The 72,089-nt window shown below is 38.5% G+C and overlaps 1 protein-coding gene and 1 long non-coding RNA gene across 5 annotated transcripts; one reads left to right on the top strand and one right to left on the bottom strand.

The window, feature by feature from the left end:
* Nucleotides 1-34,028: 34,028 nt before the first annotated feature.
* Nucleotides 34,029-38,764, top strand: LOC309715741. 3 transcript variants are annotated; one of them, XR_014279278.1, is made up of 4 exons: nucleotides 34,029-34,345; nucleotides 35,776-36,372; nucleotides 36,484-36,785; nucleotides 37,462-38,764. It is a non-coding gene; the product is annotated as an uncharacterized lncRNA (long non-coding RNA). The 3 variants fall into 3 exon arrangements; XR_014279279.1 differs by having other exon boundaries at nucleotides 35,776-36,597; nucleotides 36,714-36,785; XR_014279280.1 differs by having other exon boundaries at nucleotides 34,030-34,345; nucleotides 35,776-36,785.
* Nucleotides 38,765-38,860: 96 nt separating this feature from the next.
* LOC309715740 (uncharacterized protein) lies at nucleotides 38,861-43,494 on the bottom strand. 2 transcript variants are annotated; one of them, XM_082549090.1, is made up of 2 exons: nucleotides 43,326-43,494; nucleotides 38,861-41,895 (listed from the first exon to the last, which is right to left on the bottom strand). In XM_082549090.1, the coding sequence occupies exons 1-2, from the start codon at nucleotides 43,398-43,400 to the stop codon at nucleotides 40,120-40,122; spliced, it is 1,851 nt and encodes a 616-aa protein (XP_082405216.1). In that variant the 5' UTR covers nucleotides 43,401-43,494; the 3' UTR covers nucleotides 38,861-40,119. The 2 variants fall into 2 exon arrangements, with proteins under 2 accessions (XP_082405216.1, XP_082405217.1); XM_082549091.1 differs by lacking the exon at nucleotides 43,326-43,494 and adding an exon at nucleotides 43,013-43,319.
* Nucleotides 43,495-72,089: the final 28,595 nt, after the last annotated feature.

Genomic DNA, 72,089 nt, shown 5'->3' with positions numbered 1-72,089 from the left:
GCTGAGGAGAGTCCCAGATGAGGGCTCACTCAGCAGCCGCGGAGCAGAAGCCAGGGGGAGTTGCAGTGACGCGCCCGTGAGCTCCGCCGGCAGCCAGCTGCGCCTGAGTGACCGAGCCCCAGGCCGAGAGGCCGGGGGCACCCCACCTCCGAAGTGGCCCGAGCGAGCCCCAGGCTCCAGGCCCCGATAAGCGGCCGCCAAGGAGTGAGCCGGTGTGTACCTGGACGCCCATCCCCGGACACAAAGAACCACCAACGCACCGATGTCTGAGGGGGTCCGCCACTGGCAGGGGAAGTGGTGGTAGGGGGAGATAGGCCTCCAAACCTTGGAGGGCCTGAGATGTCCCCAGAGAGGTGGCGCCTGACACCCAACCTGACATATAGACACAGACATACAGGCACACACAGATACAAACATCCATTCCCACCCTCATGCTCTCATATGCACTTACTCCACACTCAACCAACGTGGAGACAGACATAAAGAGACGCTGTACACACGATCACACTCCCCAAGCGTACTCTACAAACCGGGTCTAGGTGCCCCCGCCCCTGGAGGGGGGAACTGCACCCAGACCCAGGTGGTGTTTCCCTTTTCCCTGCGGTGGGGGGAGGCAGACCGCCCCGACTCCGCAGCAGCAGGAAGGCTCCACACTCCAGACCGCAGTCGGACGGCCAACTCCTCCTCCTAGTCCTAGCCCCCCTGCTCCAGCAGGTCGCAGAGAACGGGGGTGAGAGAAGACTCCGAACCTCCCTCCACCCGCTCATTGTAATGTTGATGCATGTGTGTTCTAAGGTGCATTTAAAACCCAGGAGGGCTTGGAGCTACCTGCCAGAGAGCAGCAGGTAAGCGCATGGTCCCTCCTGCTAGCCCTCAATGTCTACGTGTATTTAAAATTGAGAGGTGGGCAACGATGCCAGGGGTGGGGTGTACACCCTGATGGTACTTTGGACTCCGTGTACCGTGCCCACCCCCAAGATCCTATATGTATGTGTAATGAGAGTGTGAGTAATGTGAATGTCTAAGTTGTGGGATAAAATTGAGGCAGAGGCAGCCAGAAGGGGACAGAGGGGGGGGGGGGGTAGCCTCCTCTGCACCCTGGTGACATACCCCTACTCCAAGGCCCTGCATGTGTGGGTGGTTGTGGTGGAGCGGGAAGAGGGAGGCAGCTGGAGATGGGGAGGGAAGGAAGGGAGGGGCAAGTGACCCCTCCCTGGGGCCAGCTCCCCCGCTGACCCCAGTAGGCACCCCCATACTCCGCGACTCACCAGGGAAAGGGGGCCCAGGCCCATCCAGACCGGGCCCAGTGCAGCAGCGCTGCCCGGCCCCACAGAGCCCGGGACAGTCCACCCAACCCCACCACAGCGAAAACTGCACCCACCCCACCATCCACTCTTCTTCCAGACTACATAAGACAATAAACACCCAGGCTGTATCTCCTGTATCTCCCCCTCCTGCAGAGGCAGCTCCTGAGGAGAGGAAAGCTCCTGCAAGATGTGACAATCTCCCCCACCAGTTGAAGAGCCCCCCAGGTGGCTCGACGCACCGGCGGCACCCTGCTCCAGGGCTGGGCCCCCATGCACCCACCCGCCCACAACCCCGGCAACACACCAACCAGGACCCAAGCCCCCGAGGCCCGGTCCGGGTCCCAGCCCAGAGACGGAGCGCCCCCAGAACCTCACGCCCATCCCGGACCCACCCAGGGGCAGCCAGGCTACCAGGTCAGTAACCCACGTCCGTCAGCACAGACCCTCCCCTAGCCCCGCTGCACGCAGCCGCGAGGAAACAGTCACCGGAGAGCCAACAGAGCCCCTAACCGGACATGACCGCTACCCCGGGTTGAGCCCCCCAAGGAAGATGCCTCCGGGGAACCCCCCGACGCCCTAAGCCTGTCCCTACCCCCACACCAATCACAACAGTGAAGGCGGGACCAAACTATGACCCCCCACCCGCACTAGGTGATGGAGCTGATCAAAGGAGCCCAGAGCAATTGATCTGATGTAGTGGCAGAGGCTGTATCAAGACTAATGTAATCTAATAGATAATTTCTATATTGGTTAGAATTAAGATTATTTTTATTTTTCCAGTTCATGAGGACTGTTTTCTTGGCTATGCATAGGGCAGTGAAAACCATATGGGCGATATTCTTTTCTGAAGTGACATTATCTAAGCTGCCCAACAAACACACTAAGGGGGAAGTTGGAATGTTACATTTCAGACACTTCGATAAGTCTTCACATATCTCGCGCCAAAACTTCTGAACTGGTGGACAGAACCAAAGAGCGTGGATATAATTGTCCGGTGAATTGGTTTGGCAGTGTGAGCAGTTGTTGGTAGACGTAAAGCCCATCTTGAACATCCGATGACCTGTATAGTGCACTCTATGTAATATTTTGTATTGAATTAATTGAAGACTGGGATTTCTAATTAGATGAAAGGTTTTTAAGCAAATCTGAGACCAGAAGTTTAGGTCTAAGTTAACTGATAAATCCACTTCCCATTTTGCAATAGGAAGTGATATTGATTCATCTGTTTTAGAAAGCATTCTGTATATTTTGGATAGTGAACCAGGATTTTCTGCCATTATCATTACTTTTTAAAGTTGCTTTCACAAAGACATGAGCAGGAATCATAACTCATGATGTTTAATGATGATTCATTTTTGTGATACTGCTAATTTTTGTACAGAACCTATTATTGATGCATTGATTCACATATGATTGATATTAACAGACAGACTACCATTTTCTTAAAATGTAGAATTTACCTGTCTTTTTGCCATTTAACCCTTTGTCAATCTCGTAACTTGCAACTCTGCACCTTTTTTAATTTTTTTTTTATTTTTTTTATCTTGGGATCAGAAAGAAGAAACAATACTATTAAAGATAGAGATACATTCAAATTTTAAGGCATGTTGTACAGTCAAGATTTCAGAATGTTTTTATTGATGTTAGTGAACCTGTGTACCTCCTCCTACATCAGCTTTGTTGACAAGGAGAGATCACTATCACTGCACTGTATTTGAACAAATCATCAACGAATGATATAATGTTTGTGATTTAGGTAACCTTAAATCACACAATAATTAATAAATGTTAAAGGTTATATTATAGATACAGTGTGTAAAGGATCACTTTAAAGATTAAAGTAAGTTGCAGATTGCATTGAAATTCTGTTTTGATATCCCTCCCAATTAAGCCTCACAATCCTAGCTACAGTGGCCACTGTAGGACAAACAACCCTGCTGGTGCATTTTGGCTTCTGTTAGCCGGTGTTAGTGAAACTGTCTTTGAAGTGGATTTTTCGTATGATGGTAAATTAATCAAATTATTTAGCAGAGAGAAAGTGTGATCGTTAGGACACTTGAGACTAACATTAGCTGCCATATTCTTAACTTATAGTTACAACAACTGTTGTTATTGTTTAGCTTGTTGTCAGCTGTCCGGAGATGGGAATGTTGCAGGTCTGATCTGGTGACAATAAGCAACTGATACAATATTGGGAATAAATATGTATGTTAACGCGCGTTTTTGTGTCTTAGAGCCCTGACTTCAATTCAAGAGGTGAGGCTTGAGGTGAGGAAGAAGAGGATGAGATGGAAATGAGGGAAAAGAGAGAGCATTGTTAGAGGAGGACAAAGATGAATGATATGATGACGAATATATACAAGTACGAATGTTAAATATCCATATATAGTTTGCGAGCGTTATTTGTGATCTTTAAATTTAAAGTTCAAAAGCTACTACTGATTACATAGTACTGTTAGCCAAATTTTCATTCATTTTTTTTTATTCCTAAGTGAGGATTCATCCGTTATAACAAATCAAGTCTGTTAAAATTTGAAATTGTTGAATGGCAAATATAATTTTCATTAATCAAAATACTAATTTAAACTCAATAAACTTATTAAACTGTGTTTAATGTCTGGAAAACATGGATTTGTTAAGATATAATTTGAAAATTATATTACTGAGCTAGAAAATGAACATTAGCAAAGCTAATATGACTGCTTGTAACTAGAATGGCACTTTTAGCTTCCTTATTTCCCAAGGGGTTGCCACAGCAGATGTATCGACATGTTTGACTTGGCAAAGATTTCACACCTTTCTTTCCTTATGCAGCTCTACTATTTACCTGGGGTTGGGACTGGGACTAGGAATACATAATCTTTTGAGGCTGAGTTTGCGTCCCCTCCCAGAATCCAACAGGGTATCTTCCACATGTCAAGTTTTTTTCTGGTGACCTCTGGTTTCTGACCTCCCAAGTCCTTTGATTTCTCGACTGCTTCTTCAGGCTCCTAGACGCTTTTTTGATCTGACCAACACCTAAAACTTGGGTATGCTTTCCTCATTATTGCCGAGTCACTCACTTGCTTGGCTTAAGAGGGTTAGGATCATAGTTACTTGAGTCAGTAAAAGAAAGGTGGAGTTGAAAGTTTTAAAAGTGTTTTGAAGATTTCAAAACACTTTTATTAATAGTACTGGACTTTCATTATGCACGAACAATCGGAAGAAAGTAAGCCTTTCAACATTATTCACTCATGTACTGAAGACAGTAGGTCTTTAATGAGTTATCCATACTGAATGGATCTGATATTGACTCATGAATGAGAAACTAATTTGAGGCTCTCATCAGGGGTTCTCTTTACAGGCTTTTGGTGTTTGCTGTAATAGTAATATGGTAAGATAAGGGTGAAACCATGAATTGATGACACTTGAATGAAGCCCGACATATCAGCAGCACAGCATTTTTGCTATAAGAGATCATGTGTGAAATGCTTTGAGACTGGTAGACTTGATATGTGGGACAGAGAGCTGAGCAGGGAGAGAATATCACTAAGATTACCTTTGCAACTGGGTCAGAGGAAGGAAAAAAAAAAGTACTGAAAAAATAAAACTGAAATAAATTTGGGTGGGGTATGAGGCTTCTTTGGAAAGAGTCTGCATGTGTGGATAAGAGGTGCGAAGGAAACGCTGCTGCGTCTCACTACATTTGACACATCTCCCAGCCTCTGGCATCAGATAAGTCAGCCTGCTGCAAAGAAGTATTTTAAAATCTTTGGGCTTATGATAACTTGTGTTGAATCTGCTTAGGTAGACTTGAAAGATTAATACGAACCTTTAAAAAGTGATGATAGAAGTGGTGGAAGTTCACTAAGCCTATTCTGACAGTAGAGCTCATTCAAAAGAGTCCATCTTTTTGAACAGGTTTTGTCATGCAATTTTTTCCTGTTTAGTAAATATCAAAATGTATTCTTTGTAATAGATGTAATTCTTTTTCATCTCTCTAATCATCAACATGAACCATGTTATATTTTATCTTTTATATTAAGTATTAAGTATGCATTTATTTACAGAACACTGATATTTTCCCAGCTGCTCCTTGTTCCAGCCACTTTCTGTTTCTGTTAGGTACACTTCTTAGAATTAAAATCCTTTAAAACCGCATGTCCTTTTTGATACTTAAAACAACTTGTCCTCAAAGATTAATCACCTTTGTGGCTTACAATTGATTAACTTTCGTAATGGAAGACGACAAGTTTAAATGAAAGCTTTTTATCGCTTCCCCATGTAAATGATGAAAATGCTGGAGACGCATTAAACTGAAGTATGAGAGTGATCTCATTTATGAAGTATTGATATGAAATATGACACAATACGCCTGCTGTTTATCTCACAGTAACCATGTTCTTTCTCCTCCTTTCCACTTGGCTGCAATTAATTGGTAGCCTTTAAATCAACAAATGCAACGTTTGTTTGTGGTGAGATGGCAGAGCTGCAGTTTCTCAGTTGTATCCCAGGTTCAGTTTCTTTTGGAAAAGTCAAAGTTTGAAGCTAAATAACTGAAACGTCAGTTGTTTGTACAGCTCATATTGTTGTGCATGCTTTTGAAGAGTGTGTGTTGGTAATTTGTCATCTAATCAATTTTGGATAGAGATGAATGTTTCAGATTAGTGGTACTAACACTTTAACCACAATAAGATATCTGCCTCTATTGCTGACAATCACATACCATAAGTTCCTTTGCTTGAGGGCAGTGAACAGTACGGGTAATCTGACAGCTATAAGCACAGCAAGCTGTGATGCACTCTGTGTTCTGGCACCTTTCTGTCATGGGCCCTCTTCTCTCCAAATGCACATTGGTGATCCATGGGAGCCCATGACCCTGTGATATGTGTATTAGTTGTCCTTTGGATCACTTTTGGTAGATTGCACAGGGAAATGCCCACAACACCTGCCATTCTGGTGACTGTGACAGTGACCATCTCAATGGTTCAGTGCATCATGGCAACTCCCCAGCAGCCTAGAGCTATTGCAACATAACTAATGCAGGGGTCAGGGTCACTTGATCCAGCCCTAACTATAAGCTTTATTTAAAATAAATAAATAAATAAATAAATAAATAAATAAATAAATAAATAAATAAGACTTTATGTCCAATCTTGTAAGTAGAGAGGGTCTCTATCTTCTAAATCCAAACTGAGAGCTGCTTCCACAGAAAAGGGGCCTGAAAATTCAACACGCTGCCTCCATCTACTTTGAGATTGAACCACAGGAAAGCGTGAAGTCCGAGAGCAATGATCTTTAATCACTCCAAGTAACAGTCAACCACTGCAGGTGTACCCTACCACTATCTGTCAGTATTTATTCTTTCTGTTAAACTTGCTCACAGATGTTTGTTGCCTCACTCTCATATCTGAGGATACACCCACATGAATGCACACAGGCTCACAGTTTTTGGGAGGGAGTTTGCTGTGTCTCAAAATAATACATAATAAAAAATAAAAGTTTACCAACCTTAATGATGTGAAATAATGGCAAATTTCTGCATAGCACTATAAGAAACACCGGAGAATAGTTGTGAGGAAGCCTTGTTCTGTGTATGTGTGCTCCTCTCTGACTCTCTGGTCTGTTTTTTGTAGGCTTAAGAAAAGGAGTGTGTGTGTGTGTGTGTTTGTGAATATGTGTATATCACCCGTGGTATTAGAAGGCAACCTGCAGTGTTTCTGTCTGGCTAATAAAATAACTGGTGGATGCTTCCGAGCCACCCACAGCGAGACACCACCTCATTCCTTAATCTGTGCCCCCTCCTCCGGTTCACCATGACCCGATTCTCCATCAAAAAGGCACTGACCCATGAGGTGGACATTCGCATGCAGAGTTCAGCTTTTGAGAGAGAAATACCCGTGCTGTATCCATGTACATCATCTTCTTTAATAAAACAAAGATCAGTTTTTGTGAACATGTAAATTCCTTCCTGTCTGCTTACTGGATTACAAGGTTATAAAGGTTTTTGAAGACATATGACTAATGATCACAACATCATTACTTTGTTTGCTGTTGGAGATGTGTGACAAACAGTGTGACATGTAGGATCAAGTGAATCTGACCACAGTTGCAATGCAAAGGCATAGATACTGGTCTACTGACCATCTGTCAACCACCAGTCATGAGGGAAAAATGCGTATTCCCCAACCTCTTGCTAGTCATTCCTGGAGGTTGACTGGAGCTGCAAGGAAAATGACTTTCAAAGTCCTAGTCACAATGGTCTACACACTGGTCAGTAACCTCCTAGAAAACACCTTTTCTGAAAAAACATGTATTCCCAAATGGTTGGCAAAAAAACTTTGTGTGTGGATATTGCTGAGGTCGTAGTTTGAATGGCGGTCATAGACAAACACTGTCGAGCTAGTCTCCAAGCTGTAAATGAACTGTGAAAAGTTTTTTAATGCAAAGTGGAAATGGAGAAGTTTTACCCTTAAAGTAAAAGTTGTATCTCAGTGCTAAAAGCTTGCGCTTTTATTTTGAAGGTGAGCCTTCTGTTTCTAGTTTACACTTTTTCAAGTTTTACTACCACTGGGGAGGTATTTGCAGACACTTGGACGAAACTACAGGCAGCCATAACATTTAAAGCAATAACTAGGTGTATTTTGGTGGAGCACCTTCTTTACACCCAATTTTATCCATCAAAAGCAAGAAACCTCCAGGTACAACTCCCAAGAAAACAGGGAATCCACATTTTTCCTAACATATTCAATATTGCGGCAAGCTCTTGACTCTTTGATGTCACAATGTAATATGAGAAACTTCAACAACTTCCCAAATATGCATTAAATATCATTTTGAATAAAACATTTCTATTCCACAAAAGTTAAATGTGTAGCAACACCTCAATTCGCTGTCAAAATAAAAGACCAGTTAAGAAGTTGCAAAGCGCGTTCTCGTACACATAAAAGGCACTGTTTTTGTCCGCTAGAGTGCGATTTTCACTGCATATTCTGCACCACATCTCTGTGCTTTCATCATTTGTTTGAAGCCAGCTCACCTCCTGCGCTTCTTTTGCGGTTCGGACTCTTTCTGACATTTCTTTGGTGGAGGAACACCAAAGTAATTTCTTAAAGGAGCTTCTTTGACATCTTTAAGAGTTCCAAACAAATGTCTGTCCTCCTCCAGAAAATCTTATGTACACAAACGCTCGTTGCAACTTCTTATCTGGTGCGCGTCTTTTATTTTGACAGTGAATGCGCACCTGCGGACCACTTATGTGCACCGCTGTCAATAAAGGCCTTTGCAGTCATATGTTTGAAATCTGTATAACCACTGTTAACATTTAAAGCTCTACCTCCATATTCTAGATGGATACATTGTTATGATGGATTAGAGGACTGTAAGATTGCAAACTTTAGCATGCAATGTAGATAAAATCTAGAATTTAGATTCAAATTAAAATGTATTTTGTTGTAAGTACAATGGTGACATATCATTTTATGTTTATATGTCAAAGTTGTTTGAGGGCAGCTCCCTGCCCAAACTGAAAATGATGCTATAGAAGCAGTGAGACTGAATTACAACAGTAAGGGTGGGCCTGGACAGCTAAACAATGGAATGACACTCACTATAAGCCTGGGAAGCTGCCACCTTTGCATAATAATTCTCCATAGGTTTGTCATTATAAACAACACCTTTCACAAAGACACATCATTATATGACACATTGTTGTTATAGAAATATTAGTGCCTTCTTTAAGCTTCCAGTTCTGCTAGATTTAGATTAGAATGGTAGTAGGATGTTGGTTTTATTAATACAGTGCAGGTGTCAGAGTAACACCAGAAGAACAGCTCGTGCATCTGCTTACTGTGCAGCCAAGGAAAGTATTAATCATATCACTCCCCGTCATACCTTGTGAGACCTCACTCTGATATTGTGCTGCAAAGTCTTCCGTGCATTTATGAGTATCTAAGTAGGAGTGAGAAAATGTGAGACTGGGTTACTGGTTACCATTCTGTTTGAACATGAATGATGCTTAATTAAAAAGCAACCCTGAAAATGCGGAACATATTGTCCCATGACTTCTTGCTATAGTTCACCAATGAATCATTTTTAAAGATAGAATTTGCTGGAGTTGAAAATATAGCACATGGAAACAAAACCAGTAGATATATGGGGACGGCAAGAGAGGAGGAGATTATATCGGTGTTCCCTGTCTCTCCACATCAGAGAACAGCTTGTTCCACACCTCTGTTATCTCTCACAATCCTTCATATTAACGTTGGTCATCCTTTAGCTTCTCTTTCATCTTACATGCTAGGCAAAGCTGGAAAGACAAAGATATTGTTGTACAAAGTTTGGGAGAAAAGTGTACAATCTAACAATTTTCACAATTACATAACACTAAAGTCCTTACAGCAAGATTTTTCAGCTTGAAACAGTTTTCTCACTGAGTGCCTGCAAAAATCTACAATAAATATTTCATACTATAAGAAGATATTGCTATTCTGTGCTTTAAAAAATGTAAGCTTTACAACATAATACTGTACACTGTGTTGCTGCCATAATACCTTTTTTAATAGCTAGAAAAAACACACTTTCTAATGATAAATGTCTGCATGTGCTCTAAGTTTAATTTGCACGTCTTTGTGAAAGTTATTAGTTAGTTAAAGCATTTTTTTGTCAATATTTACTTTCACCTTAAATGCAAATTTAAGGTATTGATGCTGCATTCATCATTTCCTCAAAGAGCCTGAAGAAGGGGTACTCTTGGTCATGGCATCTAAGTGCTAGCACGACCTTAATGTTTTAAACATCACAAACCCAAAACAGTCAGTGTTAACAAAAGTGGAATTACAATCACAAAACCTTTAAATTATTGATTTGAGTTTAAACATTTACATTCCCTCGAGTCTTTGCATTCAGCAGCTTAGAGCTGTCCACGATCAGAGTGTATGCCTCCCTGTGTTCTTACATTACACCTACTTATTAATTACATTACACTGACTGAGTGCCTAATGAGGTTGTTGGCCTTGATGTAACATGATTTTGCACAGATGAACTGTGTGTGGATTCAAGCACCAGAGCAAGACTTAGTCAATAATAATAAATAAATAAAAATATTGTACTTTTAGTTTGCACAATAGCATACTGTCACTATTTCTTTCCTCAAAGACATTGGCATGTCAAGTATCCAGACATATTCACAAAGAGGGGTACACATCTGTACATATTTCTACAGCAAACAAAACAAACAAAAACACTTTGGCCTTATTCAGTTATTCCCTAAGTGTCTGGACAATCACAGATTTATTTTTATAATATAATTTTGCCTCTACATACTTGATTTCACATCAAAAATGTGATTATTTTTAGCTTTACTTCAAGGCGTTTATCAGAAGTGCTGCAGTAACTGTTGAGGAATTACTGCTGTTTTTGTACATAATCCCCAATTTTGTAAGGCTCAAAAGTAATTTGACAAACTAATGTAATTTTAAACCCAAGGATTGGTTTTAATACTTGGATGAAAGTCCTTTGCAGTCAGTTACTTGAGAACTCAGCAAATACCAGGCTTCCTTTATTGATGCTACAGCCACCTGCTGCTTGTTTGTGGGTTTCTCTGCCTTCAGTTTTGTCTTAACCAACTGACAAAAAATGCTCTGTTGGGCTGACATCAGGTAACTGACTTGACAGCTGAAGAACTGAGAAAACTTTGGGTTACTTTTGCAGCGTACACATCATCAATTTTCTATCATCAGCCACTTCATCAATAAACACTAGTGGTCCGGTTCCTCTGGCAGCCATACATAATATTATATAGCCGTAACACTGCCTCCACTATGTGCGACAGATCATGTGGTATGCTTCAGATCACAAGCTGTTTCTTTCCTTTTCCGTGTTTTTCTCTTCCCATCATTCTGGTACAAGTTTGACTTGGTTTCATCTGTCCAAAGAATAGTGATTTTCACCTTGTTTCAATTGCACTGTTTGACTGTACACTCTGACAAGGAAGCAACTACTGGTGGCTTGTGGATGTTCTTGACTAGATGCTATGAAGCTGTTTTTCTTAACAAATGAAATTGACCTTGTTTACTTGTCTTCTTTTGGTGTATCTAAGCTGACCAGTGAAGACCTTTTTGGCCTCTTCTATAGTTTTTTCCCTATCTTTCTGTAGGTTTAGTTTGGTTTTCAGCCTAATCATGCTGTGCTTGTAATCAAAAATGGCTGTAGTTACAAAACAGTTTAAACAATGCTTTTGTAAATCTCTTTGATTTAAAGCTGAAAGTCTGCACTTCAATCATATCTTGATTATTGGATTTAAAATCCACTGTGGTGGTGTGAAGTATTACGGACCCGACTTCATAATACGGAAAACAGCCAGGATTACTTTGAAGACCTGTTTAGTGACAGTTGTGTAAGACCTGCGTGTGCAAATGTAGCAGTTCTCACAGCAAGACTTTTTGATATGAATCTTTCTCAAGTGGAAAATCTACTTGTTTTCCAGCAGTGTTATATTAGCTTTTTATGAGGTAATATAGCGGAAAATGCTTTAGTTGGGGAAAGCCTAGGGCTGCCTGTCTGTCTGACAGAGGCTAGTAACTGTCAAGTTAAATTAATATCATAACGGAAACTTTTGCATGACAAGCCTATCTTATCACACAGTAAGGACAGACATGCACCAGTTTCAAAATGCAGTGATTATGGGTACTTCAAGTTGTTCTGCACATTATATTTACAGCGGTAACATCACATTTCTGATACATTCTGTTTAGCATAATCTTTTTAAAAAAGCATAATTGCAATAGTGTTGATGTCTCTTTTAGAATGAGCTCAAACTACAAGGGAAAAGCTGTATGTGACAGAATTTCATTTTTTCCCAATATGTAGGAAAACATAACTTTGAGAGAATTTTCACTGCTGTGACTTTACAGTAAAGTCAACATTATTTTTTTCTAAAGAAAGGTAAACTTTAAGAATAGACAAAAGCAAATAAAAGATGCACTTCATTGCATAACTACAGGTGCAGCGCATATTGTATCCTTTAGCAGAGGAGACAATATCAAATCCTCTAAGATTTTCTGTGTTTAGTGAAGTGTTTCAACACAGAATACCCAAATGTATCAGTCTCATACGTATTTTATGCTGTGGGCAAACCAAGCTTTGTGAATATTTCAGTGTCCTGTTACGCTTCAGTGTTGTATTTCTCAGGTTCTCAGACAGACAGTTTGAAACTTTCAGAGTCATGGTGCAGTCCTCAAGGTCCCTGGAGCTCTCAATTCCCCGTTTTCCTCCTGATTTGCACCACCTTATTATATACGGGTCTTGAAGGCAACAGGGAACAAAGTTTGACAGGGGAAAGAAATGACTGGCAGCTATGTTCTTCTTACCTCCCCCAGCTCTCCTACTTTTTTCTACATCTTATAGTTGCTCCTTCTCCAAGCTCTTCTCTCTCGTTCTTCTCTCCTCTTTATTCCTCACCTCTCGTCAGTAGCCTCTTTAGTGCTTACACCCACCTTACTCCCACTTCTCGTATTCTCTCTCTTGGTCCATACTGTCCTTCATGGGCAATTTACCAAGAGTGACATTCATTCACCTTTCAGCCCTTGAACGTTCAACACCATTTTTAACACAGAAACCTCAAAGGTGGAAAACCCAGAGAAGGAAAGAATGAAAGAGAACTAGAAAGCAAGAATGAAAGAGTTTGACCTCAAAAGCATTAAATTTGGTTTTGCAGGGTGGACTGGAGAGATGGAGGTGTATGGTACCATGGAAGGTTATTTGTGTGATCCTGTGACATGGCTAGAATTGTAAAAAGTCTCTTGTGCCACATTCTGAGACTCAAGCACAGACCCTTGGTCTTAACAACCCTGTCATTCAAAATTTGGTCTATTAGACAGACTGGACTGAAAGTTCAAGTACACTTGCAGCCATTTCAATAACAGTCAACATGTGCCACATGTGAAAAATATTCACTTTCGTGAGTCGCCCCTATTGGTTTCAGCTTCAGTCTACGCAGCCCTGTAAAAATCAGCCGCCTCTGCCATTGCTTACGAGGCTTAAGTAGATCCCGTTCATAGCTTAAAGTTGCAAAACTACATGTCAGATTCAATTATTTGTAAATCAGTATGCAAATGTTTCCCGATCTACTTAATGCATCAGCATGTTTAGTTTGACAAATGCTTGGCAGAATAAGTGATCGCAGCTTTTGCCAAGCTAAGGCATAAATATTTATGAAAATACCTGTAGCCAAGGAGAATGTTATACAGACCTAGTCAACTTTGCCTTTATTCACACTTCAACTCCTTTAGCCTGCAGACTTATGACAAAACTTCCTTGTTATTTTGTCAGCCCAAAATTTCCTACATGGAACAATAAAAGGGTCGTCTTTAACTTGCTTGTCAAGAAATCAAACTTTCCTCTCAGACTATGTTAATCAGTTGCTTTTAGTTGTGCTATTTTTCAGATGCAGTTAAATTTAAACTGATGTTTGGATGCTGCAGGGAAAGAGCTGTACAATCAAATAAAACCAAAGGAAGGAAAAGATGTAACTAGGTGAGACAAGATAGCTCGAGACAAGACAGGGTGATGCAAAAACAGAGGATGGGAAAGGACAGAACATGTGAGACGTGATGAAACTAGATGTACATTAGGACGGTACCCCGGAAGGTAATGCTGAGGTAACATAAAAGTAATTTTAGTATTAATGTTATCTGTCAAATACCAGCCAGGTTACATGGCTTAAAACAATCAATACAAAGATTACCATATAAACGAACAGATTACCTGCATCTGGCTTGAAGGATATGTGTAGAGCATTGTTTTTGTTGCAAAAATGTGTTTTCAATCTTTGCTGTCTTGGTAATTACACTTATCTACTATCACCTGTTTTTGGCTAATCATGGTTATATTGTCTTCAGGACGTATTAGTTTGAATGTGTAAAATATGCCTCTGCACATGGTCTAGTAAACAAGTGAGAGTTCTGTAATCAAACTGTATTATTGCAGCACTCTAGAGTTATTAGGTCATTACCTAATACTTTCCCCCATCTAATAGCTTTTCTCTTATCTTTTCTCCCTTTGCTTGTGTATTCTGTTTCGTGTGACAAAAGCCTCGCTGTCTCCGTTTTCTTGCTCACATCTGCCTTCCAGCTACACATTAACACGTATCCCAGGGCAACATGTTGAGGCAGACATTTGATGCCGATAACACAGGCACTGATGCTTTCTGTGTCAAAAATTAACATCCTTTTTTTTAATGTGTTTGACGTATTCCATTTCGATCTCTCGCAAACTCCAGATGGAAAGGTATAGAGGGAATGACAACAATGCTATTATTTGCTAAATGCCAATTTTCTTATAAAATCAAGTCTTGTGGTAGAAGTTTGGAATTTTGGTTGTAATCCAAGTAGGAAATACAGAATTTTACAAGGTTGGTTCTGGATTACAAAAACTGCAGACTCACTCAACCGAACCTAACCGTAACCACCAATCACAGCAGAATGTCCCTCCAGCTGCAGGTACTTTAATGTAATGTGCTCCTAGGAATGCTCATACACTCCAGAGGCCTGTACATTTCTCAGGAATAAAGACTAAATGAATTTGGATTACATGCTATTCGGTGCATTGAGTTACTTATCAAAGAAAGACTGTATCACTAAGGAACATATTCTAGCAATGCTCCATAATTGTTAAACATGATCATTCAAAATGGCTTTCAGATTTTTCTTCTTCTTTTTTCTTTTTTTCTCGTATATTGCATACATTTGAGAGAATTTATTTGAATAATGGCCAGTCGACCACTTCAAATTGTACCAAACTGAAGAAAACTGATCCTGTTGTGTAATACTGCAGCAGAAATTTGAAAGGTTTTAATGCTTAGGACTGAGGACTTTGAAGCTTTTGAGTGCTGAGACATTACAGCAAAACTATTAATCCCCAACAGTTAGCTGATCAGAGTCAAATGGACTAGTTGGTCCATATTTAAAATAAAGGAGAGAGAGACAGAGATAGCATTGTTTGATGAATTGTGACCCCTTTTAAGTGAACAATGTACATCATTAAAACTCCTTTCAAATGTGGCTTCAAAGGGTTACAGGATTTTTACCCAATCTATACTGACCAAACTAATGTAGCTGTGCATTAGCTCCTTTATTTAGCCATTTCTCCATACAATTAAATGCTACACTCCACAGTTTAAGTTTGTGTGTTTGTCAAAACACACCGTCCTTTCCTTTCGACTCATGCCTGAGTCATTTTATCACCTTGTGATGGACTTAGTAGGGAACCAACAAGTCAGCAGGAGACACCATATTGCAATATCTTTTAGCTAAAAATGTGAAACATGGCATGATTTGATATAACTGTCCTTGTATATCGTGGGTTTGAGGTTATAGCATGTGGATCACTTCCTTGTCCAGCTGAGCTGATGTACACTGACTGACACATTGTCCTCCACACTCTTCCATCTCGCTCTTTTTGTCTCTGCCTAATGAAGTGTGAGCACTAATGACGTTACCTAATACCCCAGACTTAGTGTCACTCCTCACTGCTCCTCTCTGAGAGGTTACTCCAGGTTTCGCAAGTGCTGTAAATTTACTTAAGCAGTGCATTAGTGTGTGTGCGTGTGAGCATGCAGAAGCAAGCCCGTATGACTGCGGTGCTTCTTTTTTGTCAAACAAGCACAAAAGTTTTGAAGTATTTGCTTGTCCGATGGCCCATGCATCAGAGTTGTCCTGCCCTGGTAAGTATTCCCTGTGGATGGAGGTTTATTTAAAAATATAGGTGGATCAAAATCTGAATTTCAGCACAGGATAAGACAGTGTTATAATTCATTGCTAGGTTTCAAAATGTTATGTCTTTGTGTATGATAATTAAGTCTTATTAGAGCAACTTCTACAACGTTACATCTTCAGGTCAATTTCTGTACAACAATTACATTTCTGTGGAGCTTTTTCCTCAGAGCAATGCAAGAGCCACACAAAAGTCATCTTCTTTGTAGCTTTTCTAGTTTTATTTCTGGTTTTCATCACTTATTTCTGTTTCATTACCACTTTGGCAAGTATTTTGTGAAAGCTTTGTAGATAAGTAGGCAGATTATTGGTGACCAAGGCAACCTGATAGTGAAAAAGGCAAGGAAGTTTTTGGTGCAGCTCAATATATCTCTTTGCAACCAATTCCTTGCTAATGACGAACAAAAAAACCTCTTACCAACTGATCACAAAATATTTTGTAGTTGCCAGATGGTTGTAGACATGCCTACACACCTATTTGAATGAGGACTAACTTAGGTGTTTTAGATTGGCTTTTTATGTGCAGGTACATTTAGCTTACTCCATTTTCTGCAAGCTACGAAACATTTGCTTAGTTTGCAAAATGCTGCATGGTAATCGTCTTCTATTGTTCAGAAACCAATCAGAAAGGTGCAAATGTAAAACAAACATCCAAAAGGCCATTAAGAATGCAAATCTTGTAAGAAGTGGTTATCTTATTTCAAAACATCATACAATTCATTTATACATCTCTGAAAATAAATGTTTACCAGAACCAATCTCTGTAGTTTATGATGCCAGTTAGGATGATTTTAGTTTACCTGAAAAATCTACTTAGCTTTTACTGATATAAAGTTATAAAAGGAAATCTTTGTATATTTTCCTCATATCCTTTGGTTCAATCAGACCCTTTTAGTTTGTGCACAATCCCATAGTGGTATGATGTTGTACAGCTACAATGAGGGTCTAAGTGAACTACCTCAGGCTTGGTAATATCCACGCAGTGTAATGCCAACAATAACCTTGTACAAAGTTTAAAGAAATCAATTTAAGCATTATAATTCTATGTGATTTTTTTAACTTCTGCTGCTGTTTTTTTTTTTAGCCCTGCTCTAATAAAGGTGCTAATAATCTAAATACCACAAATATCTGTCTGCATGTGATCTTAGCGATTATTGACAAAAATGCAGGAGTCTTCAGGATGTAAGGAAAATGTAACTGAATATGAAACAGTCTGCAAAGAGACTGAGAGTGCTTCAGTTCTCAAACAGACATCAAAGCGCAAGTTTGCATGCACTCCCACATGACCACACACACACACACACACACACACACACACACTCACTCACTCACTCACTCACTCACTCACTCACTCACACTCTCTCTCTCTCTCTCTCTCTCTCTCTCTCTCTCTCTCTCTCTCTGTGGTAATGCAGACAATGTATTTCTAATGGTACCATCCAGGCTGAGTAGGTAATTGTGATGAATTAGCATGCCGTGGCTGAAATTAGATTACAGACGACAGAGTTTTGCAGTGTCTGAGTGTCTGTGTGTGTCACTTTCTGCCTCCTGCACTTCTGATTAGCCCCCAGTGAAAGAAAAGGTATTGACTCCTTTTTCTTTTATTCTAAATCAAGATTAATCTCGCAATCTCATGCTGAATCACACTTCTGTTAGGGAGCCCCCAAGGGTCTCAGGGTCTCGCGTATATTTGACCGTACTGTGAGAATATTGGTTTGCAGGTAAGGGAAGGAGGGAAGGAGGGAAGGGTACACATAGTGCAGAGAAGGTTTTTGCAGTTTCGTGCCTTTGTGGTTTTTGCACAAAATACTAGACCAAAGTAAGGTCATTCCTTTCTTATACATTTTTTATTAAGACACAAATACATAGAATGCATGAAAAGCTTCATACTGGACATCACTTAACCCTTTAAAACCGGTCGGAGCGGGCACGCTCTGTTTTGCGTAACAATTTTTAAATTGCGGCAGCACTGCAACCACATAAGCTAGCGCAATAATTTTTTTTTGTATATGAAACCGGAGGAGTTGTACTTACATCTAATGCCATCTGCTTGTCCCGGTTTCCTTCCACATATAGCTTTGCAAAAACTGCATAAAAAGCGCTTGCAGCAACAAAGACATAATAATCCAGAAACAGGCTTTGCCGATCCGATCAGCTGTTCATAACACTTCCTACGTTGGAATAGACGTCAGAGCAAACTTTCGCATGTCGGCCATTACCTGCCCTAAACCGGAAGTGACGTCATTTTTGCGGAAATGTAGTTTTTTACCATCAGGGCCTCATGAGCCTATACTGGTGTTTTTAAAAGTTATCTTTGATTTTATGACTTTATGTGTCGTTTCTGGGATGCTTAGGACTCATATTCCACTGCTGGAAATAGTTTATTTTGATGCATATGCTGCTTTTTTGCAAATTTGCACTATAATATTTATTTTCGTTTTTCCTGCAGTATATAAAAATTGGTGTATTTCAAAAATATAACTATGAAGACACTCAAAATAAATTTCCTGTGGTGGAAAACTATTTTGTGCAACTTTTTTGTATTTACACTTTTGAGAGATAAGCCTCTTAAATTTCTCTAACTAGAAATATATATGTAAAAAAAAACAAAAACGATTTTCTATTTTTTTGTAGTTTATTGCACTTTTTTGCAATTTATGTAATTTCTATGCACTTAATGCATACATATTATAAAAATCTGGGCTATAATGGTTGTATTGATGTATAGCAACTTGAAATGCTCCCAAAAATGGCTCCACAGCATGTAAAAATATAATATAAGCTCTGGCGGACTTGGTTCTATGGTAGGTCTTAAAGGGTTAATATCAAAAACAGGACTGTTTATATTTTGTGCAGTCAGTTGTTGAATTGAAAAACTGAATCTGTTTGTTTTTCAATTAAAAGAAACCAGAAGGAAATAAAACAGTTGATTTTTGCATTTTTATCCACGATGTTCTGCTTTCATGAATAGAAAAATTAAATATTTTAGTCAAAACCTCTATAAATAAATGAATAAGATACATTATACCATATGCACAATATGCACTTGAGGATCATCTTTAAGCAGTCTCTGCAGTGTCCTGAACACCAAATATTTGCAAACTTTAGAAATTAATCAGTGTGAGGCCAATAAGTGAGTGTGAATATTAACTGTAAGAACAGGACGTTTTCACAGCGATGAATCCAAACCATCCAAACCATCCATTTGCTTCTGCTCTCCCTGAATGAATCCAAACCATAAAGAAATATATTAATGACTCATCTTGTGTTGTGGCCGAGCTCTTCTCAGAAATCTTTCTTGGCCGAAGGTGTCTTTGCTCTGCAACATGAACTTTTAGAACAGTATTACTCTCATCCTCGATCTTCCTTGTGGTATTGTGTTTAGAGCCGAACCATAGCGCCGTAGCTAGCATGTCATTAAATGTCAGCTTGCCCAACTTCATTAACCCCCATTCATTAACATCGATGATCTTTAGTTTTACATCTCTATTTATTAGGGGTGCAACGATACACAAAATTCACGGTTCGGTTCGATACTTTGGTGTCACGGTTCGATATTTTTTCGATACAAAAAATGTTCATGCCTTTTTAATTTGTCATTTATTAAAATTATAAATATATATTTTAACTCAAAAGTACAGTTTTTAAATTTAACCCTAACCCTTGTGCGTGTTTTTTATTTTGAGAGCGAATGCGCACCTGCGGACCACTTATGTGCAGCCCTGGTTATTTAGCTCGTCATATTGCAGCCACAGAAATTCTTTTGTCCATGAAACCATAAAGCTGCACTTTCTTTTTGCCTTATAGTCTCATTTGTCATAACTTCTCCGTTTTGTGGTAAGCTTTTCTTTGGCTGTCACTTCTTCACCCTGACCTGTCTTATTTGGCTCAGCAGAACTAAAATATATATCTGTCTGTGAAGGTTCTCAGTCATCCAGGTCATCGTAGTCAAATATATATCCTGCTGCTTTTACACACGCACTCACATAAGCTCAGCGATTCTCTGCGCGATCAACCTCTCACATGTTTAAGCTTGCTGCGGGAGATTTCACTTGTCATGTTTGCATAGTAAGCTAACGATTAATAAGACGATGTCAGAGGAATTGGTGCACAAATTATCATCACTCACAGATCAGTGCTGTCGCTCTCTATACACAGTTCGTGCGATTGCAAAGTGAAAGCAAAAAAACAAGCGCAAATTCAAACGCGATTTCAATATGTCACATATTGACAGTGGCTCACCGATGCCAATGACATAATTACCCAGCTACATTTCCGAAAGAATGCAAAAGCATTGACATATATTTTTCCTTCCTACAAAAGCCCGACGAGCAGGGCAGAGATAGATTTTGGTACCCCGACTGAAAAAATCGCTAGCCCTGGGACGTCGGGCTAGCGATATTGCGAGCCCTGTATCTGATTGAGGAATCACTCATCTTTGGAAAAGAGAGTTTATTACAGAGAAATGTCTCTTTCCAAAATAAAAGCTATACTATCCGCTTCTTCTGGGCTATATTCTCAGCAGCATATTAAACAGCTGTCTAAATGACTCGGCTAAAGTTAGTAGCATGCTTGCTTGTTTTTTTTCTGCTTCCACTTGTCTTTGCACTAGGATGATGTCGGCGTAAATGTGCAGTCATATTCGTTGTGTTCCCACTAGTGCTTTCAGGTTAATCTCGTTGAAATGACCTTAACGCCACAACACGGCAAATCTCCGTTAACGAGCTACCGCCGATCGCCCCGTGCATGGGGCTAGACGGCCAACACGTTAATGAGCTAACTGCGCTAACACACTAGCTCCCACCCATGTAATTGAGCATTGCATGGCACATCCAACATACTGTTTTACTTTAGTCCATGACTCGCTTACCTTCAGGGTCATACGTCACATGAAAACCAAAATAATTCCAAACGCCAGATCTGAATGAGGGTGGGGGAGGTCCATGTTGTAAGGAGAGCTTAACTTCTGTCTCGCTAGCTTGCCCTGCGCTCTTCCTTCCAATGATGCTGTCTGTGTTGAGCGCTCAGTGAATCTGCGTTCGACTACTCCGCCTAGGCTGCACTGTCGACCCTAGGCGGAGCAGTCGAATGCAGATTCACTGAGCGCTCAACACAGACAGCATCGTCAGAAGGAAAGTTGATAAAATAAATTACAAATTTTGTATTGTTCGATACATATGTGTACCGAACCGAAAGCACTGTATCGAACGGTTCAATATCGATACGAATATCGTTGCACCCCTACTATTTATGTCTAAAATTATAGCCATGTTGTGTGTTTTATGTTTTTTTTTTTAGAAATACATCAAGATCATGATATTTAGATGGAAATTAGCCAGCTAACTTCCTGCTAAATTCCAACTTTGCTAAACTTTGTAAATCCTCTATTTTATGGATGCTAGGGAAATTTCATGTTAACACAAGCCACACCTCTCATATTATTGGAGTTTAATGAATTTGGACATTTTTAACTCTCAGTTTGTTTGAATTTGGCAGACAAATCACTAAGAAATAATGAGTTATGTTCACCAAGAAATGTAAGTTATTTCTGACTGTTCTGTGGACAGGGTAAACATCTCAGCTAGTTTCTCTCACTAATTTTTTTAATTTATTTTTTTAAAGCAAGATATTCACACTTCACACTTAGTCTTCTTAAAAGCCTGAAAATGTTTGGAGCAGTGCCACAGCAATCTGCCATGTATCATAGACTCAAACCACCTTCATTTGAGGACTGTTGCTAATTTTGTTTAATGCTGGGTAGAATTTATACAGAATTACATGCTAACTAAAGTTTGAAAAAGTAACACTAACTTAAAAAAGTCTTAACATGGAAAACTGTTATAGCTGTAATTGTAACAATACATTAGAAACTCAATAAATAAGCAACAGAAACATATTTTATGTATTCTATACTATCTTAGTTTCATGCAGTGCACATTTGCAGGCCTAGTATTTTGCCTTAGGTCATCAATGAGAGATGGACAAGAACTTGACATTGGATTCTGAAAATAATTGCATCTCTGATCTTGGAGGTGAAAGCATTTTTCAATGTTATCTACTATATGTTAGTGGAATGGCATACAGTAGACAGGAAATGTGATCTTCTGCTCCTGTTTCTCATCCTTACCTTTTTTCTTTGCTCTTTTTAATCTCCTGGGCTCAGTGAGGAGTAGTCTCTGTTATTGGGCATCCATCTACCCTTAATAATTGTGTGGCTATTACAGCTGAGGGAACAGCTTGCTAAAATTGGTTACGATGGAATAAACAAATTTTGTTTAGTCACATGAAGGAAAGGCAAAAAAAGCAAATTAGAATTTACATATACATGCTCAGATGTTTTCCATACAGTTTAAAGTAGCACATATATAACATATATAATGCATAATACAGTTTAGTGAGAATATAACATATTTTATAATTGCACATTTTGTGTGATTTTTGTTTGCTCAACACGTTATGCGGTTTTACAGGTAAAACACAGTCCATGTACTAATTCAATGTCAGTTATAGATTTGTTTTCTCACATTGGCTTTATTACTATTTATAGTTTCTGTATTGTGTAACAGAAAACTAGAATACGTGTCGTGTAACACGCAGAGATATGCACATAATTCACTAACAGGGTACTAAATTATCCAGGAGTGTAGTGAAAAATGCCAGAACAGCATTCTTGCTTATTCCCAAAGGAGGGAACAGCTTTTTCTTTTTAAACAGATAAGTCTTGTGTGTTTGTATGCTGGTCCACTGGCTACTATTCATCATCGAACCACATAGCTAGCACTGACTGAATGGTAACGCAGTCCTGCCTGGCCAGTCTACTATACTTACAGCTTTGTTGCTGCAGGAGAAACATCTGGGTAAAGCCTTTCATGTAAGGAAATAGCCCTTTTTCACAGGTTACATACTGACATGTCTTAATAGGTGAAACAAATTTGGTGTTCTAGTATATCTGACCAGTGTCAAATAGTATGCAGTAGTTAACATTGTCATAGCAGTTAATCCAAACCACAAAACAACATATTTATTGCTAATATGTGTTGTGGATGGGCTCATCTCAGGCATCATTTTGGCTGAAGTTTGGTCCATTTTGGTGTCTTCTTCTGTATGAGGGTGTTTATCCCTGCTCCTCAATACAACTTTTACTGAGAACAGTCTAACACTAACAACAGTTCGCTGGTAACCTGGGAAGCTACAAAGGTACCGACTACGCTTATTTAGGATGCAACAGCGCTAAACGTTCCCAGGCGTCCCTAATAGTTGTTGGGACTTCTTGATAACGCAATTGTGGCAGTAGTTTTCAAAACTCCTAAAAAATGTTTTTTATGCGTTGCTATTCACACTTTCTATCCTGGATCAACAGTTTTTTTTTCTTATTTTCCCTGTCTTACATCAACTGGACAAAACAAGCAATTTGAAGATGTTGCCCTGGGCTTGAAAATGCCATCTGGGAGAACTATGGCGGACATTATTCATTCTTTTGTCATGTTTTGTAGGCCAAATAACTCATTACTCATGGTAAGAAATGATTATTTATGGTCTTACAGTAGTGCACACCTGCTCAAGGGCGAAGACATAAGTCAGAATTTCTGTATAAAATATTAATTATTTTCTGGAGTTTTTAATATTTACTAGCATCATGTATTTATTTCAGAACAAGGCCGGTTATTTACAAGATTTTTGTGAATTTATCTCACCCTTATTTTGTATTTTGTATTTTGGTCTTATGAGATCATAGGTCTTTGGTGAATATTATCAATGCATGCCAAGCAATTAGAAATATGAAAAAAAAGCAGTTTCTTTAATATAGTGTTACCTTAATCTGGTCAATGGGATATCCGAACTTCATAGAAAATATCTGTTAACTTGACTGAAGCATAAAATCCATATTTCAAGCTGTCAGTCAGTTCAAAGATTCTTGCAAAAACTTGCATATCTCTACTATGTATTTTTGCTCAGTGTTATTCTAACTTTGTCTGTGCACTTTTTAATTTGGTTCAGTCTATTCAATATAAAAATAATCAGTCAGGGATAATGTGCTGCATTCTGACGTTAAGCATTGCCAGACTCTGGTAATTCATTCTGCCATAAGGAGGCGCCCAGCAGGGCTCACTCAGCTTGATGGCTCCCTCCTTCTTTTCCTGCCCATCTGTTTTCACGGATAAATCCTCCCCTGCCAGGTTCAGTCACCATGAGGAATTCATAAAGACCTGACCCACACATATGGCCACTTTATTCGATGGCTATCATAGCTGAACTGAACATAAATAAGTTGTGAATCTTTGCACACTTCTTCATGCTGAGATGATCAGGTGTAAGGTGATGGCTGTGCTTGCTTTTGGGCGGGCATAAGCTCTGAGTTGTAGAAAGATTTACCGTTACACCATCTCCTTGTTTCTTTGCCTCAAATGCAGTGCCATTTATTCAACATCAGGTTCAGATCTCTTTGTCAATTGTCAGGTCAAACATATATTTGCTAACGTGACCATGAAGGGCAGCACGGTGGTGCAGTGGTTAGCACTGTTGCCTCACAGCGAGAACTTCCTGAGTTCAATATCACCAGCAGGCCAGGGACTTTCAGTTTGCATGTTCCTCCTGTGTTTGCGGGGGTTCTCTCAGGGTACTCTGGCTTCCTTCCATAGTCCAAAGACATGCAGTTAGTAGGGTTAGGTCAACTGGAAATTCTAAATAGCCTACAGGTGTGAATATGAGTATGAATGGTTGTCTCTCTCTCTCTCTGTGTGTTAGCTCTGCAACAGACTGGTGACCTGTCCAGTGTGTACCCTGCCTCTCGCCCTAAGACAGTTGGGATAGACTCTAGCCCAACCGCGACCCTGAATTGGATGAGTGGACTGTGATGCTATAGTATTTGTCCTAGTAGAATGGACAAATGGAAGAATGCCCATTTCACTCTGCCATGAGGGTGAATTAGCAGGTTGCTGTCAATCAGAATTTTGTAGTCCACAACATCAAATGCTTCTTTTAACTATAGCAGTGCACCGGCAGAACATTTACCACTGTCTTATCTAATGAGGACAAAAACAATAGTTATAATTTTTATAGTGTGTAAGTGTGAACATAAAGACGACAGGAAATAGGAAAGCCAGCCCAAACAGGCAAACAAGCAAACTGAGTTCTTTTGATGAGTAGAAATAGTAGCGATTGAAATTGTAGTGATACAAGAATGACTGCGTGTATCACTGTAACTGTTACCTGCTGAAGATCAGGCTCAGGCTTCTTGGCTGGGGTTAGCATAAACTCAGCTTGCACAGCACTCTTCTCTACTTGATTTGTGTTAGCATGCTGTCTTTGTAGATGCATGCAAAGAGTTGATGCTGTGCAATCAACAGGCATTTCTGGCTTGGTTGCAATTAGCACTGTACCTTAGAATAATTGTCCTTTAGTGCAACAAGAATCAAAAGTATTGTCCATGTCTCTACTGCTCAAAGTGATGTCTGGGGGGTGGGGGGCACATTTTGATGTTTTGTTTCTGCACACCCATTCTGCACATAACTCAAAAACTTTTGCATCATTGCAACTGTATTTGTTAGTCTAGAAGCTACTCGTTTTACGAAGTTGTCTCTATATGCTTCTAAAGAGTGGATTTGTGGTCTGGAAAAGAAAAGCTAAGAGGTAATTATTGAAAATGCAGGTAATCGTTTGACATTCAGTATGTTAGAGGTCTTTAAAAACCCAGGCACGGCTGGATTAAGCATGCTTTTTTGTCTCTTTATGCTAAATGATTTGAAACCAAATGGACTAAAAGGGGTTGTAAGCTTGTCTATCAGTCACCTTTAGATATTCCAGCAGCAATTTCTGAGGTTGAATTTGGAAGGATATTTGGTTGCTTGTGTGCAACCTAACTAGAAGAACAAGTTATAAAGAGGCTCATCTTTCTTGCATTGCATTGAAGCCATAACCGCTCTTCAAGCAAGGACTCCTGTTTTGCACTTTTGCATGTTTGTATTTGGGTTTGGTAGTGGTTTTTGGTGGTGTTTTAAGCCAGTTTCTTTGAAAACAGACACGCAGCATAATTAGATTCATCCCTTGTGTTTTTTGGCTTCAGAATCTTTGAACTTCTCCCTTTTAAGATATCATTAAAGACGTGGGAATATAAACTTTCAAGGATTCCCTGAAGTACTCCCATGGTCTGGGTGCACTAATGATATTCTTAAGTGAGTAAAGTTCAGTTAATTGTGCTTATGTTGATGCTTTTTACCTTACTTGGCGCTCTTGGGCTTTTCCATCCATCAGACCGTGCCTGCCCCTGAAGACCAGGTAGTTAGACATTATTTTGGATGTGAATACTTCCTATCACACTAAGAATGCTGCCACAGCATGAAAGGAGTGAGAATTGACCTTGTGGATGTCACATCAGCTCAATCACACTGTCTTAGCCCAGTTCCCCAGCTTCCTCCTGTAGCCTGACAGGAAACAGGAATGTAGGCTCACTCCCCCACCCCTACTGAAAATCCAAAGACTTGTGTCAGTTGCTTTTTCTGTCATTGCTTCCAAAAAGTCTGTGTGTGCATGCATTTCAGTGTAGGAGATTTGTGATGTCATTAAGAGAACTATGTCTTAGACTTGGATGTCATCCTGTACTTGTGGCTGTTTTCCTTCCTACCATGGCTCCTCATTTGTTTTTCACTGCCGTACAATTTATCAAGTGAACTGAACTTGTGATTTGGATGTGCAGAGCAGAGGGTGGTAGATTGTGATTGATTGATCTGTCCTTAATATGACAGCCATTATGTTTAGTCTGACAGCTCAGTATTAAAAGGTTACAAAGGATGTAGCAGCTACTGAAGCAGTAGGGTTCTGCTACTTATATATTTTCTTCTGTTCTATAAGATTAATTTAGTAAAAATTCATATAAATATTAATTATAGGCATTTTGGTTGCAGCAGTAAGGTACAGTGAACATCAGACTACTCACAGTAGCGAGCCAGCAAGTAGGCGCTGAGTGTTTGCAGACAGGTTATGGTGTCTTGTCGTCAATAGCTATACTTCTTTGTGGCCAGTTTTCCCTTGTGACTACCAAAATTTTTTTCCAGCAACCTGTGCTTACCAGGGGGTCACTGATTAGTCTCTAGACCAGCAAACACTTGCCAACCAGTCATGGAAAACATATTTTTCCCTAGCAAATGGTGGTTGTGCAGTCTCTACGCTTGTGTGACTGAGGTCTTAGTCGCTGTACTCAAAATGTAAATTACATTCATTTAAATTAATTTAAATGTTCTCCAAAGTTTTGACCTTTTAAAAATACTTGCCATTAAGGGCTTGATTACATGCAGAACTAAAAATGTAATCTACATGATACAGTGAGAAAAATATCCCGCCGTCTGAAAGATCGAATTAATGAACATAGAAGTTCGATCAAGAGAAATGATCTAACCAGTCCCGTTGCAAGACATTTGAATGATAAACACCATAATTCACCTTTATTCTTTCTAGGCATTAATGTCCTTAAACTCTCCCAAAGAGGTGGTAATATTAATTTTATGCAGAAAAATAGAGAAGCATTCTGGATATCCCGTTTTAAGAGTTTACATCCTAGAGGTATGAATGACAATTTTTCTGTCAGTGAGTTTTTGTGAACTGTACCTTTTATGATTTTATTATTTTTAGCCAGTTATTTTGCCTTGTCTCTTATTTTCACATGGGTAATATTTATTTATTTATTTTATCAGCAAAAAAGAGAAGCATTCTAGACAACTCTTATAAGTCTGCATCCTAGAGGCATAAATGACCTTTTCACAAATGTGATTCCGTGTGCGGTGTCTTGTTTTCCAATCTGTTGTACTGACTTCTTTTTTTAAATTCTTTTTTAATTCTCTTGTAATCAGTTTACTATTTTTTTGTATAATTTTAACATTCTTTCTTTTTGTGTATTTCTCATATGTATTATGTTAAGAGATAGGTGGGGAATATTCCCCCCCCCCGCCGTTTTTATCGTTAATGGTCTAGTCCAGTATTCACTTGGGCTGTGACTTAACCAATTACCCTATCAACCAATACCATCCTGTTATACGTCAGGTGGTTTACTTATTAAGGTGTGATTGGTTCATTAAAATTTTTTTCCCCTTTTTTCTGTGTTCTGTCCTTTATTTAAACACAAATTGGTTTATATGTTACTATGACCCTGATGAAGGCCACAAGCTGAAATGCATTGCTCAGTTAATAAAGTTGTTTGTCTTTACCTTTAGTGATGCTGAGTTCCTGCATTGTTAGTAGGTTTTTAATATCAATAGTGTTTTGCACTGGTCCAGACTGTTAGCAAATCTGGACTTATAACACGCCTACACCTTTATAACACTCTGTCTTACCCCTTCATGAACCGAAGGTTCACACAAGGGGTGGACCCAAACACCGACACCAAAACTCATAGTGTAACTATTTACAAGAGTCTTTATTAAGCAGCAGGAAACATTAGGGAATGTGATTCTGGTTAGATATGGCAATGGGGAAGCGGCGACTGGAGCAGGAAAGGGTGGCCCTCGGAAACTGGATCGCGAAACAGGAGGTCATGGCGAGGGATGGAGGAACGAGAGGAATTCTGCTACGGACGGAGAAGGCGTTATTGTTTGAGTTAGAAGCAGGTAACTGAGAAGAATTCGCTGATGAGTTTGTTTTCCTTACTTGCAGGTCTGTGCTTTGAAAGCGCTGAGGAAGTCCGTGAGAGTTTCCAGGTTATACCGCTGGGAGACTTGTGTTCTGCTTGTCAATAGCTCAGTAGGTAGAGTGGTGGCCCTATGATCGGAAGGTCGGGGGTTCGATTCCCCTGAACAGCTACCCTGAGGTACCCCTGAACAAGGTACTGTACCTACACACTGCTCCCCGGGCGCCCAATGGCTGCCCACTGCTTCTCTGAGTGAATGGGTTAAATGCAGAGAGGGATTTCCCCACGGTGATCAATAAAGTACACTTTCTTTCTTCTTTCAGACACATTTCATTGCAATGTTGACCCTGTGCTAACTTGCATACAGTAAATAAAGCTGAAACTGATTGCTTGCAGATGGATCCCAGGTAAGGTGCTGGAAGCCCCACCCCTAAGGAATGGACAGAGGACCAACTGCCACAGGTGGAAAAAGCCCCCGACATTCCCACGGACCATGACATTCTTAGTGTGAAGGTAAAATTTTACATGGCTTCAATAAATACAAGGTGTATCAAAAATAATTTTTTTCAGCTTTTAAATGATTGAAAGATGCACTGTTAAAATGCTGGGATTCATGAATTTCATGTTGCTGGTAGGTAGCATAACAACGGCAGTGGCTGTAGTGACTCCAGACGTGCTTGTAAAAGTATGGGACAGGTTTGGACATATGCTGTGTGTCCAGAGGGGGACACATTGAGGACTTGTTTAAATTCAGCCATGTATTTGATAATTTAACGCAAGCTTCTATGTCCATTACTTATAGCTATACCAAAGATAGCCTGAAATGAAATTATGATTCCTTTTGATGAACCCCGTATTCAAGAGGTATTTTCTAACAAAGTAAGCTGATTCTGAGGGGGTCGGATGGGAACTTTTTTTTCCAGTTTTGAATAATGTCATATGGAAGGGCTTAATTGTCAGTGGAGTTTCTGAAGATAGGCACTAGTTTGCTCTGTGATTGATTTGTGCTTTAGTATATTGGTCTACATTTTGCGATTCGGATACAGCCTTGGGATGCTGCCATTTTGGCAATGCTCCACGAATGATTGATTAATCTACGTTTGAGCCTTGTGTTCCAGCTGTCATGGTGGTTAATGTGTTTTGGTTATCATACCTACAGTGAGTCAGTGAATTTAATATTGATGAGGCTGTCCCTAAAATTGAGACTGGGAAAGAAAGATTGGAAACTCAACATACAGTACGGTGTAGTGAATCAATGTGGGGGGAAAAAAAGGAACAGCATGATAAAAATTCAAGGAGGCACTGCCTCGCATTTATCAAGCATGCCAACTTAAAAGCAAAAAACAAAACAAAACATGATATTGCAGTTGCTTAGATCTTTATTCAACACACTGAATAATATTGCTGGAGGAGTGAATCATTTACATTATTGTGCATGTGTGCAGTTTCTCCTGCTTCGAGGCAGATGCAGCACCAGCTGTTTGGAGGACCTCTGAAGTCTTTAGATGAAATTGAAAATATTGGATAGAAGACGAGAGTTTTGACAGAACAGGTGGTGGAAAGAAAGCCAGTTGACTCCGGGGTGAGATAAAGATGCAAAGACAGGAGACGTACTCATTTTTGTAGAAGCACAGAAATGTTCCATATCTACGAAAAGATGTAAAACAATTTGTTGCAAGCCATCTGCAAATATTCATCTACGATCTATAAAAACAAGTCAAGAGTATGTTTTAGTGTACCTGTTGCTGTAGCTTTAACTGCTGCATTAAAATGAAGAAAATATGGATGATGGATACAAGATACCTCTTTGTTCTTCCTTGTTACTTTTTAAATATACAAACCTTTAAATTACTTGTTTGGTTTTAATTCTCAAATCCTTTCACTTCTGTCACTGAGTCTGTTTTAATGAAGCCTAGAACGAGAAGCATTGTAAGCATTTTTCAAAAGCAGACTTGAAGTGTTTCATCTCCTCTCAGAGAGCACTCAGCTATATGTTTTCCACAAGGTTAACTGGTGAATTCACACAGACAAACTGAGAATGAAGATTTCTGGACATAGTGAATCATACTGTGAATCTGCTGTGACACAAAACCTAAAATTAAAAGACACCATTATCATTTGTTACAAGGGACATTACATATCCCTGAATATTGGTTCTTTATCCAGCTAAAAGCTATGAAATTCCTTGAAGGGTCAAAGAAATACAGCATTTATTTTAAATTAATTATCTGTTAGTGCTCACTTGCACTGCAAATAAAATGTATTTCTCCACTGGCTCAGTTGTTCTCATTTGGCTATAAAACTATCCACTGGTCCAAATAAAAGACACATCTGTCCAAAGAGAATCGTTTTAACACTGTCATTAAGTCCTACAGTTCTTTAGCCTCTCTAAATGGGTGCTAGCTGGCTGCTTCTGGCTGGAACTGGCAAGGGACTCATCCCAATTATTTCTCGGGACTGAAATAATTGGGATGCCATTAAACTGCCCTCAACAGTTGCTGTTAATAAAGCTCTGTTCAACAAAATACCCCAAAGACATTGTCTATTGGATAATTTATACCTCTGCTCTCACATAAACAAGATACCTTTAAATAAGTAATGGGCCGCTAATTAGCTCCAGAACGTCACTCTTTTCAGCAAGGACGGTTGGTTTGAGGCTGATGATACACAATAGGGTAGAATAGAGAAGAAATGCACGAGCCAGAATCTGACAGGCAGAGGAGTGATTGCAGTGGATGAGTAGATATTATGTCATGTATTTGATTCATCAGCGGGCTTAAAGGTTTTAACTTTATTATTTAACAGTTATTAGATTCAGTAAAAATGATTTGCTGTAAGGTGAGTTTCAAAAAGGTATTCAACTCTGAATATCTTAAGTTTAGGATTTGGGAAAAGATAAATTTAATATATCCATGTAAATCGCTTGGGCAACTGACATAGAATGTACTTACATAACCCGAATAAGAGAATATCAGCAGATGACATAATGCTGTGCACCAGGCTTTAATTATAATCAGAATGTATGTAAACTAACATCTGGACTTCTTAAAGAAATAATTTACATTAGTGATGAACCTCGTTATTAACATTGTTTGAGGGTTTTTTTTTATTATTTGATCATTGTTTTTTGGGGGTTTTTTGCTTTGTGGGTTTTTTCTTTTTTTTTTTAGACCTCTGCTTAAATATGGAAAAACAACAAATTGAGCTTTACCTAGGTCTCCCCCCTCATGATCACACACCTGAGGCCCTTTACACACCTGGTCGGAGTTGAGCTGGGCTGCTTAAGGCAGAAGCGTTCCTACTGTTGATGCCAGATCATTGCATCACACTATATAGTAAAGTCTGGCTTGTTGTGTCAACTGTATTGATAAGAATACTCTTTTGACTTACCTGGATATTCTGTGCTCGGATACCAAACGCTGGTGGATAAACTGTGCCAGAGACAACAGTAGCTAATATTGGAGAATTAGAGGAGGAAGGAAAGAGGTCAAGTGAAATCGTGCATGGACTGAAGGATTTGATAGAGCTATGCAGCAAGAGGACGATCACCAGCCTGTTCTGTTTGCACACAGCTTGATGTTCTGGCAAGGGACACTGTGTTTTCATCCTTCAGCTTCAATTTAACATCCTGAACTTTACTATTGTGTCTCACACTTGTGTCCAGGTTAACACTTGAGCATGATGCAAATGCAAAACACCAGAAGTGGTAAAAATATTCCTGTGTTTTCTTCATGTGAAAGATAAAACAACAGCCAATCCATGATTTTGACATGACACTGGGACATGCCCACCTGGAGGGCTGCTTATTTAAACCGAGGGAATAATTTACCTGACAGTGGGGAAAAAACAATTGGTCAATTTTAAATGGTAAATGGCCTGTATTTGTATAGCGCTTTACTTAGTCCCTATGGACCCCAAAGCGCTTTACACTATATTCAGTCATCCACCCATTCACACACTGGTGATGGCAAGCTACATTGTAGCCACAGCCACCCTGGGGCGCACTGACAGAGGCGAGGCTGCCGGACACTGGCGCCACCGGGCCTTCTGACCACTACCAGTAGGCAACGGGTGAAGTGTCTAGCCCAAGGACACAAAGGCCGAGACTGTCGGAGCCGGGGCTCGAACCGGCAACCTTCCGATTACAAGACTCTTGAGCTACGGGCTACGGTCGCCCTAATTTTAGTGTTACGGGATGACATTAATGTGACAAATTAATACTAACAGCACTTTTTTTTTTTTTTTTTTTTTTTTTTTAGACCTGCACTGTAAATGTCCAAATCAACAAAATGTAAGACTCACGTCTGGTAGTTAAACAATTTCTTGTTCTTCACCTCCTGCATGGTGCCATTATTCACAAATGCAGATCAAAATTGCATGATGTCCATTCTTTTGAAAGCATTTATCCTGGCAGCAGTGTAAGAAACAGCTGAAGACATTTTTATTTAGAAAAGCATTTGATTAATTTCTTCTTATGCTGTTTTTTATAGTTTTATTGTTTTACATTGTTTTATTTACTGTTATATTGTTTTTATATTCCCATTTTCTGTGTTGTAAAGCACTTTGTGATTTTTTTCTGTGAAAAGCACTATATAAATAAATTTTACTTACTTACTTACTTACTTAAGATGAGGAACCATCAACAAGGTGCTCATAGATGTCACCAAACTGATGCTACAGGAGAGATGTTGCCACTTTCAGGGATTTAAATAAAGCTACCAGGGCAGAATATAGATCACAAGTCCCCCCAAATCATAGCTTCTCCTCATATCTTTTTTTTTTCTTCCATGGACAATTGATTCAAATATTCTCGGCTCAAGACAGGTGGAAAAGAGAACACCTTTTGTCCTGCAGTACTACTGACTGTCCACTGTTGGCTGTTATGATAAAGTAATGTTTTGCCTGCCAGGGTAGTGAGTCAGTCACGTTACTGAAAACTATAAATTGCCTACGCACGTTTTTTAAGTAAAAAAGGGGTAAAATTCTTCTGGGATGAACAGTAGATTTACTGTTTCGTATAATCTGCCATTTAATTTTTATGTGTAACAAAATGTCTGCACACTTTTCATAACCCCAAGTAACATGATTAAATTAGTTTAATATTTCATTTATAAAGCCAAATTTTTCATGATGAAAAGTAACCCTTTGTCTCCTACGGAAGAGGATTAGGGCCACTGGAAAAAAAAAAAAAGAATTCTGACTTTAATCTCAGAATTCTGACTTTATTCTCAGAATTCTGACTTTTTTCTCAGAATTCTGAGATTAAAGTCAGAATTCTGACTTTTTTCTCAGAATTCTGACTTTAATCTCAGAATTCTGAGAATAAAGTCAGAATTCTGACTTTTTTCTCAGAATTCTGACTTTATTCTCAGAATTCTGACTTTTTTCTCAGAATTCTGACTTTAATCTCAGAATTCTGACTTTTTTCTCAGAATTCTGACTTTTTTCTCAGACTTCTGACTTTATTCTCAGAATTCTGAGATTAAAGTCAGAATTCTGACTTTAATCTCAGAATTTTGAGGTGGGCACCTGCAGGCTTCCAGCTTCGGTGACAGCGATGTGTCCAGTTTGGCAGGTGGAGAACTAATTCACTAAATATGGTGGATATAAGTGACTTTTTGCGTGGCCGAGGGGTCCCCGAAGATGCTATTTTATTAATGGAAGAGCAGAAGGTGAGTAACAAAAAAGAGAAATAGTTTGGTGTCTCCTATTTTTACAGGAAAACAGTTACGGTACAGTTACGGTTAGCTGTTAGCATGCTTGTTAGCTTATAATGTTATATAGGAATGAACGTGTTTCACGATGTTACAGTATACTAGGTGAATTGACGTTTTAACTGTTGTTGATCGCAGGATCATCCCAGATGGGTTCGTTGCATTTTATTTTATTGTTCTACTATTTCAGAGTTTTTCAAGGCAGTTAAGCGGAGCTGTGTTACAGATGCTAGCCGCCTGCCAATATCACTGATATATTTGATGTGTACAAGTAAGTTACACTTAGTACAGCGGAGGAGAGAAGCTGTAATGAATGTTTATGCGGATATTTCACTCAGAAAAATGGGTGGCGTTCATACACAGCCACCGACACAGCCCCGGTTGTTGTTCTGACGGTGGCCGACTGACGATCCCCTCACAACATGTTAGCTAACACAAACTAATGTAGTGCATGTAACTGTGTATACGTTAGTGGTACAGTGTCGGAAGAAATGAGCAAACTGTTTATAATGTCAGAATGACATCATCTTTCTCCTATATATAAAAGTGCTGGCTGAGGAGCGCTGCCGGGTTGAACTTTGACCTCGGAGTGACGTGACGTTTGTTCGCACAACCAATAGAAGTGCAGAAAGTCGCAAATCAGGCATATTGTTCGCATAAACACAAAAATAAATAACGAAATAATCCCGATATTGTGCCAAAGACTGATTTACAATGTTACTTTGTGTTCTATGTGTAATACCTTTGCTTAAATGACTAAATGGACTGTGTATTTATGACTCTGCGTTATAGTCTTACATACATAAGTAACATTCATATGTACAGATAAAAATGTACAGAGCTATGTACACAAGCGTGTACACAAAAGTCTACTGCTGATCGAGCTGCTCAGTGGTCGTACAGTCTCATGCAGAGAGCGTGGAGGTGTTGTCCATGGTGGATGTTAGCTTAGACAACATCCTCTCCTCCCCAGTCTGCTCAGTGGACTTTAGCAGACCGCTAAAGCTGGCCCTCCCGACCAGTTTGTTAAGTTTCCCCCTGTCCCTCTCTGCCATTCCACCACTCCAGCAGACCACAACATAAAAGACAGCAGACGCCACCACAGTGTCGTAGAACATCCTTAGAAGACGTACTACCTACATCATAACCAATCAAGTCCCACTTTTTTTTAAATACAGAAGAGGATTTATTATTTACTGAAAGGCTATGCCTTAGTTTGCTTCTTTCATTATTGTGTTTCGCCCTGCATAAAATAGATAGCTTTTCTGATAACTACAGTCAATACTCTCCTACTGGCATTAACCAGGCCTAAGAGGCTTAACTGTAATATTGCTTTGCAGCGTAAATGTTGCAGAAAATGACTGTCTTTTCTTTCTTCCTGTGTGCAGATTGACTGTGACGTCATAGCGCTGATGGATGACGCAACTTTGGCAAACTACATTCCCTCGTACGGAGACCGAATTGCCGTCTTCAATTTCTGCAAAAGCAAGCAACCACTGTCAAAAAGAAAACTAGGACTTCTGCAAAAAGTTCACCTCTCAAAGTGAGAGAAACAGTGGCTGACATGTCAGATTTGGATGACTTAATAAGACTGTATTTCAGACTTTCTTTCAGTAACAAAGAAATACTTTCAATTTTAGCACATAGTCATCAGACAATTATAAGTGTTCGAACTCTAAAGAGAATTTGTAAAAGACTTGGGCTTTTTAGAAGGAAGAATCAATCAAACTTGGAGGAAGTGCTAGCCTTTGTCCAACAAGAGATCATGACAAATGGACAGATGCAAGGTTATCGTTGGCTACATCTACGTGCAATTCAACATGGATTTGTGGTGTCACAAGATACTGTAAGATGCATAATCAAATTGCTTGACCCTCAAGGTGTGGAACTGAGACGAGCTCGACGGTTGAGAAGACGACAGTACAGCTGCAGAGGGCCAAATGCTCTCTGGCACATGGATGGCTATGACAAGTTGAAACCATATGGTATTGCTATCAGTGGCTGCATAGATGGTTTTAGCCGCTATGTTTTATGGATGGAGGCTTATACTACAAACAGTGACCCTAAATTGATTGCAAGTTATTTTCTGAAAACAGTTTCATGCATCAGCGGATGTCCAGAAAGGTTACGTGCTGACCGAGGTACCGAAAATGGTTGTGTTGAACAAATGCAGATGTTTTTACGGAGAAACCACACAGACAGTTTTGCAGGTGAGAAAAGTTTCCTTTACGGAAGAAGTACGGCCAACCAACGTATAGAAGGATGGTGGGCTACCCTACGCAAACAGAGTGCACAATTTTGGATGAACTTATTTCAAACTTTTCAGGATGATGGCCACTTCACAGGGGATTTTTTGGACAAAAGTCTTATCCAATTCTGCTTTCTCAATCTTATTCAGGTAAAAGCATGTGCTCATGCTATGTAATGTCTTAGCTGCATAAATAGAAAATATAAATATGGTTAGAACATTTTTTTTCTTTAAATTAAATATGAATTTTATTTCCATTTTAATATGTCTTGATGCATGCTCAATCAGCCAGGTAAGGAATGTTTTTTGACAGAACATTTCTCACACTGAAAACGCTACATCCAGATGAACAGAATCAACTTTTTGGGATTCCATTTTAATACTTTGATGGAATTGTATTCATGTTATCAGTGGAAGTAACTGCACCTTTCTCAGCACAGGCGCATGGAGCATTTTTTTTTTATTTATTGCCACATGGTTTAAATTACTATGGAGTCTGTTACCTAGTGGTCCTTTGGGCACGGTTTCAGAAAGCAATCCTATCATTTGGTTAATTCTCTATTGAAAATTTATTGTAGAATCATTGCACACTGAGTATAAAGTGTTGGGCTATCTATTCAACAGCAGAATCATGCAGCACCATTCTGTGTCCATGTGCTGTTTAGTGAAAGTGCTCTTTTGTTGTTGCTGCTTGGTTTTACATTAATTAGAGGTCAGTTTCTATGTCTGTTGATTAATGAGTTAATAAGCCTCAACTTTGGCTAAATCTACTGGTACATGGTCTGTTTCATATACCGGTACTTATATTGTGTTGTTTTTCATGTAGGATGAACTTGATGAAGTTGTGAACACATGGAACTCGCACAAAATCCGGCCAAGTGGTAGTGCAGCATCGGGTCGACCAGTAGTAATGTACTCATTTCCAGAGCTGCACAGTGCTGAGGATAGACTGAAGCCTATTTCTATGGAGGATATCACTTTGTGTATGGAAGAGTGTAGCCCAAAAGGTCAACACCCCTGTGATGAAACAGTCTTTGAACTGTGTTGTCTGCTTATGGTAGAAAATGAATGGGATGCCCCAGGAGATCCACTTGGTGCTGCGGATCTGTACATTAGGTTAAGAGAAGAAATACTGCAAAGTATTTAAGGAACTTCAGTGTGTAAATGTACAAATAAATACAAAATATTTCTCTTTATCTTGATAACGTGATTTGATAGTAGGTGCCATGTCTTACAGGTACCTTTTATGCAGGTATTTCTGCACTGCATTAAATGAAAAATGTTTTTCTACATTCACACTACCATTAAACAGAAATGTTTATATATTACTTGAAAAAGCTGAATATTGTGATATTATCAATCAGTTATGAAACACATGTCAATCCTTTTAAAAGGCCATACATTAAACTGCATTTACAAATGTTATATTTTTGATTGAATCATAAGTGGTGTAAACCTGCCTACCAGTAAATTGCAATATAAATTTCTGTGTTTTGTTGCCAGACATGTGCATAGTATATAAAATATAAACTGACCAGCTCCCTGCTCATTGTTTTCTGTATCAAACTTTACTCTTAATATTCATGGCTGGAAACCCAGGCACCAGCATATGATATGCTAAGTGCCCGGGTTATCTGTGGTATGTTTCAGCAAACCATAGTAGCATTAACAATTCTAGGTCTTGACAACAGCATGTTTCTATAAACGTATCATTGTTAATATTTAAAGTCGTTATGCCTTTTGGGGAGCTTTTAGTGCAATTATATTAAAGCAAAGCTATTATAATCATTTACCCATGTGAAGATCCATCACTTAATTATTAATGTATTTCACTTCTGTTAGTTGTAAGATATTTTAGCTGGTTTTTCATGTAAAATGACCACGAATCATTGCTATACTGATTCAGTGTTAGCTGTTGTATACAAGGCTCCTTCATGATATGAATCCTAAAATTATAAGAAACATACCAAAAATATTTTGACTTTTATTTGTAGTATCCCAGCAACAATGCAACAAAACAGTTCCTGCAAGTGGAACCAAGTTATTGTCCCATTAAGTGCAACATGTTTTACATTTATATTTGTGTATCTTTATGAAATATTTGAAATTAAAAATAAATGGTATTCTTCCATGTTACTGAGCTCATGTGTGGCAGTCTCTTGAATTCTGGCATGTTCAAATAGATATGGAGTTTGATGAACATATTCAAAACAACAATACAAATGTACTGTGTACAGTAACATTTTATTGGAAAAAGTTTACAAGAAACCTGTTCTTTCCAATGCCAATAACATGGCTAAAACTCATAACCGTATAAGCTGCCCTGTAACAAGAATGACTCAACTTTTAAAACAAACTTATAGATCTCATATAGTCTTGTTATGCATCAGTATACATCAGTGACTTACTGTAAAGACCATGAACACTGGCTATTGTGGTATCACATATTCCTTCAGTGTCATCTATGGTATAGAAATAAAAACAAGTGTGAATGACTGAGAACATACATGCATACAAATAAAAATGCATAATTTCTGGCAGTAACAAGACATTTTTTCAGGTGTTAAGATTAATACTATATCTGAGAACATGACAATTTGGCATTACAAAAGGATGCCTGAATAATCACAGTACTTGACCACTGCACTGAAGTGTACAGTGTTTATTTATGATCTCAGTAATCAATAACCATCTTCAAAACAGACTGAATCCTTTAAGCAGCTTGAATCAATTTGATGGATGAATAACAGGTATGCTTAGAAACAATATGACATTAAGAAAATACTGGAATTTAAAAAAATATTTTCACCAACTTTATATGGAACCTTTGTAATCAACAACAAATGCCAAACTTTGATACCTTAACCTACCTTAACTAAAAATTGCATATACTGTAAAGCAAAATGTTTTCAGACATGACAAATGCTAAAGTATAAAATTGTACTTATTCCTTTTACAATACAGTGTTGCATAACAGCATTACTTTTACGTTATAACTATGTTCAGTTTTAGCCCTGACCTAATAAGAAAATACCATCTGAATGAATTAGTCTTTCTACTAATTACTTACAAAAGTATTTGACTGTGCTGAGCTCTCACACCACACATGGTGCATTAAAGAACGTTTAAGAGCAGTTTAATTATAGTTTATAGATCTTAAGTAATCTTTCTTCATGCTTTTGCTGAAGGTTTCTGTCTTACAGCTGGAAAGCTTGGATTTGGTGAAGACAGCTCTGGATATGGTAGTAAACAGTGTACCTGTTCGTTTTGTTTTGTGACTGTATTATGTAAAACTCAAAATGATAAAAGAAAATGAAATATTAGCCAAAACTAGACTTCTAACAGAGATGAGAAACTTCTCTCTAATTAAAAAAAGTATACTGTATAAGTTCAAAATACATAAAAATACATATTCCTAACATCTCTTTACAGTTATGCTCTAGTGTGCATGAGCAGTTCAAATGTAGCGCATTGCTGTGAGAGTCTAAACAATGTCCATCACCCAGACATTACTTTCAAGAACTGCATTAAATTCAGAACGAAAATCTGGGAAGTTTTCATAGCTGTTAGCTAGCTGCAGAACATTCCCACACGTGCGTCCGACTGGTCTTCTTGTAAACTCTGTCATATCTTGAAATTCCACATAAATACTGTTTGTTACTATAAGGTCAGATCCGGTGCAGAAACGCATAAATTTCTGAAGTTTAATGTTATCCAGCTCTCTGATGAATCTTTTGAGATGATTTTTCACTTCTTTTTGTTGTGGAGTCAAATCCACAGCAAATTTCAGCAGCTGGCACACTTTTTTTGAAGTTGGTTGCAGTTCAGAGAATAACTTGGTCAGTCCCTCCGGACTGAGGGAGATATGGGGGTCGATGATCTCCCGCCAGCAGTCAATAACAAACATTGGTTTTTGGACAAGCTCTTTGTGTGCTATTTCATCAAGGATTGTAGGAAGAGTCTCAGCAGTGATTCTTTTTCTACAGCCATAACTGTCAAGAATTTCCACAAGATCATCCAAGTCAACTGCAGAGAAATCTTTTACTGCTTCCATCAAAACATCACATTCTTGGCTGCTGACAAACTGTAGAAAGTGTGCTTTAAGATCACTGTAAACACCACTGAAAAGCACTTGTTCCATAAAAGGGATTGCAAGTTTATTTGGAAAATACTGACATTCTTGGTAACCTTTCAGGAGTATTCGCCCAACTGCCTTCCATTTTTCAGCAGGAAAATCATGGCGAATGAATGGCACTTTAATGGTTGCACCTAGGGTGCATCGCTCATAAAATTCATGCCAGAAGCATGTGAGTACATCTCTTAGTATTCCTGATCCAGTGCCTGGTTCTTCTGTGTTGTCTGGAAGTATGCGCTTCACATTCAGTGTTTTGGTCAAAATCTCCTCATCAGAGAAAGCAGTAATCATGTCATGTAAAGTGTCAGTATGACGTATGGTGATTGTTATTATGTTCTCTGAATTAGGTGGACTGAGGGGTACAAGAAAACCCTCATAGACTAATGTGTCTTCTGTATCTTCTTCAGCATCAAAAATTGGACCAAAAGTAATTTCTGGATCATCTAAAATTTCTGAACCAGCGATGACTTCATCAAAATTACCCCTGACTTCCCCCACTTGCAATGGATTAATATCACTGCCACTGCTTTCTGAGACAAACACCACTTCAGATGTCTCGCTGGCATCTTCTTCAGGATCTTTTGGTTTTGTTGCAATGTAGAAGCGTAACATTGTCAGTCTCGCTGCCTCATACATATTGCCAATAGACTGGCAGGTATCATCAGTAAGGTGGTTCTGTTTAAAGTCCCAAACCTCAAACTCAAAATCTGTTTCACATCCCTTAGGAGATATGCCATTAGGAAAAAAAAGTTTCTTTCCTTCCTGAAGAATATCTTTTAATCCAGCATCAGTGGCCATTTGAATTTTTCTAGTGCCACCTCCCTGCTTCGCTCTCACCTGTTTGGCTATTTTTCCATCACAATGTATCCATCCTATCTCAACATTGCGTGTTGCTTTTTGCTTCTTTGTCTGTCTTATTCCTGCATCTGTATGTGAAGTGTTCTCCTTTGGACTTTCTTTTCTGGTTTTCATTTTCTCACGAAGTTTTTGCAGAAGTCCTAGTTTTCTTTTTGACAGTGGTTGCTTGCTTTTGCAGAAATTGAAGACGGCAATTCGGTCTCCGTACGAGGGAATGTAGTTTGCCAAAGTTGCGTCATCCATCAGCGCTATGACGTCACAGTCAATCTGCACACAGGAAGAAAGAAAAGACAGTCATTTTCTGCAACATTTACGCTGCAAAGCAATATTACAGTTAAGCCTCTTAGGCCTGGTTAATGCCAGTAGGAGAGTATTGACTGTAGTTATCAGAAAAGCTATCTATTTTATGCAGGGCGAAACACAATAATGAAAGAAGCAAACTAAGGCATAGCCTTTCAGTAAATAATAAATCCTCTTCTGTATTTAAAAAAAAGTGGGACTTGATTGGTTATGATGTAGGTAGTACGTCTTCTAAGGATGTTCTACGACACTGTGGTGGCGTCTGCTGTCTTTTATGTTGTGGTCTGCTGGAGTGGTGGAATGGCAGAGAGGGACAGGGGGAAACTTAACAAACTGGTCGGGAGGGCCAGCTTTAGCGGTCTGCTAAAGTCCACTGAGCAGACTGGGGAGGAGAGGATGTTGTCTAAGCTAACATCCACCATGGACAACACCTCCACGCTCTCTGCATGAGACTGTACGACCACTGAGCAGCTCGATCAGCAGTAGACTTTTGTGTACACGCTTGTGTACATAGCTCTGTACATTTTTATCTGTACATATGAATGTTACTTATGTATGTAAGACTATAACGCAGAGTCATAAATACACAGTCCATTTAGTCATTTAAGCAAAGGTATTACACATAGAACACAAAGTAACATTGTAAATCAGTCTTTGGCACAATATCGGGATTATTTCGTTATTTATTTTTGTGTTTATGCGAACAATATGCCTGATTTGCGACTTTCTGCACTTCTATTGGTTGTGCGAACAAACGTCACGTCACTCCGAGGTCAAAGTTCAACCCGGCAGCGCTCCTCAGCCAGCACTTTTATATATAGGAGAAAGATGATGTCATTCTGACATTATAAACAGTTTGCTCATTTCTTCCGACACTGTACCACTAACGTATACACAGTTACATGCACTACATTAGTTTGTGTTAGCTAACATGTTGTGAGGGGATCGTCAGTCGGCCACCGTCAGAACAACAACCGGGGCTGTGTCGGTGGCTGTGTATGAACGCCACCCATTTTTCTGAGTGAAATATCCGCATAAACATTCATTACAGCTTCTCTCCTCCGCTGTACTAAGTGTAACTTACTTGTACACATCAAATATATCAGTGATATTGGCAGGCGGCTAGCATCTGTAACACAGCTCCGCTTAACTGCCTTGAAAAACTCTGAAATAGTAGAACAATAAAATAAAATGCAACGAACCCATCTGGGATGATCCTGCGATCAACAACAGTTAAAACGTCAATTCACCTAGTATACTGTAACATCGTGAAACACGTTCATTCCTATATAACATTATAAGCTAACAAGCATGCTAACAGCTAACCGTAACTGTACCGTAACTGTTTTCCTGTAAAAATAGGAGACACCAAACTATTTCTCTTTTTTGTTACTCACCTTCTGCTCTTCCATTAATAAAATAGCATCTTCGGGGACCCCTCGGCCACGCAAAAAGTCACTTATATCCACCATATTTAGTGAATTAGTTCTCCACCTGCCAAACTGGACACATCGCTGTCACCGAAGCTGGAAGCCTGCAGGTGCCCACCTCAAAATTCTGAGATTAAAGTCAGAATTCTGAGATTAAAGTCAGAATTCTGACTTTAATCTCAGAATTCTGAGAATAAAGTCAGAAGTCTGAGAAAAAAGTCAGAAGTCTGAGAAAAAAGTCAGAATTCTGAGATTAAAGTCAGAATTCTGACTTTAATCTCAGAATTCTGAGAATAAAGTCAGAATTCTGAGAATAAAGTCAGAAGTCTGAGAAAAAAGTCAGAATTCTGAGATTAAAGTCAGAATTCTGAGAAAAAAGTCAGAATTCTGAGAATAAAGTCAGAATTCTGAGAAAAAAGTCAGAATTCTGACTTTATTCTCAGAATTCTGAGATTAAAGTCAGAATTCTGAGAATAAAGTCAGAATTCTGAGATTAAAGTCAGAATTCTTTTTTTTTTTTTTTCCTGTGGCCCTAATCCTCTTCCGTAGTCTCCACTTGTGCTTCTTGCTTGAACACACTTCAGTTTCGTACTGAATATCATACTCCACAGCAAGTAGGTCACTGCACATTGACAGCTGATATCAGTGCAGCTGTTAGTGCATGACTTTTTTTCATAGCCTTCATAATGATGCTGTGTGTCATTGTAAATGTGGTGTAAAATATATGGTGTCCTTATGATATTTAGAGTCAAAGGCTTTGACCATAAACAGCTGGATATGTTCATTTTTCCTCACATGAATCCAGCCTCATTTCACACAAATGAACACAGACACATAAATATGTACTTCCCTCACGTATGCTTGGTGCACATGCTCGCAGACACACATATACACTACATACTCAGGTTACACTTTCACTGTGTGTTGTGCATTTTGAATATATTGATTGAAACTCAATTTTTTATTTGAATGGAAAACGACACCACAGAGCCTTTGGCACCATTAAACTATAGAAAAATGTGTATATAAACATATTAAACAACCAAATTATATTATTATTGTGTGCTCAATTGATTCATCATCAACTGATATTTCAAGCATCACGAAGTCCTTGTCCAAAATAGTAATGCCAAGCACTTAGCTGCCTGTACAAATGACCTGTCTAAATTATGAATATCGAAGTACAGCCTTCATAAAAGCCTATCCAGTGATGCCTTTATCATCTAATTCATGCCATTGTCTTGCTGAATAGAGAACAATTTTACTTTAATTTTCTCTTTTACTGGTTCTGAGAAATACTACCACAGCATGATGCTGTCACCACCCTGCCCTGAGGCACTTTATATAATAAGTATTTGAACGTAATTGAATTAAACTCACTGAGAAGTGTCCAGGAAGCGTCCCGGTGGTTCTTTCACTTAGTTGATGACACTTGATCATGGAAATACTCTAAAACTTAGAAATCCATTTTTGGTACAGAATAAACTGCCTTTAGACCCATTAATATGCCAACATATCCTGCAGTCTGGGAATCAAGGCAGATTAAACCACATTCCACATTTGATTCAGCTATTAATCAAGCTGACATCACAGTACATTGCACTAAATAATGGCAGCGGAGGATTGCATTCCTTCATAGCCCTTTTCAGCTGTACATAAAATAACTGTAAAAGAGAAAGGACAGGAGTAAGTGCTTTTCAATAACATGACAGGTGCAAATACTTGAATGTGACTGAGTATGAACATTTTTCTTTTTTAAACTGAGAGCATCTCTTTCACTAGTTGTTTAAAAGTCAAAGTAAAGGCTTAGATCTTTGAAATCAGTATTGATGAAAAGCTAAATAACAGCACCAAACCCCTTGACTCCCTGAAAGTCAATTTCATGTTGAACTAAGTAGCTGGCTTCTCTGAATCCTGACAGTGTCTGTTGGGATGGTTGTGCTGTGTTTCCTCTCTTCCTTGGCTTGCCTTTAATTGCTTCTTAAGCTCTGTAAAAATCTTAGACCCTCGTTCAGCCATTGAATTGATCCACAACAAAACAAGAAATGCACATCTCCCCTATAGATTTCCACCAAAAATAAACTCAAACAGAAAGCAAATGCTGTCCCTGGCTTGGCTAAAATGTATAGAGAATTAAACCTGGGAAACTTTTTTCCAACTCACTAAACCATACAGTAACATCAACGGGATTATGTTACTGTTAAGTATGAAGAGTATTTTTTAGTTTTTTGACTCGCAAGTAATTCTCTTTGGAGCACAAATGAATCAAAGTTTCAGGTCTGTCCTAATACTTAAGCCACGCCAGAGATGAAATGTGCAAAAGGTAGGAAAACAGCTGCAGAAGCATGGGATCAGGTTTGACAGTGAAAGTAAAGTTGGATGACAGTGAATATCTGTGTAAGTGCTCTCCAGCTCAAGAGAAGAAAGGAGAGGCTAGACAAACAGTTAGTGGCTTTTAAAATGTCAGTCCATGAGAGCTTGATAAAGCAAACCTTCAACACAGATTTTGAGCATACTAACACTGTTTTTGTAGGTTTTAAAAGTAGAAACATATCTGCTACTTCATGTTCCTTATCAAAAAAGGAAACTTGGAAAATATATGTTTAAGCAGATGGAACCTGAGGTGAACAAACTATTACTAATTACTTACACTGGCTCTTTCCCCATCATTAAGTCACTCATCAGGTTGGAGATTTCTGCTGCTGGCACTCAGAGCGCTGCACAGAAAGTGAAAAAAAAAAAAACAACTAAATGAGGACAAACATGGAAGGAAGGAAAATCCTGTTTAGTCCTTCTGATAATGATCATTTTAAAAAATGACTGAGGGTTAAAGATTCAAGTTTATATACAGTGCTGTTGGACTAACACTGTCAAATACATACACACTGGCACTACTGTAGCAAAGATACAGTTGACACTTCCTCACAAAAATCAGATGACTTCTAGCATATTGGATTGTGCTGGTGTTTCTCTAGTCTGTAAATGATGGTGCTTTCAGCTATAGAGGTTTTATATGACATACTTTACCACACCTGCAGGATACAGAATAGTAGAGAGTACAATTGAATTCATGTGCTAAATTTCTAAACCAAACAATCTTATTTCTAAATCTAACTTTGTCTGTGCCTTAGCAGTATTGTTAGTGCAAAACATACATTACAAAATAGTGACGGAGAATGAAAATTACATTACAAAAGTATAAAAATAAATACAAAAATAACGATCTGGGACAGGATTCAAACACTTTCCTTCTAGCTGAATCTCAGTGGCTGATGGCTTGTTTTTGGTTTTTTGGGGAGATCACAAAAACTTGGAGCATTCAGACTGAAAGATTGTGGCATAGTATCTGTGTTTGTCCATTATGGAACAATATAAGAAATAAAACTGTAATACACAATGTCCATTTTCATTACAGGCCCAAACCAACATGCGAAATCATCTGGATTGAAACAGAAACAGTCCATTATGCTCGTGGCTGCCAAACCTTTACTCTCCTTTTCTGAGTTAGGCATGTATTCTAGCTAGACATTATTGCTGATTCATTGAGGCACAAGAGTGAATCTAGTAAGTAAAAGGGGAGAGGTGAGTCAACAGAGTGGCTGTTAATTGCATGCCTCCCTACAGCCTCATTAATGTTATTGCAAAGACGTCTACATAGTCAAATAAGAGCACGAGTCTCAGGGAAAAAAAACAAAAAAAACCCCAAACAATCCTGCCAACTTTCAATCAGATGTAATGGGTCATAACTATAAAGCTCCACCACCTCACTGAGGTGATTTACTGCTAACATGAACAGAGCAATGAGAAATTTATTCAGACTATATTAGACATAAATAAAGTGGGTTGTTTTCTGACTTAGACATTTTCTCATTATGTCTTCAATCAGTGTTGACTTTGTGGTTAATGAAGAACTATTTATAGGCAGAATGCGGACATGCATGCACTGAATTTAAAGTATGTCTGTGAACAACATGTGTTATATGTATATCACCCATTCAGTTGACATCTGGATAGTTTGATCCCATGTTTGTAAGCAAAGATTTACTCTAAGTGTTATTTTGTTCTCCACCTGTGGGTGACATTAGAGGGGAAAAAAAAGAGAAAGTAAATCTGGTAGGAAAAAACACCCAAATAAATACCAACATTTCTACTGGAGTTACAGCATATAGTATCTATTATGGCCTTGATATGGCCCAAATTGGGTCATGCAACCCAAGCACAATAGCAACAAATGGATGGAAAAAAAGAATCAAGTTGTTTGAATGACCCAGTCAAAGACCAGACCTCAACACAACTGATGCTGAAGTGAGATCTTAAGAGAACTCTGTATAAAAACACCAATTAACTAAACATTGTAAAGATGAGTGGGCTAAAATTCCAACTAGCAAAGGAAATCTCTTTTGAAAGAACAAAAGAGCCATACTGTGAGGTCTCCAGAGTAGCAAGATATAAGAATTTTGTATTAGGTCATATTAGACATAGACCTAATGCAGTGATTATAACCTGCTATTGTTTGGTTTTACATGGCACTCTGAAATGAAGTGCCATGGGCCCAGTCCCCATGAATGGATCAGCTTAACATTTGCTCAGTTTGTCTAATTTGTAATTGCTAAATGTTGTAAAAAAAAAAAAAAAAGAAATAAAAAGTGAGTATGTTTCCAATTAACAGTTGTATTCTTGGCACTAATTAATGAAAGCAGGTAAAGTATAAATGTATAGTGAAGTAGGTTATACTTGGGAAGGAATTTGGGATAGATAGTGGGAGACCAGACGAGTATAATTAATCTTGTGGGACTGCTGGCAGATTGATTAGCCAGAAAAGATTGTAGGTGATATGGGACCTAGTTGTTGCGATGAACCATAATGTCTGCATTATTTCATTTAGTTCCGCTTAATGTACCGAGAATATGGCACATTCATGTTTCTTGGCATGGAAAATTAATTGAAAGCTCTTCCAGACTCATGTGTCATGGCTTGAAAAAATTACTCTGGAGTGGGACTCACATTCTTTAACTTCAGAGGAAGAAGTGAACACTTTAGAGCCTGACCCTCACCTTACAGTAAAGCATTTTTACAGGGTCAAGCTAACCTTTGTGTAAGCATAATAGAGTCTAAAATTGCAGATCAGAATCATGAGGCCTTATAGCCAAAGACACTTGCATAAAGATAGAAAAATAAAAGATAGGACAGGAGGGGGGGGGGGGGGGGGGGGGGGACTAGTTATGGAGAGAGTCAATGACATGAAATAGTGAAATAGTGCTACTGAGACCCAAACAACAGACATAAGGTACTCAGTAACTTATAGCAGCTCTGTTGGCAACCTGTGCCTACAGCAATAAAAGTTAAATACGGTTCAGGGTCTTCAGTGCTCAGTTTCGACAGTATGGCCCTCAAGGTCTTTATGACATGACAGATTTTATTCATTAAGTTCTTTGTATGTGAAGAGACAGTTTATCACTCTATCAGCACACACTACTGGAGCAGTATAGAAGTAACACCTAATAAAGGAATACTAGAAAATGAAAGGTACTCCGTACATGCTGGATGTGGCTTAGCTGATAAAATTGTGAAGCCAAGAAAAAGGATAGTATGGGCTGGGAAATTGTTCATTAACACATCTGTTGTTTGTAGATTTTAGCAACTGTTTTTTCCCTTTGGTCTTTCTATTTGGTGAAAAATGGGTGAAATAAGATCCAGTAAAATGTCAAATTAAGCTGATGAAATCACTGTTCACACATTTATAGTAAGTTCATCAGCTTTTCTGGAAAGATGCAGTTTGTGGAAGAATAAAATGTTTATTTAATTTAAAATGTATTTGACAATATAGAACACAGATTATTAAGAGCTGGAGAGATATGGTATTCAACTGACAGCCTTGAAAAAATATACTAGTTGTGGGGTTTCACAAGGGCCCTAAATTAAACATGTTAAAACCTTTGAAATGTGCTTTGTCTCTGAAAAGTCTGGATTATTTATACGTTATGTATAAATAATATATCATAAAATTGAAAGAAAAGATACGTGAATTAAAATGCATTTAATACATAGTCTTGTTCCCCACTAGTTCCCACTAATCTGATTTATTTGCTATCAAACAAAACTGCAAGAATTATAAATAGTTCTGATTATTCAGAACATTCGACTGGAGTAATAATTAAACTACATGCGTAAAAAGTTATGATATCGTTTTTCAACACTAAACTGATAATGTGAAAAGTAGAACGTATTCTACTTACAAACTGTAAGAGGCTGTTTGAATGAGCTTACACATATAAATATGACAGATTCAGTGAGGATTCAGATAAGCACAGGCCAGGGCAAATATAAAAAAAATCCAAATGTTTAAAAAAAGATCCCAAACTGATTATAAAACTGATGTGTGATTATCATTGTTTGTGTTTTATCTACTTTTACATTTATTTTTGGTTTGTGTTTCTGATGAATAAGGTGGGTGTAATAAAGCTTCAGTCCATTACCCTGTTAGTCGAAACAAGTCGACTGATTATATACAGTCATCAGAATAATGTATAATATATAATATAAACTATAATATCAGAAACGTATGAAGAGTTTACACACATGATACGAAATAAAAGCAAGAACAGCTACTGCAGATAAAATAATGGTGTGAGAGGAAAAGCACTGTGCAGTAGTTTCGTGCCGAAAGCGTTGTCTGAATGTATGTGTTTGAATATGCGTACTTTAAATGTTTTGATCAGTAAGAATGGAAAAGAGCTACCATACTAATGAAGTGAAGCCTATTTGAAGGTAGGAATAAAAGTTGGAAGAAAATGACAGTTGTGTGGGATGCATGGGATCATTGTTCTGTTGCATGACCCAGTTTCAGCCAAGCATCAGCTATCAGACAGATGGCCTCACATTTGACTCTAGAATACTTTAGTATACAGGGAAGTTCACGGTCATCTCAATAACTGAAGGATTTGGACTTGGACCTGGTCCTGAGACTGCAAAACAAGCCCAAATCACCACCCTTCCACCACCAAACTTGACAGTTGTTGTTAGGTGCTGTTTTGATATGTTGTATTTAGTTATCAGCAAATGTGGTGCAGTCTATTACGGTCAAATATCTCTACTCATCTGGCCAAAGGATGTTGTTCCAGAGGTCTTGGGGTTTGTTCAGATGTAACTTTGCAAAACTAAGCTATGCTGCCACGTCCTTTTCAGAAAGAAGATGCAACCCTTTTAAACAAATCATACTTAATCAGCCTTTCTCTAATTGTACCATCATGAACTTAAACATTTAACATACTAACTGATGCCTGTGTTTAACAACCTTTATACTTGCAAATTATAGCCTTATTTTCAGGCTCCTTGATTACCCTTTTTGCATGGCCATAGTCCAATGTCTTTATTTTAAGTCTGTCCCAGCAGTCCACTGGTGGCACTGCCAAACTTCACTCACTGGTCGAAGAAATAAAGCGTTCATTTCAAGGGTCAGTCTCATTTTAATTTTGTTCAGATCATTACACATAGTTCTTCTGGTGCACCTTCATATATCTTCAGGCATATAGCTGTAGCTGTTTTTTAGTGCTCTGCAATTTTTTGTTTCATTCATGCCATGAAAAGTCATTTTATTCTGCACTTTTAGGCTCTCAGACCAGATCTGATTGTATCTTGTTCAGGTTTATCAGTCATTTCACTTGATTGCTGCCAGAGTAGCGCAAAAATTGACTGAAGCTTTGGAAAGTCTCCCAATATATTCAACCTGCACCTCAAATGAATCCCCTGGTTGGGGACCCAGTGGTCAAACCTTTCTGCGGACATATCGAGCACATTATTGATTTTTAACACTTCACTTCATCTTCATCAAATAGCACTGAGGCCTGAGTGCTCCAACATGGACAGCTTTGTCCATCCCCCTCTCTCTTTCCATTTTTCTCTCCATCTATTTCTTGATGTCCTAGCTTGGCTTTCTCCATCCTGTCTCCTTCCCACTCCTCCACCCCACCCTCATATTCTCTGATTCGTATAGCTATTACCCAGGGGAGGGTATCGACATGACCAGCACTGAATCAACTTTCTGCTCCTGTTGACACACTCTCTATGTGTCTCGCATACTATACATCTAGAGGTCAGTGAACAAACAGACCAAAATAACAGTGTAGATGCTGTACTATACCAACATCCGTGAGTAATAATCTGCCATTCTGTCTCATGTTGAGGGTCGAAATCAACTCATCTCTGTTCTGTGTGTCCTTTTCACCTCCGTCCTACTGATTGCAAACTGGAAATCAATCTGTCTCAAACGATGTCTCAATTCCCAAAATGTATAGAAAGGAAGTAAAGAGAGAGATATGATCAATTCTTTGCATAAGATGTGTGACTGACAGTGGAAATATTCCAACCATAGGAGGCCAGGGATTAAATTTAATTGGTTATTTAAGATAATCAGCTGTACAATGAAACATTTACATGACAAAATACCTTCATATACTACACTATATCCATACATTTGACATATTATCCAGTTTTGCATTATGAACTAAAGTTTGTTTAAATGCGAGCTCCAAAAGCAGGGATATCTAAATGTGTTAAATGCATGTTGCCGCGACTCCTCAGTCTCAGTTGGGGACTAAGATGTAAGTAAAACAAAACAGTCGAGGACTTACAAGTGCAGGCGTTATTTATTCATTTATTAATTATTTTTACCTAAATTAACTATACCTAAATTATTTATATGTACTATTGCTGTGTGTTGCTTGCTGTCACTAATTGTGGTGATTTATAAGCAAACACCTACGAATGGAACTGAAATGCTAAACTATTTTTGGAAAAAACAACAACAACAGTGTTGTACCATTGTCAGCTACAGTGTAATCAACGTGAAATTCCTGTCCCCCAGTAAAGTCACAAAGCAACGGCTTACATTATTTTGTCTTTCACAAACAAGGACATACAGTGTGGAAAATGCGAGATGGTACAACAGATTCTAGCATAATGGATTTGTGTCCCCTTTGTAGTTTATTCACAGCATTTTGGTAACAGCTTAAAAGTCTGACAAGTTACCTTTGATTGAATGTCACACCAATGTTTCTCTCCAGGGGCACAGGGATTTTTTTTCCTTTCTGGTAATTGAAAAGCATAGATTACTTTTGTCAGGAAAGGGAAGTTAGCAAGATGCTTTATAGAGGAAGAACTTCAGACGAAATTGGCAAGAAACGTCACAATTTACACACAGTATGTCAATTTGGATACATCTGTTTTTACACTTACTTGTACAATACCTTTTTAATGGCACGTACGATTTAAAAAAAAAAGTGTGGAAAATTCAAAATAATCAAGGCAACAGAATTAATATTTTTTATATATTTTTTTCTCAATTTTACTGAGATTTACACATTCATTTCTGGCAGCTTGAATTTTCTTATTCACCTCATTAAAATATACCTCGGAGTTAACAATAACATTCTAAAACAAGACATTTTTGTCTTTAAAAATGCTGCCTCTCTTTTCTCTTTTTTTTTTCTGCAGATTGATCTGAATATTTTGGTTTGGCACAGGTACATACTGTATGGAAATGGGCTGTAACCGTGCCATTTATCTGAGCTTAGGACTGGCAGGGATAGTACACTACCCTGTGACTACCTCTCACTTGTTAAAAAATATCCTAACCCCTATGCAAACATATAATGATTTGTCTGTATCCTCTTCATTTTATTTATTCACTATTATACCAGCATAAATATCCATGAAATTTCATGTATTTTGATAGTGATTTGGCATGTTTACCTAATATGTGCTGAGTCCTAGTTTACTATGAGGAAGTTAAAGTCCAACCTCTATTTATAATATGATATAAATGTATGTATAAGTAGCCTATCTGACAGTTATAAATAGATGATTAATGCTTAATTATTGTCTCACGGTGATGGGAGAGTGTATTTTATTTTGTTTGTTTGTTTTTTAGGTTTCACAACACTTAATTTTGCATAAACTAGTACTATCTACTTTCATGCAATATCATGGTCTGTGAAAGATCGTATCCATGTTTTTTGAATTGAAAACGGTGCAACATTCTGGGACTGTTGCAATTTATTATATAACCATGTGTAACTTTTGCAACTGTTATGCAATGCCCTCGCTGCTATCATAACGAATCCCACCTAAAGTCTATAATTATCAATATTAATTTAACATTAATTAATAACCCTTAATAACTACTTGGTACATTCAGAGTGGTATTACGAAACCTTGTGTGTGGGATTAGCACATGTATTTCTCACGCTCACTGAAATGGCTGCTTAGGTACCCTTATAATCTTATGACCTCCTCCAACCGCTCTATTGATCTCCATTTTCATTTCAGTGAGGTCAGATCAGAAATCAATTCTAATTGTTTTTATTTTTAGGCGTTTTAGTTACACTGCAACAGTTTGTGCTTGCAGATGCAGATCTTGTATCATTGTCAAAGCACCCTCTGAACTCCGTATGACCTCTGTTTCTTTTGTGCACCATATATGATCACTCTTATGGTCCCTTCATAAAGAAAATGGTATGCTTTGTGCTGACCGCTAAGTTAATTGAATGGGACAAAATTTGTGTTGCTGTGCTGTATCTGAACAATGTCATCATGTGTACCGTATGCATCTGCTCCCCATCAGTATTTGTTTCTATTAGTCACATGATTGTACATCACTACGGCACGCAACAATCACAGCTCACAAGTGCTCCTCGACAGTAGACTTGAGCTGCACTTTGCTCAGTGCAGCAGCAAACAGTTCATGTGGAGCACAAGCCATAGAAAATAAGGAGTTACAGAGGTCTGTTGTCCCATTATATATGACGGGCCCTTCATGCTGTTTTGCTATATTACTGTTTCAAAATTCACCCATGACCTTTCCAAGACCAGCCTATCTCTGTGGGAACCTGGGCAAATGTGGTACACAGAGAATTCTTCTGATATTATTATAAAGGGAATCCTTGAACTCTATCACCTCTGTGCTATAAAAAATGCACAATAACATGTCATATAGAGTTTCACAGTTTTAGAATTCCCTGAAACCACGATTTTTACTTCATATTACACACACTGGTAAATTTGAGTAGATATGGGCCAAGTAAATAGACTCAACGCAAAAAAATTGGAGCACCGCCACGACATTATAAAATGTTATTATATTTTTATTTTTGTGTATTTTGAGTCATTTTAAGAAAAGCCATCAAATTTTAGATTAAAGAATGTTGTTTAGGTTATTTAATTATTATTTACTGCACTCAAATGTCAAAATGGGTGAATTAGATTGTGTTTTAATTCCCGGTTCAGCCACAGAACCACACAAACAAGTTGGAAAAATAAAACCAAAAAAGATGTACAGGTTAGAAACGTATTCTTGAAATAAAAACATGTCAAAAACAAACAAAAAACATAGAGGTGCACATAAGAAAAAACAAAAGGGGGGGAAAACTAGAAAAATATGAGAGAAGAACATCAGAGCACACTGTGGGTCTTTTCTTCTCCTGTCACTTTGGCATGACTGTGTGTCCCATCTTAATTGTTCCCACCTGTGTCTCGATGTTCAGTCAGCCTTTTGTGTATGTATATGTTGGTTCTTCTGTTTATTGTCAGATTGTCTGTTCACTATTTCAACTTCCTGTTTATTTCAAAAGTGAGTATGAGAAGAAAAACGAAGCTTCAACTTCTGTTTATTCACTGTTTACTTTTACATGACACATCCTTTATTTTCACTATAGGTAGCACTTATGAGTTCAGTAGGACAACCTGCCGCAGTCACTATTTATATATACGACTAATTATGCAAAAAACAAACAAACAAGAAGTTTTGAGGTGAGTGCTTTTGTATTGTTGGTGGAAAATTAACCAGACCTTGGGCGTTTTAACTCTGCTGTCACTATGTTAACTTTTTTGTGAGTCTTTTATACCAAAGGGCATTATCAACAGCAGAATAAGTGCATGCCCTGGTCCACAGCATCTTAATGTGGTATGCTTCACTGGCACATTCATTCCATATTCTGAGACAGCTTTGCCCACAAGGCCACAATCGTTTCCCACAGCGCTAGAGGACACAACGTGACTCTTATTTTGCAATCTGTGCTTAAAGAAGCATGAAACATCTCATCAACAGAAAATGGCTGCAGTGGCTCGGATAGTGTGTCACTTTCCTCCACACTTCCATAACATAGGCTCCGGCAAAAACCTTGAAAATATGTTTTTACTCTATGTGTCACTTTTTGTGGGCAACAACCGCCTAAGAGGCGTGACAAATCGTAAGGCCTCAGTGTCACAGAAGGATTTTCTTCCTGTCCCTTCTCTGTGATGGTTATAAATAGAGGTCTGTTTTACTTCACCATCTCCTCCCAGATCTAATGAAGATGGGTGAACTGTCGCTTTCCCCACAAATCCCATATTGCATGTAAATGAAATCACTTAATAACATTTCTTTCTCCCTCCTGCGCACCATCATGCAAAGTTGATGGGATGATCATGGGGCATGTAGCGCATCAAACGCATTTCTGAGCTGCTTTTACCCTTTGCATTTCTAGGGCACATTTACGATGGCAGTCCTTTTAATATAGGTTTATTGCACTTATACAAAACTAAGTGTACATGTTGTCAAATGCTATAGTGTCTTCAAGCATTCCATTTTAAGTACAAATTGTGCAGTGAAGAGGAAGGTGGAAGAGCTGGAAAAAAATGTGGTACAATAAGCACATCACAGCTGGGACACTAAACATTGAGTGAAATCTGGAGTCAATATTTAAGAAGGAAGAAATAATTTGAACCGATTCGTGGCAGTAATTAACAAAAAATAAAATGACACGTAAGCATCCTAACACCCAGATTTTTCATGCCTCTCAGGTTAAATTACCTGAATAAAAACACCTTTAGAAAATATTTGAGGCAAAGTGGAGAAAGTGCACATGGAATATTTTTTATTTCTGTCATATTGCGAGAAGTAGTGCACACCCTGGACAGGTCGCCAGTCTGTCGCAGGGCAGGGCTATCCCTCCCCAGAAAGACGATGTCAGCAGGATGGTGAAGACTAAAGGACAGCAAGAAGGATGAGGTCAGGGACAGAGACACGCTGTCAGTCTCATGGGGTGTTGTAACACAACCTAAATTAGAAAGAGCATACTGCCATGAAGAACGCAGAGGAGCTGTTGTAATGTGATGGACGTGTTTTTTTTCCCAGATGAAAGAGCATAACCAGGAGGAGGGTGGTGGAATTTGATGGGATGTTTATGTGCGGATGAAGTGGGTGCAGTCATGAACAGGATAATTTTCTCAATGAAAGACTAAAATGTTTTTATTCGGCAGAACTTTAAAAATTGTTTTTTTGTCCGCTTAGAAAAAAAAAAGAGGTTATGTGACTATCCCTGAGGACTCTAGACAAACACGCCGATTTGGTATATTACTATATTATCATTTAGTTATCCAAAGTGTACTTATTCAGTGAGTGTAGCTGCTCTTTGCAGTGATTGTGCGGCTTGTCTTTCGTCAGAAAGTCTCAGTCAGGATGCTTTGGGACAGCTAAGAAGAAACAGTAACAGTGGCAAAATAAGAGCTTAAAAGAGGGGAAAATGGAGGGAAGAGAAGACAGATGGGGCAGGGGTATTACTCTCTCTTGTCTTTTGGATCCTTGCTGCTGTAATCAATGGTGCCTTCTCTACTTTTCAACTGTGCTTCCTTATTTATTATTAAAGCAGTCATATGAATCTTTCATGCACAGGAAATTAAAGAACATAGCGCACGAGTACATGGATGATGGAAGCAATGAAGAAAGCAACAGGAAAAGAATGAGGGGCAATAAAAGAGACCAAGAAAAGTAATGTGATAGTAAAAAAAAAAAAAAGGAGAGAAAGAGAAGTGAAGAGACATTTGGATTAAGAAAGGGATGTAGGCTGAAAGGTGACACAGCCTCTGTGTCTTTGTGTGAAAAAGGCGATAACAGCACTGGGAGAAGGAAAACGTGAAAAACACCCTGCTGCTGTGGCCTGGATAACAATGGGGAAACAGTTCGCTTGTATTCTGCTTGTTTGACAATTAGGAACAGTAGATATGAGTCAAATTGTACATTGTGTCATATTTGAACCAGAGCTTCAGGATCCACTTGAGAAAGTTTTGATGGTTGGTTATTTTTGTAAATTTTAGCCTACCACATCTTGCTAAATGCATAGAAAACCACAGAGATTCTGGTAATGGCATTGTGAGACATTTCTGAATCACACTTCTGAGAGTACTCAGACAAAGTCAAACGTCTTAATCCTTCTGAAAATACAGAAAGGGGTAAAGTATATAATCTAAAACACAGACTGTAATACTGCCTGACACATGATGGGCAGTTTTAAAAGTGATGATCAATACTGATGCAGAAAAAACAGAAATACATGTTTTGTTAGGCCAAATCCTCCTCCTTTGGCATCAAAGTTACCTATGACGCATTCAGAAATGATTGACAGAAATGTATAGAGTCAGGTATGTTGTGCGAGCTGTGGTTAATTAGAGCTGGGCGATATGAGATTTTTTCATATCACGATATGTTTTTTTCATTTCAGGCGATAACGATATCTATCACGATATAAGCCAAATAACTATATTTGTAAGATTTAAATGTGCCGTTGCTCACAAGTAAAATGTGAAATAATCAGCAGCTTGTTTTTATTTAAATATTTATTTCCCATAATAAGTTCAACAGGGTAGATGTACTTAAGGAACATGAGACTTTTTCAGATAAATAAAGGCAAATATTGCAAACTACACAAAAGGCAGCCGCTAAAGCGTTTAAGTTTCAAAATAGAATAAACGAAACAGACTAAATTGTCAATTCCACTTAGAAACAAAATATTAATTCTAAAAATAAATCTTAGTTTGTTTTACAGAAGAACAGACAAAACTGACTAACTTTTGTCAATATCAAATAAACTGAGAACTAAAAGGAAATTCTCAATCTCTCCTTGTTGTATAGCTGAGCTTTTCAAACAGTTTTAACAGTTACTTTAGTCTGACAAAAGCCGAATGACGAATTAGCGCTTCCAGTCAGAGACTGAGGCTACGTCCACACGTACACGGGTATTTTTGAAAACGGAGATTTTCCGTTTTCGTTTTAAAAAATAATCCCGTCCACACATAAAGGCAGAAATGAAGGAAAACACTGCTATGAACATGCCAAAGCAGCAGGTGGCGCTAGATTCCTAACCATGCAGAAATACTGGCCAATCAGAAGTCTAGAAGCCTCGGTGGGAAAAAGTAAACAAAGCTGGGGCATAGAAGCAGAACCGAGTCGTATGTGTGGACGGACAGTAACTGTGTGTATATGTAAGCATTTAAACACTGCAGAGAGTAGAATTAACAGTATTGTAGAAATTCATTTCACCGAAACAATAACGTGGCGCACAGTGTGACGCATGCACCAGTTTATTGTATTTCCAGACTTGCTTTCGGCGCAATTTACAGTGCACGCTACTCTGTTTTTTGTCAGACTTGAAATAGCCGAAATACCTTCACACTACGGAACTTCTATGGCTCTTCCGTTCGACAATCTCTCCGGCATTGGAACCATCGTCTGTTTTCTCTTCAGTCACACTCGGTTGATTTTTCTAGTCGGCACACTTATTTCCTCCATTACGCGCTGGCTCCATTACCTGCTGGCTGCTTCCCAAACAAACACACGTGTGGCTTGGCATTTGTGCTGTACGTAACAAGTCACGCGACGTGACGCTGCGGCTGTGATTGGTTCGGCTCTGCGCTACTTAATTTGGATTGGCTGACCTTTTTTTTTTTTTTTTTTTTAAGAGGACAAGAGCGGCAAGGTCTATCGCGATAGCTTAATTTCTCTATCGAGTAAAAGTTATATCGCGATACATATCGTTATCGTTCTATCGCCCAGCTCTATGGTTAATATAGCCTCAAGCTGCAAGCAGGAAGAGGTGCCACAGAGGTTTAGCAAGTCCACTTCTTTCCTTCCTAGTTTAACCTCCTAGGACCTGGTGTCCACATATGTGGACATTACATTTTGGGTTATTTAGACCAAAATACTGAATTTTGCTCTACAAGGGCCTGATATCCACTTACGAGGACATTACACTGCTACTGTTCTATCAAAATTTTAAATGAATATCCTCATATGTGGCTCTTATTTTAAAAAAACAAACAAAAATAAGGTTAAAAAAAAAATCTGGTAATTCTTTGTTTTTACATTCATCGGGCCTCGATGTGACCAAATATCAAAGAGAAATTAAAAATGCATGTCGTGGAAGAGTTCAGGTCTTAGGAGGTTAATTTGTCAAGAAGTAAGCCTCAAACTATAGTTTTTAATGACATTAATGTTTAACAGCACAGGGGAGCTGGTTGCTGTTCTACTCAGTATGGATGAGATTCAGTTGTAGGCAAGGCTTGTTTTTGTCCACAGCACCCATGAAGTTAAAATTAAATATGTTTGAATGGTCATGTACTAATGCAACAGGTTTGTATGCAGTCAGCACTCCTAGGTTCCATCACCAGATTTAGATAGAAAGCACTTTATTAATTGAATACAAGGGCACTGTTGTGAATATATAGACTTTAGAGTAAACATGTTTGGGTTTGTTTGTTTTGTTACAAAAGTAGTTATTCACATAAAGGAAGCTTTAAAAGGGCTGTAAAATTCAAGGTGAAGCCTAACAGTGCCTGGTTGTGTTTCTGAACATCCATCCCAGCTATCACAGGGACACAGACAGTTGCCAGCCTATTGCAGTGCTAACATAGAGAGACAGACCAGTTACACTTATACTAATTCCTAAAGCCCATTTAAGAATCTTTAATTAACCTAACATGCATGTCTTTAGATGGTGGGAGGAAAGCAGGGAGAACACACACAAGCACGAGGAGAATATTTGGACTCCACACAGAAGATGTCATTATAAAAAAATTGTTATCAGTTCATATTCTGATGTGTAATTTTGGTGTTTATAAACAGTCCACCCTTGTCAAATACAGATTCTGCACCAAGCACTTGCAATTTCATATTTCAATACTACTCCTGTTGTTGATACTCCAGTCCCTCAAATATCAGCACACTACAACAATTTATTAAGACCACAAGAAACTGGAGTTTAAACAATTAGCAAAACTTTGCTTAATGAAATGTAGTTGTTTACATAATTAACAACAACTACAAAATATCTAATGAACTTCTTCAGCAAAAAGAACAGCTGTATATACACACAGTCCCCAGTATTTTAAGACTGAACAGAAGGTTGAAGAGTGTAGAGAAGGTTAGTGAGACAAAAGGGAAAGATACAGCAAGAAGACAAGGGAGACTGCAAAAGACATCAAGGAAAGTGAGCTGTTAGTCCTATAGTTACCTCCCTGAGGGATCACAAGGGAAAACAAACAATATCTGAGATTAAACTTCATAAAGTTACCTGCTGTATGGGAGCTTCCATTTTACACAGCCGTGAGCGAATGGATCAATACTGAATTGTGTATTCTTTTTTTCTCCGTCATGAAATATGATCATTTGTCATAGCATGTCTCTAAAAACAGTATACCCATAGTAGTGTAGTACAACCATAACGGTTTCATCTTTCAGCAAAAATCTCAGTGGACCAAAACTGCAAAGATATACGGCAGGGCCAATAGATACTGATAAAGCTACAGTACTTATAACTTTTAGGTATATTGTGCTTTCTTGTTGTACCCAAAAATATTGCATGTAATGAGCAGATCGAGACCACTAATGGAGAGGGTGCATAAACGCATTCAACTTTAGTTCGGTTACAGACATAAAAAGTATTTCAAAAGATGACATTTGACATTGTAATTTGCAGCTGAAACGCCAAAGTCGTAGCTTCAAATTTCAAAGTCCAGACACACCAATTAGTAATAAGCAATGGACTAAAAATATACTAGAAATTTACTGAAAATATCACAGATTTTTTAGACTTTACTACTGTACATCTGTACAACTCAGCAGACTTGAGTTATTGGTCAGATAATCCAGTGTAAAAAAAATTGATTTCAAGACGATCGTTTTAGTGACTTAAATAAATTGAGGTGAGGCCTAACAGATGGAGACTGACTGCAGGCGCCGTAACAGGCAAAGTGGTCATACTCCTAATTTTAAACCTTAGCAAAATCCAAATGGGTGAGTTATAAATAACTATAAATAATTCATCCAATATGCTGTCATTTGAACTATAGTGTAAACTACTGCTTATGTAAAGTTTTTACTCTACATACGAAATTAGGCAAACAGTCAAACAAGATCTGAAGATATTGTTGGAAAGGGTTTTCTTTTGCAAAAAACATATAATTTGTTCCTTTTTATGAAAAGTGCATGTAGTTAACAGTTTTAATAGGTCCAAAATATATAGTATTTGTGTACAAGGAAGTAATACAAAAAATAGGAGTTTGGAAAAAAATCCAGCAAAGATAATTATACAAGAACTGGATTGAAAATCAGGTCTTATAGTGAGGAATTGAAATTTGAAATATTGTGCCTGAGGTACCACGTGGAAAGAATCAGAGCGGCAAAGGCTTCATGGTATGATAATTATGTCAAAGAAGTGTACCTGGATAGTAAAACGCACACCACTTTCAGTCATGAATTGGCCTCCCCAGAGCCTGGACGTCAATGTTATTGAAGCAGTGTCGAATCATCTTAGCAGAAAACGGAGCAAAAGAAAGACAACATACAAAGAAGAGCTTAGAATATTGTGGAAGAAGCCAAGAGAAATATTCCTGAAGATTACTTACTAGAAATTACAGGAAAGCTTGTCTAAGCAAGTTCAGGCTATGATGAAGAATAACGGAGGTCATACCAAATATTGACTTTTAAGCTTGTTGGAATTTTGCAAACTCTGTTTTTGCCTTATGTTCTGATTTCCATGTATGCTTGCATGTTTTAATAGATTGCTGTGTCCATTTCCCATTTTAAAGTAAAATTTAAAACAAATGAAGAGTGGCTCAGGACTTTTGCACAGGGTTGAGATAAAAGAAACTTTGTCTGTACACATGACCTCTTTCATGAAAATCTGTTTTTGACAAAGTGTGCACTTGCAGTAGAGCCACTACCACCCTTGTGGCCCATAAAGTCACATTGTCCTCGTAGCACTGCCTATAACAGCCCATAGATCTTGATCTCCTAAGCAGTGGGGGTACAGCAGATGTTTGGGGAGCAGACTGGAGTTATGTCCTCAGGGACTGCAGGCAAAACTGTTGCTAAAATGTGTCATTTGTCTGTGGTCACGATGTGGCCTTTGCAGTTGTTTTTTGGGTGTATTGCGTGTCCAACACTAGAAGTTTTTCAAACACTTAGGAATAGCACACTAATTAGAGCTCAATACTGTATGTTTCAAATTTCAAATTCTGTCCTTAATAAACCTTTTCTTTTGCCTGTGGCTCCCACTGTGAGTCAGTTTCTTTAAATACAGTGCAGTGAGGGGAAATGAGGGTGGGGCTGTGAGAATATGCTGCTGCTGTGCACACATATGCCAAAAACAGAGCGGAGTTTGGATGCCCATCTGAAGTTTTGCTGTAGTGAAATGGCAACAGCAGAGAAGACAGAGACATAGGAGCGACGTCCCTGCTTCACTGAACAGTAGCTAATTATGAGTCCCACAGAGATAAAATTTTACTAGTAGATATCCAGCACTCTTTCTCAGTCCAGTGCTTCTAGTTTGACAGTGGTAGATAAATTATCATCAACAGATACAAACCGTTGTTGACAGACATACGGGGAGCACTCTGTGAAACTGGCAGTGAACACAATGAGACGGAAGGTCAAATTAAAAGTTTTGTGGGTTGTGTCTTGTAACCAAATAAGCTGGTGATACCATGCTCATTTTGAGACTACAAATTGCTTTATTTAAATGCCTAAAAAGTATTTTCTCCCACTATGAGTGTCTCAATCAATGCATTAACAAAAAGTGAGGTTTTGATGGTGTTCTGAAACAGCATAGACCAAATTAATCTCTCAGGTAAAGTTAAGCAATAAAGTTTTAATTCATATTATAATAAATCACATTTAATCAAATTATGTCATTTCATTAAATCACGAGGCTGAAAGGAACTTTAGATGAGGAAATGTTACATATTCTAAGATATAGACTAACCCAGGGTCACATTCTTTTTTTCTTAAATGCTTCATATTCATTTTGTAAGTGGAAGCTGTTTAGATAAGGAAAGGTTTAAGTAGCATGAATCTATAAAAAATGCAGAGGGAATTAGTGATTAAAGTTCAGTGCTGCCTCAAAATATTTTAAACAGTTGTAACACTCATCTCTTTGACTTGTTAAACAAGAACAGAGTGTCCATTAAGCATCCCTGGACTCACGATCAATCCGCTTACCATTTCCACCTGCATCTGACATTTGGCTGAATTATAATTGATGTGGTCATGTTTTATAAATAGGAGATGGGGTAAACAGATGAAAATCAAAGGAGTCAGATTCTGAGATGGAGCAATCTGACATTTAGTTTGCTCACTGTCTAACCACAAATAAAGGACTGTTTGTTTGTGCTTTCCTGCAGTGGTCTGTCTGCACAAACCCAGTGTGTAGACCTCAGGGGTAACGAGCCAGGAGATGCATGTGCAAATCCTGGTCTCCAAAAATTCTGTTAAATGCAGTGATGCATTATAATGCAAATATAATCTGTGTGGATGAAAAGTGAGAGACATTTCCTCAAGCCACCAAACTCTTACATCAAAGAAACATAACTATGGGCATTTGTTCCCTGTACTGTGGCTAGCATAAATTTGGAGGCTGAAAAACAGCTTAAAACCAACTATGCCAGTAAGTAATGCTCTCAAGAGTAAAGGCAAATGTTTTTGACTCCAAATCATTTTTGTTTACTAATAGATAAGTTTAAAGTTTTTCTTTTGTTCTTACCACTTAATTTGACCTTGTAGACTTGTAGAAGTATGCAGAAGTTCAATTAGCTCCCAGAAATTCTTAATGTCACTACAGATTATAGGCATTTTCATTACTTTAAAAAACCTAAAATCTGTAGTAATGGACATTACATCAGGCACACCTGATCAACTGATTGTGAACAGTTATTTAATCAAAATATTTCAGCAGCTCGATGCATTTAAGCATTTAGATATGGCCAAGACAACTTGAAGAAATTCAAACTGAGAATCAAAATGGAGAGGAAAGGTGATTTGGGACGATCTGAGTATTTCAAAAACTGCTGAACTACTGGGATTTTCCTGCTAAGCCAAAAAGAAGAAAAAAAATTCAATGAGTGGCAGATCTCTGGTGAAAATGCCTTGTTGATGTCAAAGGTCAGAGGAGAATGGTCAGACTGCTTTGTTACAACCAATGTATGTTGAAGAGCGCCACTGAATGCACAAAATATTGAATCTTGAAGCAGATGGGCTACAGCAGCAAAAGACTACACTGGGTGCCACTCCTGTCAGCTAAGAACAGGACACTAAGACTACAGTTAGAAAAGGTTACCAAAACTAGACAATAGAAGACTGAAAAAAAAACCCACTGACTATTTGCTCCTGACTGCTGCTGCAATGTTTGACGGTAGAGTCATAGCCTTATATTACTTGCATAGTTGTCTGTCAAGGTTCTCAGTTATCCAGGTTATTGCTGTCTAAGGAGCTTGGAAAGAAAAGTGTCTGGACTTCTTTAAGTTTTGAACCTTAAAGAAGTCCAGATGCTTTTTTCCCCAAGCTCCTTAGACAGCAATAACCTGCTAGTGGTGCAATGGTGTGGAGATGTTTTTTTTGTCACACTAAAGGATCTTCACTACCTACCACCCTACCCGAGTGTTGTTCTGACCTCGTCTACTGCTTTATGAACACAGTTTGTGATTGAGGCAGACGGGCAGCACACTGGGACAAGCTACTGAAGCACTGTACATGTAACATATTTTCACCTTCAACACAGGAGATTGCTGTTTGTTTCTCATATTTAGAGTTAAAGTCTACAAAGCCAATTTGGCCAATGTGAACAGACTCATGCTGTGTTGTGGTATTGTATTGTGTGTTCCTTTGCTGCATTTGACTTTAGGCTCGCAAATTTTATTGATCAGTCTTCTAAATATTCATGTTTTTAATTTATTATCATTATTATTACCTTTTGTTGCGCATCCCTGCATTTGTGCATTTGAGATAATAGCTGAAGTCATCTATCTCCCCCTTTGGCCAGCAGGACAAAATAAGCTGGCCAAAGAAGGAGATGGAAGCCTCTGACATCAAGACAAGAAAGCTCCTTAACATTCATGTTAGGTATCACTCCATACTAAGCACCCTGAGATTGTAGACTAAAGCAAAGGAGGCTGAGGACTAGTGCGTGTCAGAACCACTATCCAGGATGAAGCAACAAAGTTCTATGAACACATCAGGAAGATGGCCACAGCTGATACCTCATACCTCAGGCAGGAAAACAAAACCTGAGAAAGAACAGGAACCATCATGAAAAGACAGGCCCCTGCACTGCATGTACCAGATTAGATAGATAGATTACTAAGATTATTAATCCCTCGGGTGGGTTCCTCCAGGAAATTTGGTTTCCAATAGCACAACACCGACAGAAGTTACAGAATGTGAGCAGAAATATACCATATATACACATATATAAATACAGAGTATACAAAAGGGATACATAGAATAAATAGGAATAAGAATACAAGGGAATTGCACATTTCAAGTATTGTGAGTCTATTGCACCGTTGGATATTAACAAAAAGTATTGCACAGTGAAAAGACACTACAGCTTAGTTGTTCCACTGGCTGACATAAGTGACTGGACAAAGCTGGACTGAAAGACAGCACACAGGGACTAATGATGACAGCAGAGAAGCAACTCTAATCACAAGATCAATATAGGCTGGAGTCTACCACACCAGGAAAGACCTCAGGTGCAGGCTTTGAGGAGATGCCCCTGAGACAATCCAGCATGTAGCACTTATGTCACTGTAAAACAGATATAGAAGTTCTAGGTTCTAGGAGTGGTGGAGGAAAGCACAGTAAAGAGACCAAAAACTTTTAAATGAAATCTTTAATAAAACAAATAAACATAACACAATCAGTGGCTGTTAAATAGGTTACAATTAACCCTCCAGTTTTATTTTATAGTTTTAGGTAACCCAACTTTGTTCCAGTTTCCACACCTACATTGTTCTTTAAGCTTTAGTTCTTGATTTAAGAGTAAGATTTCTTCCAAAACCTTTAGAATCTAAGCAGGGCTAATAAATCCAAATTAGTGATATGAGCTCATTTAACTTGTGCTCACTACGAATCACCCTGAGTAATTTCTGTTTCCTTGCATGAGCAATCAAATGTTATCAAAACACAATTTGGTGTAATGACCCTTTAACACAGAATTCCAACACAGAAATCTGGTTTGGCTCAAAGCAAGAAAATAACATCAGCACATAACATCACTCAGTAGTTGAAATAATCACACTTTCAGTTCAGTTCTGTGTCAGTCTGAGCAGTTCAAATCCAGAATCCTGCTGCGATAAAGCAGTATAACAGTAGAACACCAAATGGTCTCATTATGAACAAGTCGAACAGTATGCTGGCGATCCGTTTGCTGCAGTGTTTTTAAGTTTGAGCCTCATGAGTCAGCTCACAGTCTGATGTCTCCTGCACGTCGTCTGTCACCACCACCATGTATGCAGACTGGGAGAGAGGGAAGCCCATGCCTTGTCCGACACCCGGAAAGGTCTCCCCCGGATACAAACAAACAAACAAACAAAAACTTCTTCTACAACAGGCCAAGCAGAAGAACTTATTTACATTTACAAACTTCATTTACAACCTAAAAATTACCATTAACACTGATAACTTCAGTGTGACACTAATGCATGTTTAAATTATAAAGTAAATCGAATTTACATTAGCTGAAAATACACTTCACAATCTAATCGATCAAAAAAACGAAGCCACAAACTTGAATAAAACATCATAAAAGTCAATAAAACTCTCCTGATTTCTCAAAACCTCAACAGTCACCATTTTTTTCATTATTTGGGTTAAAGGTAGGGCCTTGGGTGGCAGCAGATGACCAACCTACAAACCGGTGGTGGCTAAACAGCCAGACATAGCAATGGTGGACAAGCAGAAGACAAATGCCGTAGTGATAGATGAAGATATACCAAGTGATAGCGACAAAAAGGAACACGAGAATCCTGAGAAATACCAAGAGCTGAGAGAAGAGCAAGAGTATGTGACGCAAAAACAGTTTGCACAATTCCAAAAAGCTTGAAAGTCAATATTTGATATGACCACATTTATTTTTTAACTCAGCCTGAATGTCTTAGCTGCATTTTCTTTTTCTGTAATGTCTTTAAACAGCCTTCAGCAATAGTGCTGAATGATAATGTTCCATTATGTTTTTACCTATTCAGGTATACTTTTCAGTAGTGGTGTGTTTGGGATCATTGTTATATTGAATAATGAAGCCAGATGATTTCCAGATGGTACTGCATAGTCCTTTTCTGCAATCATAACTCCATTAGTTTTGACAACATACCCATTACCTCCGGCTGAAATGCAGTCATCCAAAAACTTGGACAAAGCCTCCACCATGTTTTACAGATGACTATAGACACTTATTATGGCACCTCTTTTTTTTTGATCTCTCTAAATTTAGTGGCACCAGCTTTTATGCAGCGATCAATCCATTTCTGAGATTCATTGCTTGCCTCATCTGTTTCTCTCAGTTTCCCTTCTTTAAAAATGGTTTATTGACAACCACGCTTCCGCTGAGACCATTTCTGATGAGGCAAATAGGACATGTATCAAATGAATGGCGAGATGCACTCTCTCAGGTCCTCTCTGATCTTTGCCAGATTTCGTTTCCATTTGAGGAGTGTTTAACGAGTTTCAGATTTTGTTCACCTGCAGATAGTGTTTTTTTTTTTGGTTTTTTTTGTAGGCATGGCATTTCTTCTTTTGTGCTTCACTTGTCCATTTTCTTCACTTTTTAATGACATGCTGCTCCCAATTCACAAAAGAGATGCCAATAAGCAAACAAACAAACAAAAACAAAAGCATTTCTCTGAAGTTGATCAGGTCAACACCTGGACAAAAAATGAGTGGAAAAGTACTCAAAAAAAGACTTTGAAAGACCTTCAGAAAAAAAACAAACTGTTTGAGAACTGTTAAAAAAATGTCTGGCTCCTTGAAAGGAAAATATAGAAACAATTTACCAAAAATTCCATACAGTACGTATTCCCCACTATTCTTGCTCTAATATAAAGTGGCTATTTTTTATGAACTGAATTCTCTTTAAGTTCTCTCCCCTTTTATCCTTCACTTTTCTGTCATTAAAATTCCTAACACTTTTCCTTTTGGTCTCATTTCGATTACTTTTTTCTCCTTCTTTGGTCATTCTGTCTCTGTTTATATCACTCTGACCCTTCTCTTGGTTCATCTTTTTTTCCTATTATTCGGCCGCTCTCTTTCTAGCCTCACTGTGCCTAATGACATCTCAGTTTCCTCCAAACAGAGAGTCCACTCTTTAATGGCCTGAACCATAATGAGCTCATTTAAGGAGTGAAACAGAGGGCAGCCATTGCTGTTCTGACAGACAGCCATTTAGGAAGAGTCTACTGAGGTGTCTACACTGTGGTGCCAGATGGTGACATATGAAGGGAGGTCTCCTAACTGTGGAGCTTAGTCTGACACAGTCATAGGGAAAAAAATTGCCATAACGAATGGACCTCTCGTCATGCCAATGAGGAGTAATGGTCCTTTTATTGCGGGATTAATCTCAATGCCGCTGTTGTCCATTGGTTAGCCAAGAAGTCTGTCATCCATCAGCCTAAAGGAAAGGGGCTGGAGAGGGAGAAACCTAAGATGACAACCTCTTTGATCCCCTGCAATTACCAAAGGTTTCAGGCTACTCTTCAAACCCTCTCATTGATCTTTGATAGTTAGGACTATATGTGTGTGTCTTTCCAGGCCTGTGACTTTCTATTGCACAGATATTGCTCATACTGTCCTGAGGTTCTACTACCTCACAAACCTTCTGCTTTGTATTCCCAGCCTCTGCTGACTTCAGCTGCACAACTCCGAGTTGTTCCCACTCTCCTGTGTTCATTGTGACTTGTGTGGTTTAATTTGTTGCTTTTTGGTATTTTTTTACGACTCTGTGTTGTTGAGAGCATTCATATTTTTGGATTATCTGTCAGTTCAAATTTAAATTTGGCATTTACATGCTCAGCTCTCATTAATTGTGAATATAAACAGCAACTGATTGAATCATATAGCAAACAGGCTACGATCCTACTCTTTAGGTGCTCCAAATTTGGCTGAGCACAAAATAAACAATATTACCCCCAAAAAGAAAGAAAACGTTTCGCTGATGTCAAAAGTCAATAATCCTAATGAAAGATTTGTTTTAAAACTAGATATGTCATAACACGTGTAAAACTAATTGCACTCAATGATACAAAAGTTTGTCGAACCACTTAAGCATAAATAAGTTGAGGAGATGGTTTAGCACCTTGAGGCAACTGCGTTTGTGATTTGGCAGTATATAAATGAAACTAAATTGAATTGAACTTTATGAGTTTATCAGTCTCTCATATTATTTTGGGGGAATTTTGGTCCACTGCTCTTTACAACATTGCTTCAGTTCATTAAGATTTGTGGATATCCATTTATGCACAGCTATTGTTTTTGCAGCCCAGCTTCAGTAATTGGACAGTTGGACTCCCATTTGACTCCAGAATATTTTGTTAAAAGGAGGAGGTCATTATCAACTCAACCCTGCTGACTGCAAGGTGCCCAGGTCTTGTGGTTTTAACACAAGCACAAATCATCACCCCTCTGCTACCATGTTCACCACTGTTTCAGAATTATTGTTCTTTTTAGAGACAAGAGTCTTTCTCCTGGAAATCCTTCCAAACTAGTTTTTGTAATTTTACTGTCATGAAATCTAATATTTAACATGATAACTGAGGTCTGTATGGTCATAGATGCAGCCCTTGTTTTTTTGTTTTTGTTTTTTGTAACTGCTCAACCATGTACAGTCTAACCTTGGGGTGAATTTACTGGGACATGCACTTCTGGGAAGTCTAACAAGTATCTTGAATGTTCACCGCACGTGAGTCTCATTGCAAAACAACAAACTTCAGATTGTTTGGAAATAGCCTTATAATAACCCTTCCAAGGTTGATGGGGAGCAACAGTTATTTCTCTGATATCTTTGCTTATGCCTTGCCTTCTTTGCATTGTTTTAATACACACCTGAAAGTGCCAGAGAAACAAAACGCTGAAACGTCTGCTATTATAGAGGTGGTCATAGTTGTTAATCATTTAATTATGTGCATTTTATTAGTAGCACCTGGCCACTACTTACCCTGGTAATTCCCATGAAAAAGTAAATGTGTTTTCATAAGAGTGCTGTAAACACTTTCTTTCTCATATGACTGTAAAAATAATGATGATTTATTATATTTAAGTGTTTTACTCAGCCACACTGCAATGGAACATCTTCTAAATATTTAATAAGTCTAGGGATACGATTGAGGGTTTAGATTAGTTGTTTATGGTTTTCATAAACATACATCCATAAGGGGAAAATGTCTGTAATATTTGTATTTTTTGTGCTCCCTGTTCTTTACAACATTACATTGTTAAAAAATAGTGTTCTTTGTGTAATATTTTATTTGCTAATTATATTTTATTTCAGCATAATTGGTTTGAGTATTATGGTTAAGGGAGTCATGTTTTTTTCTTAAGTCGTCACAAGATAATCTGTGGTCCAGTCTGCCATTAGCGATAGCATTGCAAGTTGTTGTAAGTTCCACCATAACAGAGCAAGAGGGAGTGTGCCTTAAAATGTTGTGAGAAAGCAAACATAAATGGCTAACATGCTGACACTGGTTTAGTTTTAATTTCACAGAAATGTTCAAAATGTGGTAAAGTTGGCCCCATTGTTTATGTTCGTGGTGTATTTATTGTTATTTGGGTGAATTAGCCATGTAGCTAACTGGTAGCAGCCAAAGCTAATTTACTAGCATGAGTAGAGACTTGCGGCACTGTGATGTTTTTCTACTTGTACCTAGCTGCAATCTTAGTAATACTGAAACAGGGAGCTGACTTAGCACTCAAACCTTTTTCTTCTGATGATCTCCCACTCTTGTCCAAACTATCCACCTTTCTGTAGCTCAGCTTTTCTCTTGCCAAGTTTTCCAGCATGTCTCTCAGCTCCTTTTGGTCTTCTCGTCTTTGATGGAATTACCCGTAGGCTTCTTCTTTCTTTCCTTTATCTTGCCTTTTTTACAGTTTTCCTAGTCTCACTTCTGCTTTGGGCAAATGCCTAAATCCACACACCTACTTTGCCAGCCTTGCTTTGCACTTTCCGCTGCCTCTTTTTCTCTCACTCTGGTTGCCTGTGGTTTTATTACTCCAGCAACAGCAGCATGATATCGACCTTCCTCCACCTCCAAGTAAGCCTCCACTAATAGAGAGACAGAGCAGTGAAATGACCGGCACCAGGTGGACCAACTGTAACAGCAGGGGGCACTCTTCATCCTTTACTGCCATTTGTTGCTGTCACTGCCAGCTTGCTTATGGAACGCAGTGGACAGAAGGAGAACAACAATGTTGCAGTTTTGTCACTATTATTTAGCATGCTTTATGTGTGTGTGTGTGCATGCATGAATGTGTTTTCATGCATGGCAAGTTTGTGTCCTTTCCTGTATGTGAGAAAAGGGCAAAAGCTTAGTGGGGGAAAGAAGATGCTGTTGATCCCATTAATATGGATGGCCTGCTGCGTGTGTGTGTGTGTGTGTGTG

This window comes from Aulonocara stuartgranti, assembly GCF_965226115.1.
Source record: "Aulonocara stuartgranti genome assembly, chromosome: 10".
NCBI classification, from domain to species: Eukaryota; Metazoa; Chordata; class Actinopteri; order Cichliformes; family Cichlidae; genus Aulonocara; species Aulonocara stuartgranti.
The sequence above is the reverse complement of the archived record's forward strand: the minus strand, read 5'-3'. Positions and strand labels throughout refer to the sequence as shown.

Coding starts and splice junctions, on each gene's coding strand:
- LOC309715740 (XM_082549090.1), bottom strand. CDS start 43,400: ATGGTGGATATAAGTGACTTTTTGCGTGGCCGAGGGGTCCCCGAAGAT. Junction 41,896..43,325: donor TATTAATGGAAGAGCAGAAG/GTGAGTAACAAA, acceptor TCCTGTGTGCAG/ATTGACTGTGACGTCATAGC.